Source organism: Ictidomys tridecemlineatus, chromosome 11 (assembly GCF_052094955.1).
Source record: "Ictidomys tridecemlineatus isolate mIctTri1 chromosome 11, mIctTri1.hap1, whole genome shotgun sequence".
NCBI lineage: Eukaryota > Metazoa > Chordata > Mammalia > Rodentia > Sciuridae > Ictidomys > Ictidomys tridecemlineatus.
The window spans coordinates 22,717,450-22,786,011 of record NC_135487.1 but is presented as its reverse complement, the minus strand read 5'-3'; the positions used below and the strand labels follow the sequence as shown (position 1 = coordinate 22,786,011).

General features: G+C 45.1%; 1 protein-coding gene and 1 long non-coding RNA gene across 8 annotated transcripts; one reads left to right on the top strand and one right to left on the bottom strand.

Moving 5' to 3' along the window:
* Positions 1-19,683: 19,683 nt before the first annotated feature.
* On the top strand, positions 19,684-39,320 carry LOC110599484 (uncharacterized). 5 transcript variants are annotated; one of them, XR_013427696.1, is made up of 6 exons: positions 19,684-19,847; positions 19,951-20,139; positions 21,419-21,568; positions 24,662-24,783; positions 34,738-34,883; positions 35,860-39,320. It is a non-coding gene; the product is annotated as an uncharacterized LOC110599484 (long non-coding RNA). The 5 variants fall into 5 exon arrangements; XR_013427698.1 differs by having other exon boundaries at positions 19,685-19,847; positions 36,189-39,320; XR_013427695.1 differs by having other exon boundaries at positions 19,689-19,847; positions 34,738-39,320.
* Azin2 (antizyme inhibitor 2) lies at positions 24,616-56,454 on the bottom strand. 3 transcript variants are annotated; one of them, XM_078024905.1, is made up of 12 exons: positions 56,302-56,454; positions 56,088-56,208; positions 55,234-55,398; positions 53,863-53,892; positions 53,600-53,773; positions 45,348-45,520; positions 44,279-44,413; positions 43,535-43,700; positions 41,888-42,050; positions 40,533-40,645; positions 28,161-28,372; positions 24,616-25,100 (listed from the first exon to the last, which is right to left on the bottom strand). In XM_078024905.1, the coding sequence occupies exons 3-12, from the start codon at positions 55,336-55,338 to the stop codon at positions 24,962-24,964; spliced, it is 1,410 nt and encodes a 469-aa protein (XP_077881031.1). In that variant the 5' UTR covers positions 55,339-55,398; positions 56,088-56,208; positions 56,302-56,454; the 3' UTR covers positions 24,616-24,961.
* Between the last annotated feature and the right edge of the window lie 12,108 nt (positions 56,455-68,562).

The window sequence follows — 68,562 nt, the reverse complement described above, 5'->3', positions numbered from 1 at the left end:
GTAGGCCACACCCAAGGGCACAGTAAGAGAAGGGGACACACACAAGGCACTTCCATGGAAGATTCTATCGTAAACAGGGCAAGGGGTTATATTACAAAGGAACAGGTGAGCATAGCTTCACCCATGGGGCTGTAGCAAGACACACCCATGCACGAGACACCGACTCTCGAACCCAAGAAGGGTGGGGAAAGCTCTGCCACATTTCTGCGACTGAGCACCTCAGCACCCAGACGGGGAGTGTGACTCAGTCACATGCAAGGTTGGTCTCCCACACCCCCCCCAGATCCTGACTATAATTGTAGGGAGGGGGTGCAAATGAGGAGCAACAGCAGGGTAGATGGAGGGCCCCTGATTAGTCCCTGGAGAGCAGCCCAGTTTGCAGCTATATGTGTGTGTGGGGGGTGATTTAAAGACTAGAGTATCCACAAGACACCCCAACCTTTCAAATCCCTGTGGCTCCCCCCCCCAGACCCTTCCATTATGCCCTTGTCTTTTCCCTCCATGGATGTCTGCTCTGTCTTCTCCCTTGGGGCAGGAACATCCCCTCCAGGGCCATTCCTGCACTTCCCCCTCAGCTCAGCACCAGGTCCAAGAAGTGCTGGCCACTCCCAGCCTTCACTGTTTCCAATAGGGTAACTGTAGGGACCTTGTCTGCATGCCCACCTGGGGACTCCAGGCAATTAGGGTGCCACCAAGAGATAGGATTGCACTAGTGTCCAGAGAATTACCGAATGAAAAATGGGAGCTATCAGGCTGATACCAGGAACCTCATCCACGTTGAAGGCAATTAAGAGGATGGCAGAGGCAGCCGAGTCCTGGCTGGAGGAGGATCAGCATGGATCTCATCCAAGGCAGGAAAGGCTTGACTGATTAGCAGCAACCCCCTCTGAGTCCCCTATATGTAGTCAGCAAACAAAGTGCTGGTACATTTTACACTTCAACCATTGAGACAAGCCCATGGGGTTAGTGTCATTATCTGGGGGTTTGAGCAAGGAAGCACTGCTTCTCAGGGGACTGGCAGCTATTACTGAGCAGAGCAGGAAATCAAACCAGGTCCATCCAAAGCTAAAGCCAACTGCTCCCTGGACCTCTCCTGAAATGCTCTTCAGCTTTGAGGACTGCTTCAGCAACAGGCAGCGGCCACCAGATCCGGAATCCCCTAAGCTTCGAAGTGAGCTTAAAACCAGCCCTCATGGGGTTGTGCAATTGAGAGTCAAGTCTCAATGACCAGCAAAGTGTCTCCTTGGTTCAGGGGTGGACTCAGGAAGACCTTGTGTGACTGTAAGCAAGACCCTCTCCTGCTGGGCCTCAGTTTCCCCACGCCTACTAAGGACAGGGTAGGATCTAGTCGTTGATTGCCAGGGTCCTAGCACTGATGGTCCAGAATCCAGTTTCTTAATGTTGGGTCCTCTAACTTGCCCTGCTCAGTGCCTAATAAGGCCATTATCTCTGAGTCCTCCTCTCTGTGGTGCAGCAGAGACAGAAAACAACAGAGATGAGTCTCTTGGTGGCACAAGTTCTCCTCCAGGGTTCTGGAGACAGGCCTTCCCTCCTTCCAGGGAGCCATTCTCTGAGGCTGACTGCTTGGCAGCACCCCTGGCTTCCTCCCCACCTGTCTAGCTCTCGGCTCTATCCATCACCCCACGGCTTGGGCCGCTCCTGGAGCTCACCCCAGGAGACTAGCTGGAAGTGCTGGAAAGTGGGGGGTGAGGAGGGAGTGGGAAGGTGGGAGAGGAGGTGGGTACTGACCAAGGTGCTGAACTGCATCGTCACTGTCCGTCAGGTCGTGGTTATTTCTCCTTACAGAGGGACAGTGATTCTCTCTAGGATCCTGAGCCACATAAATGATAGAAAGCAGAGGAGGAAGAGGGCGGGGCGCTGGGGAGGCACCGTCAGGAGACTCAACTTCCAAAAAATAGCAAGAGAGGGGGAAATTCTTTTTTTTTTAAGTGTGTTCATTTTTGTTTTTCTTTTCTATCTTTATGAAATTGTGTGTTTTTTACACTAAGCACGGAATAGAACAGTCTTCTATCCATTTTCAAAATTTCAGCAGGTCTATTGTATTTTGATTACAAAATGTTCCTCCCTTGCTCTAGGAATTAGATGAAGTGGGGAAAGGCAGGCACTTTGGCTCAGAGGTATAGGGGTTTCCTAGCCTGATATCATGACTAGGGAGGACCTGTCAGGAAGCTGGAGTCAGGCACAGAGCCCCAGTCCTGGTGAACTCCCCCAAACAGTGCACCTGAATATGATCAAGGGTGAATACTGGAGGTGACTGGGTGACCCTCCAGTCCCACTAAAAGTCCAGAGAGGGTTAGTTTCTGGCTCAAGGTACACAGCATGTGGCAGAGTTGACACCAGAACCCAGGTGTCACTGTTCCCAACCAGCATGCCAGGGAGAATGGCCAGCTGAGAGGGCCCCAGCCTGATCAACAAAAAGAGGCAGCAAGGGTGGGCCGGAAGGCATGGGGCAGGGCTGAGGAGGGAGGGGCTCGGAGCAGGGCCTTGATTCTTCAGAGGTGGAGGGGCTTAGGGGTGCTTATCAGAATTGGGGGCTGCAGTGCCTCTGAGATGAGAAGAAGGAGACAAAGGGATGACAGAATTGGGAAGTACTCTAAGGTGGGGACAGCCCAGCTGGGCATGCCAGTCAGCACCACAGGCCCCAGGACAGGTGCGGAGAGCCCAGGGCTCTCAAATGCACTGCTGTACACACAGGAAAACTGAGGCCCAGGTGGGAAGACACCAGCCTGCGAGACAGTCCAGCCAAGCCCCAGGCCTCCACATTCCTAGCCCCAGCTCTGGCCAGGCCATCTCCAGTCTCCCCGTTTGGTGCCCCCTCCTCTCCCCTGGAAACCTGGAGTCCAAGCAGAGGGGAGTAAGCAGGATGCCCACAGCCCAGGCACCAAGAGCTGGGCGTCTTCCTCTGTCCCTCCCCAGGGAGAAGGGAGAGTTGGCCTGGACCCCAACCACCCTCCTCCCGGGCACAGCCGGCTGGTGTCTGCCCTCACCAGGTGCCTCCCCTGTGGCAACAGAGCCCAGAACCAGCACCAGCCACAGCAAGGACAGCTCAGCTTGGGCCGCTCCTGGAGCTGCAAGGAGTCCCAGGGAAGTGAGGGAACCAGGCCACTTGGGTCAGCCCTGGGACCTCAGGCGGCTGGGTGGTTTAGGAGTCTTTTCTCCTCAGAAAATGGGATTTCCTCCCTCAAGCTCTGCAGGCTGAGCCACTAGACCTGTTTTCTCTGCCCACTGCTACTTCAGACCAAGGCACCCCCCTGACCTACCAACCAGGAGCAAGGCCCTGGGGTCCAGTGGCTGTTCTTGTTGTTGGGGTAGGGAGATGAGGATGAAGGTCCTAAGAGTCCCCAGGAAAAGCAGAGACAGGCTGGAGATCTGGGGCTGAGGGTGGAAACCCGGGCAAAGCTTGTGAAATCTGAGGTGGGCCCTGCTTTTGTCCCTGAATCACAAGTGACCGTGGATGGCCCCCTTCATCTCCACCTTAAGAGTCAGCAAGAGGGATGGGTGGCCCTGAGCTTTGGCAGCCTCGGGTTCTAAGGTTCAAGCCTGAATCAACTTTATAGAGTTTGCCTAATAGTTCCCACCCGCGTCCCTTCCCTCTCTGGAGGCCACCCTCTGTCACACTCCTAAAATGCCCCCCACCCCTTTTATTCCTCCACCCTAACTTGCCCTCCTGTGTCCCCAGGGTCACTGCCTTGCTGACCTGTGCACATTTATAATAGGAGCCACTCCCAGAGGCACTGTGACAAGCAGGTGGGGGAAAGATTACCAAGGAGGATGGAGAGGGAGAAGGGGCTTCCTATGATACCATATGGGCAGCACTCCAGCAGCTGCCACTGTGTGGACACAGACTAAGCTAGAAATGACAGGGCTCCTGGTCACCAAGCCGATCAGACCCTACTCTGGGTCTGGCCCCCTGCCCTCACCCTCCCACCAGCACCCAGCACAGCCTAATGGTGACCCCACCACCTTTCTGTTTACAGGCGCTTCCTCGTGGGGAGGGAAAAACTACATATAATGTTAAAAGCAAAGCACCTAGGCGTCTGGCATCCCAAACCGAGAAGAGTCAGCATATTTTTGTCCTTTGCCTATCTGATTTTGCAAGCCTCCTCCTCTGCCTAGAAAGCCCGGCCCTGCTTTGCCTTCCTGTTAAAATCTTACCCTTTAGGACTAGAGTCATAGCTCATAGCTCAGTGACAGAGTGTTTGCCTCGCATGTGTGAGGCCCTGGGTTCAACCCCCAGCATCACACACAAAAACAGTCTTACCCTTCATGTCCCATTGAAGACACTCTGTGTCATAGTCCTGGTCCAGCAGAGTTCATTGCCTGGGGCCCTGAAGCCTTTCAGGTCTCCCCTGCTACTGGACCACGAGCATATTGAGGCAGGAACCATGGTCTGCATTTCTGCCTCTGAGTACAGACAGGGCCTCAAAAAATGTGAGCTGGTTAAAACTGGAATCCCAAGGACCAGAGACAGCCCCTCCCTAGAGATAGACAGATGGAAGCTAACCAGGGGAGCCTCACTGACCACCCCCTACCCCTACTGTCACACTGTGCTCAGGGAGAACCAGGGGAAATGGCAGAGACTCAGAAAGTGGTTTGGGTGTTTTGGACACTTGGCCACTGAGCCACATCCCCAGCCCTATTTTGTATTTTATTTCCAAACAGGGTCTCATGAGTTGCTTAGCACCTTGATTTTTCTGAAGCTGGCTTTGAACTCACGATCCTCCTGTCTCAGCCTCCTGAGTCGCTGGGATTACAGGCATGCACCACTGCACCAGGCGATTTGGCTGCTTTTTAAACAAATTATAAAATAACTTATGTTCATTGTTTTTAAAAAATCAAATAGATGTACGAGTAGAAAGTAGACAGTTCCCTCATCCTACTCCCAGAAGTCAGCAGCTGCTAACAGTTGGTGTGGGTCCTTCCAGGCAAAATGCTTATACATAAACAAAAATGTCAATTTTTTTTTTACAAAAACATGATCATTCTTCACATACTATTCTTCATCTTTCTATGCATTTTGTAGAAAATTCCTTCAAATGGGATTGTGGATCAAAAGGTTTGCTCATTTAAAATGTACTGCTTTTAGGCTGGGAATATAACACAGTGGTAGTGTTTGCTGAGCATGAGCAAGGCCCTGGGTTCAATTCCTAGTACCATAAAAATTAAAACATGTATTGCTTTCCTAAGAAATTTTGTTTCTTAAGACATGCTAGTTGTAGAAAACTTGGAAAATATAGTCAAGACACACAAAGAAAAATCACCCTTCAGCCAATGACCAGAGGAAATCACTGCTAGAATCTGATAAGGCTTAAGGTCTTTTGGCCACAGGATTATATTTTACAAAAAATTGAAACATGTTCTATCTATTGTTCCATAGCCTGGCTTTTTTTCACTTAACAAAAGATCATGCGCATTCGTCCATGCTGTGAAATAGACCTTGACAGCGCCAGTTTAATGAAGTTGGTTTCAGAGCACTCTGGAAGCCGACTTGCTGCCGCCGCAGGCAGGCAGAGCCCTGTCCTCCAGGATGCAACCTCTGCCTCCCACTCACTCCCTTTTAGGAATGAAATGCCCTGGGAGGGCCTAGCACCTGCTGCCTCCGTGCCTCCCCAGTGCCCTGCTGATGGAGATGCCGCCCCCCTGCAACTTCTCTCCTGCATGCCCACCCCTTTCCCCTGCCACTTCCTTGGACCCTGGGCTCTCCCAGTAACACTGTCAATCTAAGACCCAGAGTAGGGAAGAGGTGGGAGCCTGGGTGGTCCTGACTGTGAGGTGAGGAGGGCCCCTAGACTCAAGGAGGGCAATGGCCGGGTAGAGCAAAGGTTGGAGGCAGGAAGACCAGAGAGGAGGCTGCGAGGCTGGTGGGCTGAAGCCTGCATGGGGTGAAAGAGGGAAGAGGTGAGCAGGCTGGGGTTTCTTCTGGGAGGGCTGAGGCTGTTTCAAAGCTGGTTGCTCATCCTTGCCTCCCTGTTTCACAGAGCCCCAGAGAGAACAGAGATGACCTTCCCACCTCCCCACTGGGTAACTTTGAACAAGACATTTCACCTCACCAGCCTCTTTTCCCATTTGAAAAATACAAATAAAAATATCTGTCCTTGCTGGGAGGACCAAATGCACCAACATAATAGTAATAGCTAAAGAGAGTTAGGATTTACTCAGGGACTCCCATGTGCCAGGTGTTATCTTCCTGGGATGGGCCACATGCCTGGCTCAGGGTAAGTGTTTCACAACTTGCTTACAGGGAAACACTTGGATAGCAAGATGCCTGGCAGTGTGTAGAGCTGGGTTCAAATCCTGCCTCTGTCTCTTAACCAACTTTCTTTTAATTTATTTTTTATTTTGATACAGGGTCTCACTAAGTTGCATAGGGCCTTGCTAAGTTGCTGAGGTTGGCCTCAAACTTGTGGTCCTCCTGTCACAGCCTCCTGAGTTGCTGGGTTTTGTTTTGTTTTTGTTTTTGTTTTTGTATTGGGAATTGAACTCAGGGGCGCTCGACCCCTGGGCCACATCCCCAGCCCTATTTTGTATTTCATTTAGAGACAGGGTCTCACTGAGTTGCTTAGCACCTCACTTTTGCTGAGACTGTCTTTGAACCCGCTATCCACATGCCTCAACCTCCTGAGCCACTGGGATTGCACCACTGAGCCTGCTGGCACCAACTTTTTAATCTCAGAGAAGCAGCCTCTGGTAAATGGCAACAGCCCAGATAGCTTGTCAGGTTGGAAGAGGAAAGGCAGGGAAGCCCCTGTGTTAGCAGTACCTCTCTCCTTGTAATCCAAAAACATGGACCAAGCACCTACTGTGTGTCAAATGCTGGGAGAAAGAACTATTGGCCACATGCCCAAAGCCACTCAATCTTGGCCTCCAAGTCTGTTCTTGTCCTGCACCATGCCTCCTCCATCTTGTAGGTCCCCAGTGTGGTCTGGGTCATGACTGCTGAGGGCAGGGGCACAGCCTGCCCTGGGAGTGCTGTCCACCATCCCTGCCCTGATGCCACCACCCCTCTGGCCATATGTAGGTGGTCTGCTCATTCCCTCTTCTGGTTGTCAGCTATATCTTATGGAAGATGTGCCACCAGAGGTCCTGGGTCACCTGTTACAGCCCAGCATCCCCATGAGGGGTCCAGACAAGCATCCCAAGGACCACAGTGTTGGAGAGGATCCATTTCTCTTTGGCTGTTAGCCTCCTTGTGCCAAACGCCCAGAAAAAGCCCTGTCACATCTGCATTGCTCAAACATGGAACATTTAGATGTGTCATAAGGGGAGAAAGTCATCTTACTCTCTTGAGGCAATGAAGTATGACGTGCCCCACTGGATAAAGCCCCACAAAGACCACAACCATGGCACCTGATCTCATTGACTTCCTTGTTCGGTTTCTTCTGGACACAACTCACTGTCCCCTTGGATCAAGGAAGCTCCATGCTGACATGCCTGCAGCTGTGGCCCTGAGTGACTGTGGGCAAGGCTGTCCCTGGCCACACACTGCCTCCTTACTTCCCTGGGACCCCCTGAGCTTGGTGCCTCCACGGGAAACCTTACCAAGGAGCAGGACATCCTCCTACAGGGACTAGATGGAGACATCCCTGGTTTCATCCCAGCTGGGATATGGCTGGTCACACTGCCCAGGGTTTGTGGTCCTTAGAGTTTTCCACTCCTCATATCTTAAAACGGCCACACCACCTATGCTTTTCTGAGGAGATGGAGTCCCAAGAGGTGGCTCTCGCCCGGCTCGTTTTAAAAACCCAGAATTCTCACTACTGCCCAAGATCTCAGCAGGTTGCTCTGGTTGTCTTCTGGCCACAGGGTGGTGGCTTCTTCCAATCATGGGGTCTCATCTCTCATCTAGATTATTCTAGACCTTTCTCCCCAACTCCTCTCAGCTCTTCTCCTGTTCATTCTTTAAGTAGAAGTTGAAATCATTCTCTTAAATGAGATCTTGATCATATTACTTCCTGTCTTGAGTGTCTTCAGGGGATGTCCAATGCTTGGATACCCAAGTGTGTACTGTGTGCCAGGCATGCCAAGTGCTGACCCAGAACCCGGGGTCAGAACAGAACAGTGACAGCAAGGTAAGAAAAGTGCCTGGGTGAGGCCCGGGGCCTGTGGGAGCACAAAGCAGCCAGAAGAGGAGGATTAGGAAAGTATTCCAAGAACTGGAGTCTAAGCGGAGGGTGGGGGCTTGCTGGAAGGAAGAGCAAAAGGGTGATCCAGGCGGAAGGAACAGAAAACATAACGAAGGGCTGGCAAACTGTAGGCCATCTCCTGGTTTTATAAATGAATTTTTCCTGGAACAGCCCCATGTCCAGTCATTTAGGTATTTTCTGGCTGCTTTGCTGTGCACGGCAGAGTGCCATAGTTACAAGAGAAACCCTGGAGTTTACAAAGCACAAAGATATTTACCTCTGGCCCTTGAAAGAAAAGGTGTGCTGACCCCTCAGGTTAGAGAGGTTATTCTGCTCTTAGGGAACAGAGCTGGAGGGCAGGAGCAGGAGCAGGACTTATGTAGCAGGCGACCCCTGAGTCCTTTTCTCACAGCCATAGTGGACTGATCTGGAGTGGATACACCTGATTTAAGTGGAGCTTATCAAATTCTCTCTTCTCAGGAGTTAACAGGGAATGTCAAGCCCAAAAATGGAGCTCAGTCACATTAATTCACATTAATGTCTATGAACCTCCAGTACTGAGGGCCCCTCAGTTGCCTGTTCCTCCCCCAGACTAGTGAACCAACACTTCCATTGATTCAGAAGGCACTTGCAATCAACTCCCCTAAATTTTAATTTTTATCTTCAAAGTAGTTTCTATTACTTTCAATGAAGAAAACTTTTCAGTAGCTAAAATCAAAGAAATAGAACTGAAAATTGGTGGTTCAGTATATATATATATATATATATATATATATATATATATATATATATAGAGAGAGAGAGAGAGAGAGAGAGAGACATATAATTTTAAACTTTCTGATAGTCATATTAAAAGCAAAAGAATGAGTAATAGTAGTTTTAATAATATTTTTTATTTAGCCCAACATGTAAAAATATTATCATTTCAGTTATATAGCCAATATTTAAAACTTATTAATGAGATAGTTTACAATCTTCTTTTGACCTGTCTTTGAAATCTGAGGTGTGTTTTACACTTATTGTACATCCTGATTCAGACTAGCCACATTTCAAATGCTCCACAGGCAAAGGCTGGTCACTAATATAATGAACAATATAGATTTAAGGCCCTCAGAGTCGTGTAGGGCCTGCTACATTTCGAAAGCACTGGGCATCCCCTGAAGACACTCAAGACAGGAAGTAATATGATCAAAATCTCATTAAGAAAATTACTCCGACTTCTATTTAAAGAATGAACAGGAGAGGAGCTGAGAAGAGTTGGGGAGAAAGGTCTGAAATAATCCAGATGAGAGATGAGAAACAATAACCTGACACTGGTAGTGGTGTCAGGGATGTGGAGAAGCAGTTGGATTCCAGAGATGGTTAGGAAGCCACAGTGACAAGCCTCACCGTCCCTGATCCCCTGCCATGCAATCTCCCACCTTCATAACCCTACTCCCCCCTGCCAGATCCCAAATAGCTTCCTTTCTTCTATCTTTGGCAACCAAAAAGGCAAATCCTTCCCAGTCTTTGAAGCAATATTCCTCAATAAAGTGATTCACTATAGGGAGTCGATAAATAAATGTTTTCCTCCTTCATTCAACCCTCTGAATGCTCTCACCTACACTTATGCCCCAATCCTGGAGTATAAAAGGCGAGAACAATACCAGTGATCCCCAGTCGAGCGTTAGACGGGGGTTGGAGGTCTGTCAGCCACTCTGAGAGGAGCTACACTTTGGTTGCCAGGTGTAGGCAGATAGTTTTATGTAACGAAGGGTGTAGTTTTGTTAAGATTGTTCAACAAATGCCAGAGAGGCAGGGGTGTTGAGGGTGAATGCCAGGGAGTTCTACACAGACTGGCCATGGGATTTAAGCTGCCATGAGAGCCTTTTCCAGTTATCCAATGGCACCCTTTCACCCCATTTCTGGACACTGTAGAAAAGCACTTTCCTGTCCACTTGAGGTTAGATAGAACCATGTGCCTCCTTCTGGCCAATTGTATTGTAAGGGCATTTGCATCCAGGACAGCTCCTGACAGATTCCTCTAAAGACCCATAATGTTTAAATAGCATAAACAAGAAATAAACCTTTATTGTATTAAAACTTACAGTGTAAGACACTGAAATTTGGAGGTTTGTTCCTGCAGCCCTGCTTAGCCTATCCTGATTAGCCTTTCCTGATTACATAACTGAAAGAAAGAACATTAACATGGAGAGCCATAATACAAAATTTAGGATTAATAGTTTATAATTCCTGGTGTTGAAGGGTCAATGGGATCAGAAGACAAGAGAAAATAACTGGAAGTAATGAAAGCATTTGCTTAGAGAATTAGATTCGTGGCAAGGTTGAGGGAGCATGAACATTTTGAGGAAGAGCTGAGGTGGATAGAGAATAAGATCTTTGAAAAAGGTCGAAAAAACTAAGAAGACATGGCATCAGATCATCTCTGTGGTGATCAAAATCCTCAAAGATTATGAGAACTGAACAACAGTGTTGGAGAAAGTGACATCCCAAAACTAAAAATCTTGTTTCTCTCCCTGTAACCAATTTATGAATTCTACAAAGCCAGGTTCTTCTTTTTGTGTCCCTAGTGCCTGAAACAGCGTCTGACACAGAGAAGGCACTTAGTAAATATTTGCTGAAATAATTGAATATAGGGGAGAGTGGTACGCCACTGAACCAAGAGAGTACTTCCTTCCTCCCTTCTACTTGACTGCAATATTTCTTCCCCAGGCCACAGTGATTGTTTTCTCTTTGCTCAACCTTGAGTCTGCTGTTTATCTTGTTGCAAGAAATCTCCAGGAGCAACTTTTGGTTATGAGATTCCTGGGAAGTCCTTTCCTCTGTCTAGCTCTCTTCCTCTCTCTCCTTTGTGGTTGCCAGGGGCCTCTCCTCCAGAGCTAGGGAAATGCAGTCCTCTTCAGCAGCCCCCACCATTCTCCCCACTTCTACCCCCAGGGGATCTTTCAGCTCCATCTTCAAAAATCCCAGTAATGCAGTGGAAATTAAAGTTACCTTAACTATTCTAATCTTATAACAATTTTGCTTCAATCAATGCTAAATGTGACCACATGTGCCCAGACCACCCAGTGGCCTGGCTGGTGGTGGGAGGTGAGCTCTTGGGGAGCTGGAAGGCTGAGGACTGCTCAGTCATGGGCTGGCTCTGGAAGGGCTTCCTGGGGGAGAGGTCTGCTGGTCATTGGGTCCCTCCCTCTGCTTTCTCCTGGCCCACCCACACTGAGCGGCCTTCCTCTCTTCCCCTTCTCCAGGCAGGCCCCATAATCTCCCCCAAAGACTGGGGAGTTCCTTGGGGGCAAGGGGCGAAGTTGCATATGTAGGTAGGTGGAGGCCCAGGCAGCCTCCATGGAAGTCACACTGTTATGGGCCAGGCTATAAGGGCAATGACCAAACAGTCTCCATTTTGCCCTGAGATTCCACATCATGTAAGAAATGCTACTCCCAGGGAAAGCCCCACCTCTGTACCCATCAACAGTTGCTTAGTATAGCAAGTTTGGCAACCCAAAATGACAATTCTTATACAATGTAAAAGTGTTCTCTTTTTGGTTCCCATTCTTCTTGGACAATGCACCCTGTCAGAGATTGATTGTCTAGATGTTAGTAACCATTCTTTTACTTGTACTAGGGATATTTTGTCCCACTCCCTTTTCTGCTTATGATTTTAGACCTCATAATGTTGTTTATGTTTTTGAATCATAGCAACAGCCACTTATGCTTTAATATGGTTTAGGAATATAAAAGGTGGACTCAAACCCCAGGAGGGGGTCGAAGGGTGTAGACTTGAAGCCTGCCCCTTGGCCCGCCAGCTGGTGGATCCAGATCACCAAATGGTGAATAAAGTTCCGTCTCCAGCTTTAAGAGTGGTAATTTATTTCCATCTCGCCTTAACAACACAGGGATCACAAGAACTTTCTTCAGTGCTGTGCTGGATTGTCCTGAAATTCATAATATTTTCTGTAGTAGGGGGTCTGCATTTTAGTTTTTGCACTGAGCCCCCTAAATTATGTATCTTGTCCTGATGGAGGGTCCCCCTGCACACACCTCTCTCTCTGTGGGCCCTCCCCAGCCCATACTAACAGTTAACAACCAGTCCATAAATATTTACTGACAAGAAAGAAAGAAAGAAAGAAATCTCCAGGAGATTTTTAAACTCGTCCCCAGTGCCCCGCATGCTGGCCATTCTAGTGAATGCCACCCATCACCACCAACACCACATTACCAAACCCTGCACCATTCCCTTTTCTGCCTTCTCTTTAGTTACCACATTCAAATCCATTGCCAAATGTCTTCCATTCTTTTTAGAAATATATCTCAAATTCATCCCCCCTTCTTCACCCCACTACCATTGCCTAATTCATGTTCCTATCATCTCTCTCCTGGCCTACAAAAACTGACTCTCCTAATCTTTCTGCTTTTTCACTTTGCTTCTAATCCCTCTGTTTTCATTATCATTGTATAACAAATTGCTCTAAAATTATGTAAAACTTAAAACCACAAACATATGTCATCTCACCATTTCTTCAGCTCAAGAATCTAGATGTAGCTTAGCTGGGTGTCTCTGGCTCAGGGCCTCTTACAGGGCTGAAGTCATTCCTAGACTTGCCCTGGGGGGAGATCCGTTACCAAATTATAACTCAGCAGCTCTTATAAGGCTTCAAGGCTGGCCACTGGTCAGAATCATCAATTTCTAGACACCTAAGCCTACCTACAGAACACCTCACAAGATAGTTGATGTCTTTTCTAACAGCAAGAAAGTAAGAGAAGGTGCCTACGACAGAAGTCAGTTTTTTATAATCTAATCTAATCTAAGAAACGACAACTCCTCACTTTTAATGCTGGGGACTGTAATCCCCAACCCCTTTTTATTTTTAGTTTTGAGACAAGATTTTGCTAAAGTGTGGAGACTGACCTCAAACTTGCAACCTTCCCGCCTCAGCCTCCCAAGTAGCTGGGATTATAGGTACTCATCACAGAGCTCCCCTAACTCATCACTTCTAACATATTCTATTCATTAAAATTGGATGAGTAAACCCAGCTGATACTCAGGGATTGAACCAGGGTATAGATACTGGGGTGTGGGATCACCTGGAACATCTTAGAGACTAACTGCCACACCCTTTTATTGCCTCCTAGTGCATCATTTAAAGTGCAAAGCTGGCCTCTTCTCCTCTCACCACTCAAAAAATCTGTTGATTTGCTGATACAGCACATAATCCTTCATAAAATTCCCCCTATCTCCTGTCCATTCTCCTCTTCCATTCTGTACTCCAGTTCCCAGAAAGAACTCTGAAGTATCACACCATTAGTCCTTTTTTAATTCAATTTTTTATTTGTTATTTTAGTTTTACATGACAGTAGAGTATATTTTGGCATATTATGCATACATGGAGTATAACCATTCTTGTGGTTGTACATGATGTGGATATTCAGTGTGATATATTCATATATATATGTAAATAGGAAAGTTATGTCCAATTCATCCTCTTTCCTAATGCCATCCCCCCTCCCTTCCCTTCATTCCCCTTTGTCTTATCCAATGAACTTCTATTCTTCCCTCCCCAGCACCTTATTGTGGGTTAGCATCTGTATAACAGAAAGGACATTCAGCCTTTTGGGGGAGCAGGGATTGGCTTATTTCACTTAGATAGTCTCCAGTTCCATCCATTTACTAGCAAATGCCATATATATATATCCTGGAGGTTAATGCTCTATCAAAGGTGCATTTACTAGCAAATGCCATAATTTTATTCTTCTTTATGCTTGAGTAATATTACATTGTGTGAGGCTGGGGATGTGGTTCAAGCACTAGTGCACTCACCTGACATGTGCAGGGCACTGGGTTCTATCCTCAGCACCACAAAAAAAAAAATTAAAATAAAGATGTTGTGTCCACCGAAAACTAAAAAATAAATATTAAAAAATTCTCTCTCTCTCTCTCTCTCTCTCTCTCTCTCTCTCTCTCTCCCCCCACATTTTCTCATACATTTATCTGTTGAAGGGCACCTAGGTTGGTTACTCAGCTTAGCTATTGTGAATTGAGGGGCTATAAACATTCATGTGGCCACACCACTGATGTATGCTCATTTTAAGTCCCTTGGGTATATATGAAGGAGTGGGATAATTGGGTCAAATGGTGGTTCAATTTCAAGTTTTGTGAGGAATCTCCATACTGCTTTCCAGAGTTTTTGCACCAGTTTTGCAGTCCCACCAGCAATGTATGGGTGAACCTTGTCCCCACAATCTCACCAACATTTATTATTACTTGTATTCTTGATAATTGCCATTCTGACTGGAGTGAGATGAAATCTCAGTGTAGTTTTAATTTGCATTTCTCTAAATGCTAGAGATATTAAACATTTTTCATAGATTTGTTGGCCAATCATATTTCTTCTTCTGTGAAGTGTCTGTTTAGTTCCTTTGCCCATTTATTTATTGGTTATTTGGGGTTTCGGTGTTAAGTTTTTTGAGTTCTTTATATATCCTGGAGGTTAATGATCTATCAAAGGTGCAGGTGGCAAAGATTTTCTCCCATTTTATAGGCTTTCTGTTCATGTTCTTGATTGTTTCCTTTGCTGTGAGCAAGATTTTTAATTTGATATCATCCTATTTATTGATTCTTGATTTTCCTCCTTGCACTTCCAAAGTCTTGTTGAGGAATTCAATTCCTAAGCTGACATGATAGAGATCTGGGCCAACTTTTTCTTCTAGTAGGCATAAGGTCTCTCTTGTCTAATGTGTAGGTCCTTGATCCACTTTGAGTTTTGTGCAGGATAAGCGATAAAGGTTTAATTTCATTTTGCTACATATGGATTTCCAGTTTTCCCAGCACCATTTGTTGAAGAGGATATCTTTTCTCCAATGTATGTTTATGGTGCCTTTGTCTAGTATGAGTTAACAGTATTTATATGGGTTTGTCTCTGTGTTTTCTATTCTATATCATGGTCTACATGTCTGTTTTGGTTCCAACACCATGCCATTTTTGTTACTAACGCTCTGTATTATAACAAGTTCTGGTATTGTGATGTCTCCTGCTTCATTTTTCTTGCTGAGGATTGATTTGGCTCTTTGGGGCCTCATATTTTTCCAAATGAATTCCATGACTGAATTTTCCATTTCTAGGAAGAATGTCATTGGAATTTTTTAAATATTTATTTTTTTGTAGTTGGACACAATATCTTTATTTACTTATTTTTATATGGTGCTGAGGATTGAACCCAGGGCCTCATACATGCTAGGCAAGTGCTCTACTGCTGAGCCACAACCCCAGTCCTCATTGGAATTTTAATAGGAATTACATCAAACCTGTATAGTGCTTTTGGTAGTATGGCCATTTTGCCAATATTTATTCTGCCTATCCAAAAACATGGGAGATCTCCATTTTCTAAGGTACTCTTCAATTTCTTTCTTTGGTGTTTCTTTCTTAGGTCATATTTCTTTAGAAATATTTTTTTGAGGCTATTGTGAATGAGATAGTTTTCCTAATTTCTCTTTCAGTTGATTCAGGAATGATGAATAAAAATGCAATTGATTTATGGGTATTAATTTTATACCCTGCTACTTTTCTGAATTCATTTACGCGTTTTAGAAATTTTCTGGTGGAGTTCTTTGGGTCTTCTAAATGTAGAATAATGTCATCAGCAAATAGGGATAGTTTGAGTTCTAATTACTCTGGCAGGAGTTTCAAGGGTGATTTTGAATAGAAGTGGTGAAAGAGGGCATCCTTGTCTTGTTACAGTTTTTAGAGAAAATGCTTTCAATTTTTTTTCCATTTAGAATAATGTTGGCCTTGGGTTTAACATATATAGTTTTTACAATGTTGAAGTTTGTTCCTACTATCTCTAGTTCTTCTAGTGTTTTGAACATGAGTGGATGCTGTATTTTGACAAATACTTCTTCTGCATCTATTGAGATAATCATGTGATTCTTGTATTTAAGTCTATTTATGTGATGAATTACATTTATTGGTATTGAACAAATCTTGCATTCCTGGGGTGAAACCCATTTGATCATAGCATACTATCTTTTTAATATGTTTTATATGGGACTTGCCAGTATTTTATTGATTTATTTATGTTCATCAGGGATATTGGTCTCAAATTTTCTATCCTTGATGTGTCTTTATCGGTTTTTGGTATCAGGGTGATACTAGCTTCATAGAATGTGTGTTGAAGGCTTCCTTTCTGTTTCATGGAATAATTTGAGGAGGTTTGATGTTAGTATACATAAGGTAGAACTTGAAGGTCTGGTAGAACTTGGTTTAGAATCCTTCTGTTCCTGGGCTTTTCCTTGGTAGGCTTTTGATGGTGTCTTCAATTGCTCTGCTTGAAATTGATCATTTAAATTTTCTTTCTTTCTTTAGTTGTAGGTAAACAGAATGCCTTTGTTTTATTTATTTTTATGTGGTGCTGAGGATCAAACCCAATACCTCATGCGTGCTAGGCAAGCACCCTGCAGCTGAGCTACAGCCCCAGCCCAATCGTTTACATTTTCTATGTTCTCCTGATTCAATTTGGGTAGGTCATATGTCTCTAGAAATTTGTTGATATCTTCAAGATTTTCTATTTTATTAGAGCATAAATTTTCAAAAATAGTTTGATTATGGTCTGTATTTCAGTAGTGTCTGTCATGAAATTTCCTTTTTCATCATGAATTTTAGTGGTTTGAGTTTTCTCTTCATTAGCTTGGCTACGTGTTTATAAATTTTATTTATTTTTTCAAAGAACCAATTTTTTGTTTCATCATTTTCTTTTGTTTCATTTTCATTGATTTCAGCTCTGATTTTAATTATTTCCTGTCTTCTAATGCTTTGGTGTTGCTTTGCTCTTCTTTTACTAGGACTTTGAGATGTCATCTTAGGTTATTTATTTGGTGACTTTCTAACTTTTAATGAATAAGCTTAATGAATTTGCTTCTCAGAACTGACTTCTTAGTGTCCCTTTGATATGTTGTATTACTATTCTCATCTACCTCTAAGTATTTTTTCACTTCATCCCTGAAATTTCTGCTATCCACTGGTCATTCAATGGCATTTTATTTCATCTCCAGGAATTATAGTAGCTTGTATTTTTTATTGTTGATTTCTAATTTCATTCCATTATGATCTGATAGAATGCAAGGCATTTTATCTCTATTTTTTGTATTTGCTAAGAGTTGCTTTGTGGTCTAAGATATGGTCTAATTTAGAGAAGGCTCTGTATGCTGCTGAGAAAAAAGCAAATTCAGTCATTGGTGAGTGAAATATTCTATATGTCTGTTAAATCAAAATAATTATTTGTATTTTTTAGTTCTATAGCTTTTTAATTAGTTTTTATTTGGAGAATCTATCCAGTGGTGGAAGAAGTGTATTCAAGTCTTGCAGTAGTATTGTGTATGGTCTATTTGATTCTTAAAATTGAGACTCAATTGTGATGTATGTAAATGCTTCATTGTTTGGGGCACAAATATTTACAATTGTTACATCTAGTTGATGTATGATTCCCATAAGCAGTATGAAGTGTCCTTCTTTGTCCCTCTGATTAACTTTGGCTTGAAGTCCACTTTATCTGATAGGAGGATAGAAACCCCTGCTTATTTATAGGACCCATGTGAGCGATGTTTTTTCCCATTCTTTTACCGTCAGTCTGAGGGTATCTTTGCCTATGAGGTGAATCTCTAGGAGACAGCATATTGTTGGGTCTTACTTTTTAATTCAGTCTGCCAGTATGTCTGTCTGTCTCTCCCTTTTGTTGGGGGGTGGGGCAGGCAGTGGAGTACCAGGGATTGAACTCAGGGGCATTCAACTACTGAGCCACATACCCAGCCCTATTTTGTATTTTACTTAGAGACATGGTTTCACTGAGTTGCTTAGTGCCTTACTGCTGCTGAGGCTGGCTTTGAACTCATAATCCTCCTATCTCAGCCTCAGGAGCCACTGGGATTACAGGTGAGTGCCATGGCACCTGGCAGTCTGTGTCTCTTGATTGATGAGTTTAGGCCATTTATATTCAATATTATTATTGAGAAATGATTTTTATTTCCTGTCAGTTTGATTTATTTGATTTTTTTTTTAAAGATAGAGTGAGAGAGGAGAGAGAGAGAGAGAGAGAGAGAGAGAGAGAGAGAGAGAGAGAGAGAATTTTTAATATTTATTTTTTAGTTCTCGGCAGACACAACATCTTTGTTGGTATGTGGTGCTGAGGATCGAACCCGGGCCGCACGCATGCCAGGCAAGCGCGCTACCGCTTGAGCCACATCCCCAGCCCTTATTTGATTTTTAATTTGAATTAGTTTCTCTGGGGATGTGGCTCAAGTGGTAGCACGCTCGCCTGGCATGCGTGTAGCCCGGGTTCGATCCTCAGCACCACATACAAACAAAGATGTGTCTGCCGAAAACTAAAAAATAAATATTAAAATTCCAAAAAAAAAAAAAAAAGAATTAGTTTCTCCTTTGATTGGCTATTCTTCTAGTATAGTTCCTCCCTTTGCTTTCTTTTTGTTTTTGCTTCTTCTTCATGAAATATTCACCACTATTCCTTTGTACACACTATTCCCCTGGTCTGAAAGGCTCCTCTCGGTCTCTCAGCTTTTCTATCTGGCCAACTCCTACTCATCCACCAAGACCCACTGTTTCTGCTAAGTCTGCCCTAAACTGAGCTGACAGGCTCCCTGATCAACTCTCATTTGGCACCCTGTGTCTTCCTCTAACATAACACTTATGCTATTATCTCATTTGCACAACCCATAGAGCTCAAATTTAACATGTCCCAAAGTTTATATCTACTGATTTTTCTATGAATGGGCTTTAGCAGGAAATAAACCTTGAAAATCATCCATTCTTCCTCCTGAAATCTGGCCCTTGGTCAGGGGCACATGCTATTGAAACTCACCAACTCCATCCGACTTATTAAAATGCCCAGAGAGCAACCATTTGGTGTTAAAGTGCTATTAAATAAAATGCATATGCTGCTATAAAGGAAACTGTAATCACCACATGCTTCCTCCAAGGACAGGAAGAGGGCTGGACGGGAATAGTGACTGCAAAGTCGCTTCCCAACCTGTTCCACTGGTTACTATCGGCAAATTACTACACATCTAAGCCTCAATTTCCTGACTGGCAATTTAGGTGGTTGCCTACCGATGATCACCATGAGCCAGGTCCTGTTCTTGGTGTTTTCAATGTGTTAATGTATTCGATCTTTACATTGTGGTGTAAGGCTGATACTGTTGTCCATTTTACACTCGGAAACTGTGGCACAGTTAAGAACTGGCAGAACTAGGATTTCGACACCGGCACTTAGAAGTCAAGAGTTCCTGTCATAAAATCCACTCCGCCATCGGCTGGGAAATAATGCGAGTCCAGGGCGAGGACCGGGCATGGCAGAGAGGCATTCTTGATTGTCTTAAAATGCTGAACATCTCAGCCTGAAATCAAGAAATACGACGAAGCCCCGGGTTTTCCGCGTGGACTCAGCAAGCGTCTTCCCTCCAGCACGAAAGGGGAGGAGATGAGGCCACCAGAGCCGAGCCCCCTTCCTCCGCACCGCTTCCGGGTGCCCTTCCTCCAGGAGATCCCTACTCCACGTAGAAGCGGAAATAGCCAGTGGGCCAGAGCCCACTTCCGGAACTATTCCCGGCCTTTCAAACCCGGCAGAGACCGGGACACCCTTTTCCACGCCACCCCAGACCCGGGTTGACCTGTTTCCCGTGGGAGCCCCTCCTTGAGTGAAGGTTCGGTTTTCCTTGGGTGGAGTTTGCGAATCAGAGCTGCGTTTCCTCCATCTTTCAACCAATAGCTTCCGATGTTGTTTTTTTTTTTTTTTTCCCCTTTCAGTATGGTAAAGTCGGTCCCTCCTCCCGACCAATGGAGGGCGCAAGAGTGCGTAGCGCGAAGACTGGGAAAAACTGTTGGGTACGGAAGTGATGTCAGGCACCGGAAGTGCACGAGTTTGACGGACTGGGCTGGTGAGTTCCGGCGTCTAGGAGACTTATAATCACGGTTCCGCTAGGCTGTAGTGAAGAGGTTCGTTTCTTCCCGACAGCCTTAATGTTCAGATGAGAAAGATGAGGGTCCTAGAGGAAGGGGTTTCTCATATTCACTCAGCAAGAAACTCCCGAGACCAGCGCGCTTTCCACACGACTCCTCTGGGCGGAGGACTATCCCTGAGGTGGGCGTGGGTAGCGTTTCCCCTTGAGGAGTTCCGGAGGCTGATCTCGCAGAAGTGTCCCCATTCCACAAATGGGAGAAAGGAAAGCCCGAGAGGGACGTCCGGCATAAGGAACTTCCCAGGGCAAGGTTACCAGATTTAGCAAATAAAATGCAGGACTCCCGGTTAAGGTTGAATTTCAAATAAACGACGAGTAATGCCTTATCATAAGAATACCTCAAGTATCACATGGAACATACACATACTTAAAAACCACCCGTCGTATATCTGAATTCAAATTTAGCTGAGTGTTCAGAATTTTATCGGGTGGTCCTACCCAGGGTCACCTAGGGTAGCCATTGAGGTATCCTGTATGCCTATGTATGTCCCCCGGCTTAGGTCTCACCAAGTGTGGAGCTGGGTTCTTCCCAATAATTACCCTGAGGTTATTTTCAGCTCCCCTCACCCCCCAGCTCCTTCCAATGGTCACTGCACGTTCTAGGGCCACTCAGGAGCTAAGCAGAAGGGGCAAGATGCCCCTCCTTGGAATTCAGGGGTATCCTCCATCCTCTGAGCTAGTTTAAAAGACTAGTCAAAAACACTAAGGAACTGAAATGTGAGAAAGGGGCATGAGTTGAAGTCAGTAATGTAGACAAGGGTCTCCGGCAATTCAGCTTTTATTGGCATCCCTATGGGAATCAGCTGAAAGGTTTTCAGAAGAGGACTACCAAGATTGAATTTATTTTTCACAAAGACCCTTGGACCACCAAGAGGTCAGAACAAATCATCTTATAGGGCTTTAGCTGCTCATCTCATAGATGCCAGAAAGGATTTAAAATGCAGCAAAGGGAGGATAAAACCCCCATGCTATTGCCTCTCCTGTGGTCACTTTACAACTGGAAGGGCTGGCATGGACAGAGTTTCCAGGAAGTAGGGTGGGGAAAATGGCTCCCATGGAGAGATAACCTATTTCTGTGTCCCTCCTGAGCATGGGCATACAGAGATGACAACCTATCTCCCTCTGTCCCCATGGGCTAAGCCTGCCTTTCCCAGGGTCGGGGCAGGGTGCAGGGTTAAGGAGGTATGTGCTAACACCAGTCCATCATTTCTTCTGTCCCTATACCTTTTGATACTCTTTCATTTATCTTCCAAAAGGTCCTATCATGCTTGTGTTTCAGAAGCATACAAGGCTTCCTACTTCAGAATTGGCTTTCTCTTTCAAGGCCCTCAATGAGTCTTCTGCATTCAGCTCCTTGAGGACTGAGGGACTCAACTCTGCATCACAGTATCAACCACAAGGCCCCAGTAAGTACTCAATAAATGCCTAAGAAATTACCTTCCAATGCCATTTATTGTGTACCTAAGGATATGATAGGCCTTAGCATATCCATTTTCTTATTTAATCCTCACAATAACTCTGAGGTCAACATATTCAGCAGTCGTGTTTTACAAATGAGTTAATAGATTCAGACCGGTTAGGACCTGTTGTTGATTTGGCATATATTTCTGAGCATCTGCTCTGTACTGGGTGATAAGGACAAAGCAATGAAAAAATAAATTTGATTCCTGCTGCCAAGGAGCTCACATCCTACAGGGGCTGATGATACCCACACAAACATGCTGTGAAGTATGTCAAGTGGTGATAAATGCTGCAAAGAAAAAGAAAACCAGTTAAGGGGAAAGAAACTGGGAAGTACTGTTTTCTAAAGGGTGATTCTGGAAGGCTTTATATAAAAGGAAACTTTTGAGCAGAACCTGAATGAAGCAAGCAGTTACCACAGGGAGGATCATTGTAGAGAAAGGAGAGCGTAAATGCAGGCCCAGCAGTGGGATGTTTGAGAAATGGAGAGGAGACTGGTGTGATCAGGACCAGTGGGGCAGGGAGGAGTGGGAGTCAGAGGTCGTTGTTGAACTTTAAGTGTTATTGTGGGTGAAATGTAGTAACAGGATTTAGCTGCTGAGTGAGGGTGGCCTGTGCAAGGGAGGAGGGGACTCATCTGAGAGGGAGAGGGTGGGGGTCTATCTGTAGCTGTTGGGTCTGTTGACCTCCCAGAATGAGTGAACACACAGGAGCTTCAGAGGTGTGATGCAGGCAGGTGTAGGCAGTGTTGGGAGGAGGATGTCCCTCTTGAAGTCCCAAGGCAGATGGGTCTCAGGGCCTCTGCCAACAGACTGCTTAGCAGGGAGCTCCAAGGGGATAAATGCCTATGCAGCCAGGGCTCCGGGAGACCTCTGGTGAAATCTTCTGCGTGCACACATGCACACGCATGCACGCGCACACGCGCACACACACACAAGCCTGAAGCCTTTACCATTCTTCACATTTAATACTTTTTTCTTCTTTTTCTTCAGAAAAAGATAGAAATAAGGAAAAAAAATAACTGAAAAGAAATGATGGTTAGCAATTATTCTCAAGTAAATCTCATCAAGGTTGTGTCTGTCTCAGAAAGGTAAATCCCATGTTCTCACAGCAAAGAGAATATGAACTACGAGAAAGGCTCCAGCTGAGATATGTGTTCAGGCTCCATGCCAGCTGCTGTCAATTCAAGCTCCCCAGAGAGCCTGCCCCAGTGGACCTGGCTCTGGTGAGGTAATGCGTAATGCCTGGCCCTCAGCACTGCCAGCCACATCTCCCAGAGCCTCTGCCACCTCTGGCAGCAGATGCCAGTTCCAGAAGAAAAACTTGCATTTGCCATCTGCTACCCCAAAAGAGAAGCATGAGGGGGTCCAGATCTGCCTAGACATCTGAAATAAAAGAAGTCTCAGAAATAGTCTCATAGATGGAGGGTCAGTAGTTCCACAGTATGAATGTCTGTAAATCGTGACTTTGGGTGACCTCCGAAGGGGCAAAGGAGTAACCACTTGAGATTGCCCTCTGAGTCTCTCCATCCAGAGTTCTCAGCCTATTCATTATCAAAGTGCAAAAAGTAGGCCTAGCCTAGAAAAATGAGATACCTGTGCTTCTAGCAAGCACATAGTTCATTCCAAACACGAGGCACATTGCCTCAGTGGATGACCTCACAGCCATGTGAAGGCCCCAAGATTGACTAAGATACTGAGGCAGGATAGCAGCTTACCCCTAAAAGGAGCTCAAGTAAGGATATGAAAACCATCCTAGTGAAACATCTAGAACAGGCAAATCCATAGAGCTGGAAAGTGGATTAGAGTTGCCAAGGGGTAGAGGAAGGGAAGATGGGAGTGACTGCTGATGGGCAGGGGGCTTTTATTGGGGGAGATGAGTATATTCTAGAGTTGATAGTGTGAGCATTGCAGAACTCTGTAAATGTACTGAACACTGTTCAACAGAATTTTAGCCAGGTACAGTGGCACACACCTACAATCCCAGTGACTTGGGAGGCTGAGGTAGGAAAATCCTAAGTTCAAGGCCAGCCTTGGCAACTTAGTGAGGCCCTGCCTCAAAATTTAAAAATAAATAAATAAATAAAAAGGGCTGAGGATGTGACTCAGTGGTAGGGCATCCTTGGATTCAGTTCTCAGTACTATGAAAGAAAAAAGTGAATTTTATGGCATATAAATTATATCTCAATTTTTTTAAGAAGAAAAATCTTTAGGGTTCCCAGTAGCAGCTGGGAGAAATCTAAATTTTGAACTCTTTTGCTAAAGCAGCTCATATACCTCAGGCTCATAGCTTGGGACCCTGGCAGCATGAAGAACATTTGTCCTGGTAAAAAGCTGCCAGTCTGAGGAGCTGTCAGGGATGTTGGCATTGGACACAGCAGGACTCTGTAGCCAACCTTGTCATAATAGTACTGCCTGAATGAGCAAAGCCAACCACACAGCAACCTCACTCTCACACTGGTTGGCGAGGCAGTTAGAGCAACACAAACATGTTGTAGACCTCTTGAGGGGGAAATGCGGGGCCAGGAATGTAGCCTAGTGGCAGAATACTTGTCTAGAAAGTGGGAGACCCTGGGTTCAACCCCTGGAACTTCAAAAGCAATAACCTCCTGGACACTCTTCCCTTTACTCTTTATCTTTCCTATAAGTTTCCAATGCTGTATCAAATACTCAGTTGTCACTTCTCTGGGCCAGGCCTTAGACTAGTTGTCAGGTTCACACAGAGGCCACTGGCCAGTCATGAACTCATGAAGGGAGGCAGTTCTGACCATGCACCTCAAACCTCACAGCACACCCTTCCTTATCGCACCAAGTATGGCAGCCTCAGAGAACACAGATGAGTTAGAGAGTGGATGCCAATGAGTGATGTCCACATTTCAGCGAGAGCTCAAGAGTGTGGTCAGGACTAAAGTGGACATGGGCTCATCAGGGCAGGGAGGTCTCTCCCCAGGCCCAGCCCAGTCTTCTTTCTGAATTGAATTGCTAGACTCCACTGGAGTATTAAAAACCTAAATATTTATTTGCTTCATATTTACAAAGGAGGAAGGATACCGAGGGAGACCCCAAGAACACCCCACGCCTGGCTGACCAGGCCGCTTGCGCTGCAGAGGAGGCGGACACATCTGGAAGGGACAGGATTTATGTTGCATACTTGAACTACAGTGAGTGTAAGACTGGTCCTATTTACAGGGCAGAAACACTACAGGTGGAGTGTGGGGGCAGCAAAGCGAGCACCAGAGTCCTGGCCAGAGGGTGCCCTGCTTGCCGCCTTCCCCACCTCTCCCAGAGACATCTCTGCGGCCCCGCTGGGGTTCTCCGGAGGGGGGGGACAGGGCCTGCTCACATGATGCTCGCTGGGGTGAAGACAGGGCCCACACACAAGGTATCTGTGATCTCCCAGCCACAGGACAGAGGCTTGCACATGCCTTCAGCATCTTCGTCTTGTTCCGCAGGCAGCAGCTGCCTTCGCAGCGCTTCCCTGAGGGTGAGAAAGGGGTGTTGGAGGTAGCTAGCAGGTCCCGAAGCCTAGGGGCTCCTGATGGCCCCTGTATCGGATTCTCTGGCCCTTTAGGCATAAAGCTCTCACCTGAACCCTAAGCCGAGCCAAGGGCAGGGGCAAGGGCAAGGGCTCTTCTCCACTGCCATCCCCACTGCCCAAGAAGAGAAAGGAACCCATAGGATGATCGTTGAGCACTTAACTGTGTGTCAGACATGGCCCAGGCACTTTACTTTCATCCTCTAATTTTATCCTCCTCCAAACACTATGAACAGCCTTTACCACCCTATCTTACTGATGAGGAAACAGACTCTGAGGAGTGGCCTGCCCAAGACCACATCCCTTGTGGGTGGTAGGACTAGGTTGAACCCAGCTCTCTCACTCTAGAGCCCACAGTCTTCATACCGAGACTTGAGTCTTAAAAATAACTCATTCCCTGCTCCCCTCACACAGTACCACAAGCTATTTCTCCTCCTCTGCACCCACGTGACTAAAGTTCCATCACCTGAGCCACTGCTCTGGCTACAGCTGGGAATCTTGTCCCAACACAGTCAGGCTCCACCCAGCCCAGCTCCTGAACCACCCACTGGTCTCCATCCCACTGACATCACCTCTCCTAGGACCACAACAGGACCACACATCTCCCTGACCTGTTCGCCTGCTCTCACCCACTTCAGACAGTTCAGTACTGGCCTAGGCCCATCTTTCTAAAAGTCAAACCCTCCTCTTGAGCCCCCTGTAACTTCCCTTCACTTTCAGGCCCTGGGTCAGCCCTGTCTGCCTCCCTCTCCATGCTTACAGCTCTGCTTTTCCACACCGCCAGAGGCCATCACATTAGCCACTTCTCAGGCTCTCACATGTCCCTTCCCAGGCCTGTGCCCATGCTTATCATCCTGCCTACATCAATTCCTCCTTGGCCTATTTGTCTTGGCTTCGGTGACAGAGCTTCAGAAGAGCAGGACACAGCAGAGTCCTACACTCAGGATCTCTCTCCTTGATATCAATAAAGCTTCAATATCTGTGACCCTGACATTTCTTCATTTACAGCAGGACAAGGAAACATCTGTGTTACTCCCTGCTGGTGCCCCTGAAGCAAGCTAGCAAGTACTCATGGGCAGGAAGGTGTGGAGCTGTCTGGACACTGGGTGGGGAGAGCACTGGGCTCAGTATCCATGGACCTGGAGGGACCATGCCACTTGTCCTTACTTGTTCTGGGTTCTGCTTCTCCACAAGACCTTCCCTCTTCTGTTCTTTCATACTTTTAGCACATTCCAGTCCCTCACCTGCAGGAAGAGCTCCCTCTGTGCTGAGTCATACAAGTCAATAGCAAATCAGGAGTTGGTGTCTCCAAAACCCACTGATGCTGGTCCCTTACTTGAGGAAGGCTATGGGCTACGTACCCTCTGACTGAGCCTCTGTCTCCTTATCTTTAAAAATGGGTTGGTCCAGTTTCTTGAAATCTTTCAATGGCTCCCTACTACCTTTAAGACCAAGTCCAGTCTAGACCTCCAAGGTCCTTTTATTTCTCACTTTTTTTAATTGTTTCAAGGTCCTTTTAGATCCAGTCTTCCCTACATGCCACTCCTTGCATGTGGAGAGCTACTTGCAATTTTGTGACCAAATAAGACCTTTCAGGCCTCTTGGCCATCCCTTTGGCCTGTTTTGGCCTCCTGGACCTGGCTGACACCTCCTAAGAAGCTGTCCTAACCACGCTCCTTCACTATCCCTCCCTCCTCAGTGGCCTTTTCACTCTGTGTCAGCATCTGTGTGTAGATCTGCACCCTGGCTTCTCCAGTGCTCCTGTACTCCCAGGACCTAGCACAGAGCAGGTGGTAAAGCAAAGCATTCTGCTGAGGCCACTCTTCTACAGGGGATTTCTTGGCATGTCCATTCAGTTCGTCAGCATTTTTTGTTCCTAGTAATGAGTTCAGCCAACTCTATGTGACCTCCTCCACCTGCAGCTGCTGATGACAGAGCCATGGAGGGAATACTAAGTCTGTGAGGTGATTGTTCTTGAAGTTTGTCTTTAGACCTTGTCAGAATGCCCCAGGTGGCAAAATCACCACAAAAGCCTATCCTGTGCCCTCACAGCAAAAACAACAAAGGTTTGTAGAATGCATGAATGAAATACGACTCTCCTCATGCCAAATTAGGTCTGGGGTTTGGTGGTTTCCTGGGGGCCTGGGAACATGGGCCACACTCATCTGAAAGCCCAGGGGAAAAAAGCCCCTCCCAACTGCCCTGCCCTCTATAGCCTTTTCCCTCCCATAGCAGGGGCCCTTCCCACTGCCCAGCTGTATGATATCAGGCTGATCCCCAGAGTTGTGAGTAAAAGGAAATAACAGTAGATGTCCAAGGTAAGCTGTGCCCTCAGGGCTCTGCAGGCCTGACTCTCCATGTCACACACCTCTTGCCTCGCTAGACCCCAGCACTACCTGAGGCAGCAGGCAGGGCTGGTGCTATGCCTTTTTTCTAAATAAGACTGAGACTCAGCCCAGGTATGACCGCTGTCATCCAGCTGGTCACTTGTCTGCCTCTGCCTCCTTAAGGTAGTTGGGGGGTCTTTACAAAATGCAAATCAGACTATGTCTACCCCTGCTTCAAACAGGTCCTTGCTTCCTGTTACTCTTAAGTCCTTTGCTCAACCTTCAGTACCTTCCCAGATCTAGCCCTGCCTCTCTCTCCAGTCACAACCAACCTCCATTAGTGCCTTGAGTGGTACCTTGGATGCACCACACTTGTACCATGTTCCCTTCCCAGGAACTCCTGCCCACCTCCTTCTGCCTCTTGCCCACTACCTCCCACCCAGGAGTGCCATCTTGAGGACGTGTCTATGCCCCTGCATCCTCTGGGGCTGTGAGCTCCTTGGGGAGCTCCTCTGTAGCCATAGCCACATGCCCAACACAGGCCTCAGCTGAGTCAGCCACCAGCAGCTACTTGTCAAACTAGGTTACATGGGAGAGGGTCTCAAATCTCAGCTTCCCTTATTTCTTCATCCCAGCTTGCCTCCCACCTCTCCTCTTCATAGCAGGGGCCCCTTACCAGGCTACCCGGGACATGGCGTAGGTGATGCGGCAGGCCTGAGTCCCTCCAAGGAGGGACCCTGTGCCCACTGTGTAGGCTCCCATGTTGTCGAAGACCAGCCAGTCCCCTACATGTAGTTGCGGCAGCCACAGGCCTTCAGCCACACAGTCTCGGACATCAGCTGGGCCCCACAGGCTGCTGCTGTACAAGGGCTGCTCTGTGGATGGTTTCTGCAGAAGAGAGAAAGAGCCCTATCAACTCTTCTGGCCATTCAACACCCTTAACACGTCCTCCCTCAAAAGTCTTACATGGCTCCTGTAGTCAACAGGGTGATGACTGGATAAACTTCCTAGCCTGGCATTTAAGGCTCTAACCACTTCTCTGTATTGGTTGCCTCTTATACTGGAAGCCACAATAGCTGGTCTCAAATCCAGGTTACAGTGCTTGCTAGCTGTGTGACTTTGGGCAAGGTACTTAATCTCTCTGTGCCTCAGTTTCCTTATTTGTAAAATGAGAATAATAAATAGTACCTATTTTATAGGCTACTCAAAGGATAAATTAATTAGCATATGTAAAGCATTTAAAACAGTGGTTTGTGCCTGATATAATGGTACACACCCATAACCCTAGCTACTCAGGAAGCTGAGGCAAGGGGATCACAAGTTCAAGACCAGAATTAGCAATTTAGCAAGACCCTGTCTCAAAATAAAAAATAAAAAGGGCTGGGGATATAGCTTAGTGATAAAGCACCCCTCAGTTCAGTCCTGAATACCAAACAAATAAACCAAAAAAAAAAAAAAAAAAACCCAGCAGCTGGCACATGGCAGAGGCCCAAGAAGTTAGTATTATTATTGCTGCTTTTATAGTCATTGTTGTTATCACATCTGTGCTTCAGTCTTCCCTGGACACTTTCCAGACCTCAGCTATGTCCATGCCACCACAGCCTTCTCCCATCCTCAGTTCCAGCCTATCTGCTGGTCCCACCCCCTGAAACTCCATCTTCTATAAAGGTTTCTTGGATCCCCTCATTTCATTTCAGATCCAGTGACAGGAACCCAAAATACACAGGTGGGTTAGACCATCCTTCCTCAAGTCTGTAAGGAATGCAGGCCTCCCCCAGTCCATCACAGGGTAACCTCACAAAGGACCCCATGGGGCAAACACAATAACTTCCATTTCAGGAAACAGGCTAAGAAGTTAAAGATTTGCTCAAAGGCACAACTTCCAATGTCAATACATTTAAAATTTTTTCTTGAATGACTTCCAAGTCCAGAAAAGGAAATTAACACAGACCATTTGCAGGCAACCAAGATATCAGGGCAGTTTGTCACAGTGTAGGTAGGGCTCCTGCCAGGCAGGTCCTACAGAAAGAGTCACAACCAATGGATGGACATATGCAGATCCTAACTGCCCCGCCCAAGACCCCTTGGCCCTTCTGCTGCTGCACTCCATGTTCTCCAGTTTCTCCTGTTGCTCTGGGCTTCCCTTCCCTTACCCACTGCCTCCAATCATGTTCTTTGAGGTTCCAAATATGCCAAGTCCTGTTTTCCTTTAGATTCTAGAAGAAACAAGACTCCAGAGAAGCCTATCTTGAAATTCCATGCTCCCTAAGTTTTGCCTTCATAATGTTTGCCATGATTTGTAACTAAATATTTGTAAAGTGGCTGCTCAAGACTGGCTTCCTGGACAGGTGATAAATTCCTCAAGCCTGAGATAGTGTCAGATCTGTTCTTCCCCGCCTCTTGTGTACCTTGCAATCTGGCATACAGTAGGTGCTTGTTGCAGTATTATTTTGGAATGAATGGATGGGTAACATACATATGAGTGATGAGAGTGGGAAAGAAAAAAAAGGGACATGAATAGAAACCATCCACAGGTGATAGGAGGAGGTAGTGAGGACCGACAGGTGGAGAAAACAGGAAAGGCATTTTGATGCCTTAGCCAGGGGCAGAAATGAGCAAAATTAAGAAAGAAAAGTCACAGTTTCCACAAGGAGAAATAATGTTTATTTCACAAAAAGTTAATAAGCTGCTAGTCCTGTTTATAAAGAAAATATGTACAAATTATTAGAAGCAAGAATGAGAACTGTCCTATATTCATTAATTCATTCATTCAGCAAACATATTGAACACCTGCTCTATGCCAGGCTCTGATCTAGGAACTGAGGGGCAACACCAAAACAGATACATTCCTCTGTCCGTAAAGCTTATGTTCTAGGAAGAGGAAACAAACAGATCTTCATTTACCTTAAGTTCTTATTTACAAGCTTTTTGTTAATGACTAAAATTAGGTTTCTTGGATCCCCTCATTTTATATCAGATCCAAAACATTATTGTGAATGTTTTCCCTTAGCCCAAATCATTAAAAAACATTTAAAGTTTGGCAGGGGATATGCTGTATGAAAGTATCCACAAAAATCTGAGAAAATAGGTTTTAGATTCTTCCATAATAAAGAGAAAAGGCACTCTTGGGTTGTAAGTTAGCGTTCTTTCACTTCTTATTAGTGAAGCCAAATAAAAAATAGATGGAAAGGGCTGGAGTTGTAGCTCAGTGGTAAAGCACTTGCCTAGCACGTGTGAAGCACTGGGTTCAGTCCTCAGCACCACATATAAATAAATAAAGTTACTGTGTCCATTTATAAATAAAAATATTTTTTTAAAAAACAGAGATGGAAACAATATTTTAAGGCTTTACAGGAAATAATGCAAATCTCCTGTTTAACTATTTAAATCCATTTTTTAAAAAAGGAACCTGCAAAATAAATAATCCAAAAGAATGTAGCAACAAGACTGTAAATCTCAGCCCTGTGTACAAGTCTGATAACTTGAGCAGAAAAAGACAAGCCGCTGTAAAAATCTAAGATGCCAAATCTACTGGCCACTGGGCCCCTCTAAGAAAAGACAGGAAGTTCACTGTTTACAAAGCACGACAATCACAACTTTAAATCTCATCTGGAAGGCAGGTGGCACCATTGTGAAGCCCGGCTAATAGAAAACTCTGAGGGAAGTGACCTGTCCCAGGTTCTGGAGGGAGTTAATTAGCAGAACTCTGAGCCATCTCAGATCCAGCTGCCTTCCCCAGAGACCCACTATGGGAACAGTTCCATAGAAGAAACAAGGTCAAACACCACGGAAGGTATATGCCCTGGATGAAGCATGTACTTATAAAAAAAAAATTTAAATCAATAACTCCTGTATTATATAAAGTGTACAGAAATATTTTAAAAGAAAAAAATGAGATGAACAAAGGCAACACACAAGTGCCAGAACAAAACATGTATTTAAAATCTCCTTCACGAGCTTATAGGCAAAAATCTGATATGAAACCTTAACTAACCAAATCCAGGCTTATATACAAAGAATCATCTTCAGAAATCAGATGCTTTGCTCTCTGTGGAAGGTGAAGACAACATGGGCAAAGTCAACCACTGTCTTCATCATAATACAAAAAGTACAGATCTATAATGTAAAGATAATTTTTCCAAAACACGTCAAGATGGTATCCAATAGCCTATTGCAGCTTCTCTAAAACTACAACCAAAATCCCACAATGAAGAGAAACTATTGTACATAGGGAGCCAACTCCAACTCCATGGAAATACTCTAAAATGGCCTCATTTCAAAACCAAAAGCAACCTTACTAAGCAAAGTTCAGTGCCCTCATTTTCCAACTAAAAAAGCAAGGCTCAGATTCAGTAACTGGCCTGAGGTTACTCATCTATGATATGGCAGAGCAGGTCTCAATCTCATGTCTTCTGACTCATAATCTGAAGCCTTTTATCATCATTCTTATTTTATACATCTTGAGAAACTCTGGAAATCACTATTAGGCCGGGGAAAGGTATGTAGAAAATGAAGAAATAAAATATTACATTGCAAATAATATGTTCACTTGAGAAATCAAAGGGAATGGTAGTTCCTAGAGGCTATCAATGAGTCTTAACAAGTAAGCCAGTGTCTCGGCACAAAAACCACAGGGGAAGTTTGCACTCAATTTAAATTCTTGGATGTACCTGGGCCAAGAAAATAATAAGACCTCAATGGGGAAAAAAAAAAAATACTTGAGCTCTACCTTTTCCTAGCTGGAAAAAAAAAAATTAGTATAGCAAAAAAGAGAAATCTTGTCAGGTCTAGTGGCACACATCCATAATCCCAGCTACTCAGGATACAAAGGAGGAGGATCCCAAATTCAAGGTCAACCTGAGCCACTCAATGACACCCTGTCTCAAAATAAAAAAAGGAATGGGGATATAGATCAGTGGTATAATGCCACTGGGTTCAGTTCCCAGTACTGAAAGGAAAAAATGAAAGAAATCTAATAAATAGGTTAAATAAACTACTACTAATTGAAATCCCCAAGATATTTTCTTTACCTTAGAAACCATGTGATAAAAGAATAACTGAGACTATCAGAATACTAATAAAGCAATAACTGACTTAGTTTTTGTTAGTTAATTCATAAAAAAATAATGTATCATGTGTAAAAAATAACTGAAAAATGAATACCTATATACTTCCCACCTAGCTAAAAGAAATACAAAATTTCCAGTATCTTTGAAACCCCCTTTGTGGCCCTCCCTAATGATATCCCTTTCTCTAATCTCTCTAGAGACAACCATTATCCTCAATTTTATGTTAATCATTTTCACATGTTTCTTGATTTCTCAAGACTCTGTACCTAGCCCTAAACAATAGATTTAGTTGTGCATACTTTTGAAATTTATATAATTTAAATTATAGTTTGAAATCCCTGCAACTTGCTTTTTTCTTGTTGGAACTTACATTACCACAATTCATCCAATTGATACATACAGCTGTAGTTCACAATACATTGCAAGAATTCACTGTATGGAATGCACTGTAATTTATTTATCCGTTACCCTGCCAACAAACTTGCTTCCACTGTTGTATAAAGATTGCTCTTGGGGCTGAGAGTGTGGCTTAGTTGTAGATTGCTGGCTGACCATGCACAAGGCCTTGGTTTTTGATTCTCAGCGATATAAAAAAAAAATGGGATTGCTTCTGTGAATACTTTGATATATGTCCTCAAACATGTATGCCAAGAGTTTCTTTACAAGATTCACCTGGGAACTTAAGGTATATGTTTGTTAGCTTTATCTGATGACAATTTATTTCACAAAACAGTATACCAACTCCCACCTAGCAGTGTCTAAGAGATCCAGCTATGTCATACCCTCACCAATGCTTTTACATTGCCATTCTCTTATTTCCTAATCAAGTTGGTATAAAATGGAATCTCATTTAAATTGTAATTTTCCTGTCCTAGAGTACAAGTGAGCACCTTTCATTTTCTATTTGGTTTCCTCTTCTGTGAACTGTCTGGTAAAGTCTTTTGTCCATATTTCTTTTGCACTGCAACTTAGCAAAACCTTGTCTCAAAGTAAAAATAAAATGGACTGAGGAGAGGCTAGGGTTGTGGCTCAATGGCAGAGCACTTGCCTAACATGTATGAGGCACTAGGTTTGATCCTCAGCACCACATAAAAATAAATAAATAAAACAAGGGTACTGTGTTCATCTATAACTAAAAAAATTCAGTAATTTATAAAAAAATAAAGATCCATCTACAACTAAAAAGATTTTTATAAAAGGGGGGGCTGAGGATTAGGCTTAGTGGTAGAGTACCACTGGGTTCAGTCCCCATTGCCACCAAAAAAAAAAAAAAAAAACATGAAAATAAAACAAATACTGAGATATGCCATTTCAGATAAATTAGACAACAAGAAAAGGTCATATGCAATGCCCGTGGGCTTATTGTGAAATGGGTACAATTAGTAACAGTAGATATTAGTCCAAAATGCTGAAAAAATAATGTGGCAATATGTATCAGAGGCCGGAACAATGCTCTCCTATTTTTACCTGGTAATCTTATTTCAGACATTCTTCAAAAGAAAAGAGTTTATATCCTGCTATGTGCACATGTAACAACAAGTTCTACTACTACGAATGATTATAATGCACCAAAAAAAAGAAATTTTCTTAATTTTTAAAGAAAATCATTTTCAAATATGAATACACTTGAAGCACATAAAATGAGCCAGTCATGCAGAGATTACCAAAGAGCAAAATTCATAGAAGCATGAATAACAAAAAATTAGCAATGCTTAAATGCCCAGTGATACAGCAATTTTATAGGGAGACAGTAATTTTATAGAAGAGTAGTTAAGAGCTTTTCTTTGGCACCAGACAGATAATCAGAGATGAGTCAGACATAAGCCCTATCCCCCAGAGTCTTGCAGTCTACAGTTAATAAGCATTACCGCTTATGAAGTATGTGACTTTAAACAAGATACTTCTCCTCTCTAAGCCTCAATTTTCTCATTGTAAAGTGGATTGATAATTCCTACTTTAAAGGATTATTGCAAAAATTAAAAGAGAAATGCTTAGTGCAGCTCTGCTGCCATAAGTGCATAGTGACTAGCCACACCAACATATACGTGAACTATGCAACCGTGCAGCAGCACACATGGGGCAATGTACAATGAACAGAGTTCCATTAGAGGGATGCAGAGAGTTGATTAAGCCACTTTAAATTTTAAGTTGCTTATATAATTTTTAAAAAATATTTAATTCTAGAAGTGGTGTTACGAGCCTGTTGTCCCAGTTATGGAAGCTGAGGTAGGAGGATGACTTGAGAACAAGAGTTTGAGGCCAACCTGGACAACACAGTGATACCTCATCTCAAAGAAGGAAGAAAGAAAGAATGGAAAGGAAGAAGGAAGGTAAGTTGATGTAGCCAGGTGCAGCTGTACACATTTCTAGTCTCAGCTACTCAGGAGATTGGAGGCAGGAGGACTGCTTGAGCCCATGAGTTCAAAACTTGCCTGGGCAATATGGAGAAAACCCATCTCAAAAAATAAGATGAATTCAATTCTAACATATACTAAGTGCTTACTGTTTGCCAGGTTCTATACTGGGAAAACAAGTATGAATAATTTCTGCCTTCAGGAGTCTCACAGTATAATGGATGATTCATTCAGTCATAATTCATTCAATAAAAGTTATGCACCTACTGTGTGCCAGGTGCTGAAAATTCAGAGGAAACAATTGAACAAGCTAACTATCTTCATAAAGCCTACCTGCTAGTGTAGAAAACAGACCAATGGTAAGTAAACAAAAACAAGATAATTAGAGACATTATACAGAAAATAAACAGGGTGACCAAATTATCTGATGGTTGGAGGCCTGCTTTAGAAAGGGTAATGAGGAAAAGACCTCCTGAAGAGGTGACATCTGAGATGAGACATAAAGGGAGAAAGTAAGACAGTCATCTCAGGAATAAGTAAATATCATTCTAAGCAGAACAAGTGTAAAAGCCCTGAGGTCAGAAAGAGCTCAGATGTTCCAGGTACAGAAAAGTGGTCAATGGGGTGTATCAGGTGAGCGAGAGGGAAGAGTGGGGAGAGTCATCTAGAAGGATGGGCAGGAGCCTCACTAACTAGGGTGAACAGTCAGAATTTTATTTGCAGAGTAATGGGAAGCCATGGAAGGCTTTAAGCCAAGAAGGAATATGATCTTTGGATGTTTAAAAGATCATTTTGTCTGCATTGTGGAGAATGGTTTGTAAGATGGCAGGAAGAAGGGCCAGAAGAGCAATTAGTGGTTATCTGATGGTCCAGGCAGGTGGAGTTAGTGATTTGCATTTAGGATGGTGTCAGAGAAAGAATGAAATGAACTCAAAATGTATTTTGAAACTAGACTGAAGAACTACAGGTGGATTCCCTGTGGGAAGAGGAAAATCAAGAAAAATGCCAACTTTTTAAATTTAAACAATTAGCTAGTGGAAGTGCTATTTACTCAGAGGAGTTTTGGTTTGGAAATCAAGAATTCAGTTCTGATCAGATTAGATCCGAGATGTGGGATATCAGGAGAAACGTCTTGTGGGTAGCTAGATGCCGCAGTCTGGCTGGGCACAAATAACTGTGCTGCCCTGAAGTACTTGTAGGTTCAAAACAGCAACTCTTTATGGCCAAACTCCACCAGCACACTCCACACATACTCCCTGGGAACTCTCCCTCTTCTCCCAGGCTCTGCATACAAGCGCACTCCCTCGGAACCCCAGGAACTCCCAAGTATCGCCCCGAGCTGCCAGTAAAGGTCTAATATACAATTGAATATGCAGCTTAACATAACTGACATCATCTCAATGGCTCCCTGGCATCACCTCTCAACCACTCCCTTCTGGCAAAATGCCATGCATCATCCGGACTCAGCCTTGGCCCTCAAAGCTAGATAGTCAGGTCTGGAGCCCGGGTGTGTGATCCAGATTAGAGATATAAATTTTGGAGTGACAAGAGAAGGAATTATATTGAAAGCCTCCATCTGGACATGTTTGCCTAAGAAGTGCATGTAGACAAGGAAGAGGACCCAAGACTGAGGCCTGAGAGAGAATTGAGAGAGTAGGCTGTGGAAGAAGTAAGTACCAGAGAGACAAGGACAGGGCAGAGCCCAGGACTTTGCCACAGAAGCCCAGAGAGAGTCAGGTGTGAAACCAGAGGAGGATGGTCTGCTGAGGACAGAAGGGCCACATGGAAGACCTAGCAATGCGGATGTGACTCTCAAAAGCATCCTGTGTAGAGTGCTGAACAGACACTAGATGGAAGAAGTTTGGAGGGTGAGTGGGAGCTGAGTGGAGAGACAGCGAATGCAGGCCATGTGGTAGAGAAGGTCGGACATGAAGGGCAGCAGCCACCTTACAAAGTCCCTGGAAGAAGGGAAATGTATGGCCAATAAATATACAAAGAGATGTCCGGCTTCCTTAGTGATGGGGGGGGATGCAAATTAAGACCAATGTGATACTATTTTATAGAGTTCCATTGGGCAAACATTTGAAATCTGATGATAACAAGATACCAAGTGTTGGGGGAATGTGGATCCACCAGTCTCTCTTACACAGATGATGGGATTGTCCATTAATACAACCACTTTGGAAAACAGTTCCACACTGTCTCATGAAATTAGCATTCACATACCTTATCCCCTGCCTTTTCACTCCTTGATAATGTGACACAGCTATGTGCAAGAATTCATAGCATTCACAGAGGCAAAAACCTAGGAAAAGTTCAAATGCCTCAAGAGAACAGATGAATAATCTGTGGCATTTCCACCATCAGTGAATGCTGTGTAGCAGAGAAATGGATGGACTCCAGATCTGTGCTCAGTGTTGATGACTCCTGAACTGTGATATGAAGGGAGAAAAGGCCCAGGAAGGTTGCATACATCATAATGCCATTTTTATAAAGTAAAAAACAAGTGTAATAAATTTTAAATACTTTTCAGGAATAGATTTGTATGTAATGAAACTATACTTAAGAAAGCAGGAGACTGGTAATGCATGAGTCAGATAGTGTTACTTTGCATAGGAGGTGACAAAGGGATAAGGCTGTAAAATGATAAGGATGCTTATTACACTCAAGGAAACAAAGACAAGGCCTCCTATGAAGTATTTTTATTCAAAAAACTTGGAATCTATCTAACTATGAAATGTAAATAGTTACATTTAAATTTAAAAAAAAAAAAAAAAAACCATGTTCAGCAGCACCAAAGGGAAATCCAGAAATCCACCAATCAGGAAAATCCAGAATGCAGGATGCAGAACACTATAGGGCAAACAGCTCCGTTTCATCAACAAGTAAATTATGAAAAACATTTGAAATGTTAAAAGAGAGTGGGGAAACCAATAGGTTAAAAGAGATGTGGTGGGGCTGGGGGTGTAGCTCAGTGGTAGAGTGCTTGCCTAGCATGTATGAGGCCTTAGGCTCAATCTCCAGCACCAAAGAGAGAGAGAAACCAAATGTATTATGTGGAGTTTCTTTGGCTCCTGATTCCAGCAAGTCAACTATTTAAAAAAAAACACTTATAAGACATTTTGAAAACTAATGAAGGACACTATTAAATTGTTGATTTTTTAATTTGATGACGGAACTGTAATTTTTCTCAAAGTCTAACTCTTAGAGATGTAACTAAATTTTTTTTTAAATCTAGTAATATTTGTCCTATACTTTCCTCATGACATTCTAATTTGTGTGCTAATCTCGCTTTCTCTCTCTCTCTCTCTCTCACACACACACACACACACACACACACACACACACAATCCAACAGGACTGTATTTCCAAGACACAAAAGATTCTTACCTACTATCATCTGCCAACCTCAGCATAATACTTTGTTGAATTAAAAAAAAGAGGAAACGTAAACATCAGAGGGCTAAACAGAAGTAAATCCTTATTCCCTACAACTTTTTATACCGAAAGTCTAAAACCAAAGTCCCTGGAAAAGAAGAGTAGGGACACAAAGCTATCTTAACAACTCATGAGGAGTGCATTTCTTGGAGAACAAGGTGGAGACAACCCTGGCTGGGCTAAGTCCCCCTGATACCCTCCCCACATGGCTGGATCTAAATTACATATAGCAAGGTCTCCAGCACCAAACTGGGCCATGCTCTGGCTCTCTTCCCACAGGGCCACCCTGGGTAAATGGTTGAAGGAGGAAACCGAGGCATCCTCCAGAGAGGGAAGAGCACAGACCACAAAGAGTAGGTCACATCCTGGTGGCCAAGTCAGAAATGCCAATTAAGGATCTGTCAAAGCAGAGACCCTGGCACATCTACAAGTCAGTGGGCAGGGACCACAGTCCTGTTATTCTGAGGAGCCAATGAAGGGACTGGAGAGTGGGTCATCGATGAAATGCAACAGGAAAAGGGGGACTGGAAGAAGAGGGCCCTGCCTGACTGCCATTTGGGCTTGGCTGGCCAAGGTTCAGCCTGGTCCCTTCTCCATGCAGAAGGATGTGGGCTACCACAGAAATGCAGGCAATGCTAATGTGAGTAGAAAATTGAATTCCTCGGCACAGTAGGGGGGCTGACTCAGCTAAGCAGACATAGCGATATATAACTACAAAATGAGAACACCCTAAGCCCCACACAGTGCAGAGGCCCCTGGGAGATGGTGGGGGTTCCCTCTGCCTGCAGTGGCATAAGGGTAGGAAGAGCTCCCAATAGGATCTTTCAAGACTGATCTGAACAGAAGAGGAACCACATGCACAAAGTCCCAGAGACACGAAAATACAATGATGTGTCTGATACCCAGTAAAGCTGCTGGAGCCTGAAGTGTTTTCTATTCTTGTTCTCCTGTTGATATAAAAAAACTCATTACAGATGTACTGTTTCTTTTTACTTCTAGGAGTCTACCCCAGAGCAATAAACAGGGGTGTGTGCCAAGATACATTCACAATGCTTGAAACAAAAAGCCATTTAACCCCCAGTACAAGAAAAAAAAAATACAGGAAACTACATGGCCACCCATTGGAGTTAGATGTGTTGAAATACTATGTAGTCATCAAAAAACATGTTATCAAAAATTAATTAATGGGGGGGCTAGGGTTGTAGCTCAGTAGTAGAGTGCTAGCCTAGCTAGTGTGAGGCCCTGGGTTCAATCCTCAGCACCATATAAAGATAAATAAAATATGAGGCTGGGGTTGTAGCTCAGTGGCAGAGTACTTGGCCTTGCACATGTGAGGCACTTGGTTTGATCCTCAGCACCACATAAAAATAAAGAAAGAAAGAAAAGATATTGTGTCCATATTTTTTAAAAAAGATAAATAAAATAAAGGTATTGTATCCATCTATAACTACAATAAAAATTAATTAATGGCATGGAAATAGCTATGCCCCATGATAATATGATTTTAACTCAATGAAAACAAAGTACATTACTTTTGTTTTTGTTTTTTTGGTACTAGAGATTTAATCCAGGGATGCTTAACCACTGGGATATATCCCCAGCCCTTTTTATTTTGAGACAGGGTCTCACTGTGTTGCTTAGATGCTCACTAAATTGCTGAGGCTGGCCTTAAACTTGCAAACTTCCTGCCTCAGCCTCCCTAGTTGCTGGGATTACAGATGTGTGCCATTGCTCCAGGCTACAATGCATTTCTTTTAAAATATCTTTTTTAGTTGTAGATAAACACAATACTTTTATTTTGTTTTTATTTTTAAGTGGTGCTAGGGATCGAACCCAGTGCCCCACACATGCTAGGCAAGGGCTCCAGCACTGAGCCACAACTCCCAGCCCCTACAATGCATTTTTTAAAAGAACAGAAATAAATATAATGCACAAGAAGTCTATTTTGGTATAGTGAGGTTATGGACAATAATTTTGTCCTTGTTTATTTTCTACAATGAATGTGTTTTTCTTTTTAAAAATTAGATAAAGGACTGGGGATATAGCTCAGTGATAGAGCAACTGCCTAGAATGCTCAAGGGTCCTGGGTTCAATCCCCAGCACCACAGAAAAGAAAAATTAGGTAAAAACACAACAGGTTACTGAAACACACACAGGTGAAAACAGGCCCACAAGGGGTAGGCTCACCTTCTGCAGGATGGGGGTGGGGCAGATGTTGTCAAACAGGACTGAGTTGAAGATCCCATACACACCGTCATCAAGATGGTACACGATGGTCTTGGGGGCGGAACCATTTTCCTCTGCAGGGAGGGGAAGGGTCAGGGGCAACACAAGCAGAATGTGAGGGGCCTGAGAGTGGGGAGTTGGTACCATGGTGGGCCCAGCAAGCATGACAGGTCTGTGAAGCCAGAGGTCTGCCTCTTCCTCAACTATGGGGTGGGTCCTGCAATTGGAGCCACCAACAGCCATCCTTCTGATGACATGGGTTCACGGTTGTGTTGGGAACACCCACCCTTGCAGCGTTCCTGCCTGGGACACATTACCAGCCTGCAGCTGAGCCCCTAGGTGTCCTAGCAAAGGCAGAAGAGTAGCCCACCCGAATTCAAGGTCCCAAGAAGTTAAGCCTCTTGCTCAGAGGCACATAACAGGGTGGTGGATGAGCTGGAATGAGAAGCCAGGTCTTCTGACTGGACTAGGTAGGCTAATCCCCCAGATCTGTGACAGAGGCCAGAATGTCATTCCTGCACACGTGCGCGTGCGTACACGCATACACACACACACACACACACACACACATACATATGCAACATTTCTACCTGGAACCCACCACCCTGCCATGTGAATCATCCCTGAAGCTCTCCCTAGAGTCCTGGAAGGACAAAGAAACAGGGCAAAGCCCAAGATCAGAGTCTCTGACACCTCTCCCTCAAAGAGCAAAGAGAGGTGCCGAGGAGGCCTGATTTGTCGATCTGGGAGGGCAGAGAAGAATGTTTACACTGGTGGTATGGGCACACAAGCTGAATCAGCCCAGCTTGAACTTGAATTCCAGCACTGCCTCTTGTCAGTTGTGTGACCTTAGGCTGCTAACCCAACCTCTCCTTGCCTTCATTCTTTCATCTGTAAAGGGGACTTTAACAAATATAAGTTGTTGTTAATTATTTTATTAAATTATGAGGATGGATGAACAAGAGAGGAGACAGACATGGGTCAAACACAGGCTTTACCTCTTTACAAGCTATTAAGAAATTCACTTGTGTTCCCTTTAACTCTGTTTCCTCATCAAACAAAAATGGAGTCAGTAAAGAATCTATTCTAAGACAATCTTGATTTCAAGCCGCACAAAATATGAACATGCCTTGGGAAAAGGATGCTAAATAAGTGTCTTGGGGTGAGTGGACCCGATTGTAATTTTCCCTACAGCAAGCACCCATTCTCCAGACTCCCCCACCCCCACCTCTAGGCCTAAATCTAGACGCTGCTCAGCCAGCCACTGTCCCCAGCTTTAGGGAAGAATGGGTCTCTGCTATCCATCTGGCACCTACCCTCCCTGCCAGGCTGGTCCAGAAGAACCTCCTTCTTGGCAATGATGCTGACTGCCACGGTGAAGGCGGAGGTCACATAGTAGCGCCCCAGCTCAGCAAGGATGTCCACACCACAGCCCTCTGGGAAGTACAGGTCCAAGGCTGAGTTGATCACAGAAGCAATCTGGTGAGAGGGGATGAGGGGACAATTGTGTGTTCAAAATAGACTGGAAGCCTATTCTGGTTTGCAAGGTGAGGTTTATGCTAAAGATCTGCTACAGCTCCAAGTCTGTTTCTTGAAAGCTGCTTTGATTTCAGGAAGAAGGATTTGGCAGCTACTAAGGCCCCAGCTAGTAATTTGGGGCAGCTAGACAGGTGGGAGGGGGACAGGGCTGAATCACGACCCTCGTGCTTATATAAATCACCCAGTTCAGTGCCCTCATAAAGGGGAGGGGCATCCTTTTGTAATGCTAGGTGCTCAAATCCAGAAGCCCTGATGTGGATGGATCTTTCTTTCATAAATAACCAGTTCATTAAGTAATACATTAAATTAGAGAAAAAAAATTTAAAACAACCAAGGAGGAAAAAGAAGATAAAAGACATCCTAATTTTATCATGTTAAGGAACCTAATCATTGTGAGCTTTCTGGAGAAACTCCTTTAATTCTTTTTATGCAAACATTTTTTATTATAAACAAGATGGGTCTGTGTATATGTTCTGATTGCCTGTTTTACTCAGTAGATTGAGAATATGTTCATGTGAGTGAATATTTTCATTGTAAGAATGTTCTATGCCAAGGCGTGGTGGTGTATGCCTGTAATCCCAGCAACTCCAGAGGCTGAGGTAAGAGGATCTTACATTTAAGGCCAGCCTCAGCACCTTAGTGAGGCAGGCCCTAAGCAACTTAGCGAATCCTTGTCTGAAAATAAATGGCTATGGTTGTCACTCAGTGGTAAAGTGCCCCTGGGTTCAAATCCCAGTGCAAAAAAAAAAAAAAAGATCTATAATCTAACCAATCCCGAGTATTAGATGGTCTAGGTAAATGCACTCAATTTTGATTATATGCAAAGCTGCAACTCTGGTCTATGAGGCTAATTCTTTGGGTCCAGTTGGTATTAGCTCCTCTGGGTCAATTCCTAGCTGTGGAGATTCCGGAAAAGGCCTCTTTCTAAGAAAAAGTGACTCCTAGTGGTAAGATTAAGGATTGCAATGACATTTTCCTGCCTTCATCTCACAGGTGGGAAGGAGACACAGACTGGGAGTGGATCCAAGGTTGGTTTTCCTTCCCCTGCCTTCCCACCTTATTTTTTGTCAGCTCACCTGAGGGTGGACAGGGCATACTCAGACCCTCAAAGAGTCTTATGACATGCAAATAGGTTTTGGCTAAGCCTCACACAGGTTTGGTAAGCGGGTTCTGGTACCAGGCTGAGCCTGGTATGCAGCCAGCTCTGCTGTGGACTCAGGAAATGTCAAAACCTCTGAGTCTTGGTTTGCTCAGCCTTAGCATGAGGTTAACAGTAGTGAGATGATCCAGGAAAAGCAACGAGGACACAGCATGTGGCACACAGGACCCACTCACTGTATCCTTGTGATCATTGTATCCCTCCACCGTGTCCCCCTGCTCCCTACCCAGAGGGCCCAGTAAGACACTACTAGCGCCAGGGTTACCTCTTCAAATCTCACTTTGGCTCCCTCTATGCCAGGGAAGCCTCCACCAAGGTCCAGAATGTGCATTGTGTGGCCCAACTCGGCACCCATTTCAAACACAAGGCGGGCATCTGCGATGGACTGAGCATAGGCCTGAGGGTCAGGACAGCCACTGCCAACATGAAAACTGGGAAAGGAAGGAAGAGATTCAGCTTACATGAAGAGCCCCCCCACCCCGCCCCAGTCCCAGTCAGGAACAGCCTTGGGCAGACACGTGGGACAGTGTACCCATGTTAAAGGTACAATGACTGAAGGCCTGAACCGTTAAATGGGTTGCAAGGGCCATGTGGCAAGTGAAGACTAGACAGGAGGCACTTGGTGCTCCTCCCATCCCCCCATGCTGCCCCTGGAGAGGAACATTAAGGGATAAGAACTAGGGCCCCAAGAAACCCAGATCCAGACATGCCTGCCCCTCAGCTATGTGGCCTGGACAAGTTATTCAGCCTGCCTTACTTTAATTTCCCCAAGGCCAGGTCCCTGAAAAGAACCTTCTGGAATAAGACCTTCTGGAGATTGTGGAGTTAGGGAAGGGGACATTCCAAACCTTCTTTTCAGAGAGAGGAAATTCTCAACTGGCAAAATTCCAGGCCCAGGGGTAGGCCATGCTTGGAAGCTCTGGGCAAAGTCCCATACAGGATGATTAATTCCTGGGAAACAGGCAGAGGGCTGAGCATGGGTGGGGGTGGTGGGGATCCTGGTGCACACCTCACACCCACCACCTCCATGTGGCTCTTCTTGGCATTTTCAAGCAGATGTCTGCAGGATTTCAGCGACGCTCCAAACTTCAGGCTTAGGCGGCTCAGGGAGTGGGAGTCGTCTGTGGCAATGCACAGCACCATCCTAAGGAAACAAGCAGTGCACCCTGCTGGGTGAATCCTGCCTGCGCCTCCCCAACCAGGTCTCCTCTGAACCCAGAGCTGGGGACTCATGTGGCTCAGAGCCAGCTGAGTCCACAGCCTCCCATACCCCTCCTCTCCTGCTCAGCCATCAACCCACTCTGTAAGTGTCCTAGGACCCATTCTTACATTCCTGGTCTACCTCGTCAGATCTCCCCTGGGCAGCTCCCATCCTTCCAAATCAGCCTCTACACCTGGCAGAGTTTTCAGACATTTCAAGCATGAGGGGAAACATTTTGCTGAAAAAGCCTTATGAAGAACCCTAGTAACACGATGGAAGCCACTTTGGGTAAACCAGAGTGGCCTGCCACTCAACCTGCTCTTCACCCAGGGCTCCTTCCTGGATCCCCAGGTACCTAGTAACCTGTAAAAGCCACAGTCAGAGCAAAATGTCCAGCCCTGACCCCTTCCAGAATCCACGTCTGCATGTCATTCACTGTGTGCTCTGCCCATCATGGCGTATTCCAGCTGCATCACATTGCTGCAGATTCCTTGGATAACCCATACTGTTTCCAATACCAGTCTGTTTGCTCATGTAGTTCACTATGTGCCCTTCCCAAATTTTATTCATTCCTCAGGGCCCAATTCATGTGCCATCTCCTCTTGAAGCTTTCTTGACCACCCCCACCCCTGCCCAGGTTCTCTCAAGCCTGAGACTTGACCTCCAATACCGTGGGTCTTCTCTGCCTGGCTTGTAACCAGTGCCTTTGATCTAGTCAGACCCTGGCATCCTGGGCCCAGTCAGAGAGCAGCCACCCCAACCTCCTGTAAGTGTGGCCAGGTCCAGGACGGGGTCTTCTCCCAGCTCCCCACACCTCCCACCCTTCCTGCCCACACCCAGCAGCCCAGCCTCCCTGCATGAGTGACTCTTAGCTTACTTGGCACTGGGGTGGCTCTTGACCACCTTTGCCAGCTCCATCTCATTGTCGAAGCTCAGTAGCCGCACCCCATGCTTAGCAGCATACTTGATCTGTGCGATTTGCTTACAGGGGTTGGCATAGATGATCTTACTGGCAGGGACACCAATGCGCTGGACCAACTCCATCTCTGCCTGTGGGGTCCCAAAGGTGGTGGTGAGGAGGCACCAGGGCCTGCTGGCCCATGGGAGCCAAGGAAGCACAGGTGAGGGGCAAAGTCTTAGCTACACATGGGGAGGTCCATAACAAGTGGGCCATCCCTTTAAGACAACAGATAAACAAAAATCAGGACTTCATGCTGATTCACTCACTCTGCGCTGCTGCATACAGCCATCCCGTGGTGCGCTGCACAATCCTGAGGAGTCCCATTCACAGCAATTAGAGGGGTTGTTCATACATTTATTATAACTCACTGGTAGTAAATCATCTAATTCTTATAAAATCAGCATATTTATTATAACAATTAAGTCTCTTAAGGGGTACATTTTCTAATTCATATGAAGGCCCTATAGGGACTCATGATGGTCCTGATGACAGGCTTCTGATACATTTTTCTGGCAAATTTAAATGTTAAATGAATATTACTTGGAAAACAGTATGGAAGTTCCTCAAAAAATTAAAAGTAGAGCTATTAGGATCCAGAAATCCCATACTGGGTATATATCCAAAGAAACTGAAATCAGAGCCAGGCACAGTGGCACAAACCTGTAATCCCAGTGACCTGAGAAGCTGAGGCAAGAGGATCGCAAGTTTGAGGCCAGCCTCAGAAACTTAGAGAGGACCTAAGCAACTTAGCAAGACCTGGTCTCTAAATAAAAATAAAAAGGTGCATGCCTATAATCCCAGCAGCTCAGGAGGCTGAGGCAGGAGGACCATGAGTTCAAAGCCAGCCTCAGCAAAAGGGAGTAAAATCTAATCTGTCTCTAAATAAAATACAAAACAGGGCTGGGGATGTGGCTCAGTGATAAAGCACCCCTGAGTTCGATCCCTAGTACCAAAAAAAAAAAAAAAAAAAAAAAAGGAGGAGAACGAAACTGAAATCAGTATGTCAAAGACATGTCTTCTACACTTTCATGTTCATGCCAGCATCATTCATAATTAGCCAAGTTATAGAATCAACCTAAACATTCATTGATGGATGAGCAGATAAAGAAAATGTTATACACACACACACACACACACACACACACACAATGGAATACTCTTCAGCCTTAAAAAAGGAAAGATGTCTTGTCATTTATAATTTTTTTCTCTTGTGATGCTGGTAATTGATCCCAGGGGCTGCATACATACTAGGCAAGCATAGTACCACAGAGCCACATCCCCAGTGCCTGGAAATTAGTCATTTTTGATGACATGAATGAACCTGGAGGACATTATGTTAATTGAAATAAACCAGAGACAGAAGGACAAATACCATGTGATCACACTTGTATGTAGAGTCTAAAAAACTCAAATTTAAAAGAAGCAGAGAATAGAATGGTGTTGGCCAGCAAGATAGAGGAGCTGTGGGGAGAAGTTGTCAAAGGATACAGTGTCAAAGATAAGTCCAAGAGATCTCTTGTATGTCTTGGTGACTGTAACTAAGAACAGTGTACTGTATGCCTGGAAATTGCTAAGAGTAGATTAAGTGTTCTCATCACAAAAAAATGAATATGTGCATCAATGTGTTATGTAAGTTTGATTTAGCCATCCCACAATGTAAATATATATCAAAATATTATGTAGCAGCCAGGTGTGGTGGCACATGCCTATAATCCTAGCAGTTTGGGAGGCTGAGGCAAGAGAATTGCAAGTTTGAAGACAGCTTTGGCAACTGAGTGAGAACCTGTCTCCAAAAAAGAAAAAGAAAAGGGCTGAGATGCAACTCAGCAGTAGAGCACCCCTGGGCTCAATCCCCAGTACCACTCCCAAAAAAAATTATGTTGTATCTTATAAATATATATAACTTTGTCCACTTGATAAATAAGACCATTACTTTGTGTATTAAAAAGTCTATAAGACTGAGCACCTAGCTGGACACAGTGGTGCAAGCCTGTAATCCTAGCAACTCAGAAGGCTGAGGCAGGAGGATCATGAGTTCAAAGCCAGCCTCAGCCAAAGTAAGGTTGAGGCCAGCCTCAGAAACTTAGAGAGGACTTAAGACCTTGTCTCTAAATAAAGTACAAAAAAAATAGGACTGAGGATATGGCTCAGTGGTCGAGTGACCCTGAGTTCAATCCCTGGTACCTCCCAAAAAAAGACTGAGTAGATTTCTGGGAGATCACCCAGCCCCAAAGGTCTATGCTATGCAGGGTACCATGCTGGGTGACTCCAACTCAGCCCCTCTCCCCTAAGTCCTCCTCTTCCTCACCTTTTGTTTATTTGTTTGGTTTTTCTGGGTTTTTTTTTTTTTTTTGCAAGGCTGAGGAGGGAACCGGAGAGCTTTGAGCATGCTAGGCAAATGATCTGCCCTGAGCTACACCCCCAGCTCTTCCTCACCTTTATAGAATACAGCACTACTTGATTGCTGCATTAATGGTACAGACAATGATGACTGGCGGTGGCAGCTATGAGAGTAGCCATGTTCATTGAGCACCTGCCACAAGCTGCCCTGACAGAGGTGCTTGATATGAAGTGTTGGTAGACCTTTTTTTGTAGAAGGTCTGAATCATATTTCAAGCTCTGCACATCATGTGATCTCTGTCACACTATTCAGTTGCCATTGTGGCACCAAAGCAGCCGGAGACAATGCATAAATGAAAGAGTATGGCTGTGATCCAATAAAACTTGATGCAGTCAGGTAGTAAGCTGGCTTTGGACCACTGTCCATAGTTTGCTGACCCCTGCTTTAAATGCATCAGTTTATTCAGTCCTTACAATAACCCATTCAGGCGGGTATTAGCTCCATTCTACACAGAAGGAAACTGGTGCTCAGAGAGGCTATGGAACCCACAGATGGCAAAACCAACTTTCAAATTCAAGTCTGACTCTTCATGAATAAGTGAAAGAAGTCAAGAGCGAGCCAGTTTTGAAACATGGCAGGAGACATAAGAGCCATTTGTAACCATCTGAGTTTGTAATTAAACTCTAATTTTTTATTTAGCAAGTTTTTAGCACTAGGTATTTATATGCATTATTTCATATAGTGCCTATACCTATCCTATGAAATATTTACTGGCCACATTTCACAGAGTACAAAATTGAGATCAGAGAGGTGCACCTGCCTATGAAGATACTGTCAGTAAGTAGCAGAGTAGGACACAAAGGTCCAGCTCCAGAGCCAGACTCAGTCCCCCCACAGCTTGCTTCCCAGAGGTGGATGTGGCCTCCACCATGAGGTCAAGTGCATGTGAAAGTGTGTTTTTGCTCCCTGCCTTGCCACATGAGGTGAGGGGAAGAAACAATGATAACACCTGTGGTTTAGCTTTGATTATAAATACTTAAATATTATCATTTATAAAGGCTCGCTATATGCCAGCCATTGCATTTAGTTTGAATTTTAAATGCATTCTCAATTAACCTTCATAATACTCTTATAAGTAAGAGACTCAAAAGAGGTTAGGTGACTTGTCCAAAGTCACATAGTTTATAATGAATGACACAGCTGGGACTGCAACTGCCATACCTCAACCTGCACTGACAGGAGTCTCTTGTGCATTTATTGAGTTCTAAGGCTCTCTGATGGGTGCTAATGAAAACAAGTCAGGCAGCACGTCTGACCCCATGGAGCTTTCAAACTGCTGGGAAAGACAGGCAGTCACAAATGAATACTGAATAATGGTGGAATTATAAATTATTAAAAGGTTGAAGAAAAAGTACAGTATGCTAGAGAATGCTGGACCAAGAGACCTGGATGTGAGGGATAAAGGACAGCCTTTCTGGGGATCAGGAATTGAAGCAAAGCCTGCAGGGGGCCTCTGCCAGACCAAGAAGGAAGAAAAGAAGGTTTCCAGGAGACAAAGCAACCTGGACAGAGATTCTGGGGCAAGAAGGTGCTCAGGCAAACCAAAGAACAGCACTAGGTATTTATATGCATTATTTCATATAGTACCTATACCTATCCTATGAAGTATTTACTGGCCACATTTCACAGAGTACAAAATTGAGTTCAGAGAGGTGCACCTGCCTATGAAGATACTGTCAGTAAGTAGCAGAGTAGGACACAAAGGTCCAGCTCCAGAGCCAGACTCAGTCCCCCCACAGTATGTTGGCTTGGCTTGGGCAGGGTACATGTAGTGAGGAAGATGAGGTCAGAAGGTGGACAGAGCTCCCGAGAAAAACCAAGAAACTGCTGGTAGGTTTATAGTTTACCCTGAAGATGATGGAAAGAATTTTAAGAGTTTCAAGAAGGGAAATGACACAGTCAGAACTATATTTTAAACACAAGGTCTAAGTGTTTATTATTCTGTCACCTGAGGAGGGACCTGAGGGGATTCTGGGGAGAGTGGTCACTGGCTGTCATATTGCCCTGGGAGAGATGACATAACCAGCTCTGGAAAGACTGGGAGATGTGTTCCAGAGGCTGGCTACTAAGCTGATGATGGACGGCATGTAGGGATGAGGGGTGAGGATATGTGAGAGGCACATACACTCCCAGCAGACCTAGGCGTCCTCATGAGAAGAAGAGGGGGAGATCAGGGGTGTGTGTGAGCAACCTGGTCCAGGCCTCTGCTGGCCAGTCAGCTAGACAGACAGGTAGGAGCTGGAGGTTAATATGTGAGAGGCTCTGGCATACTGATGGTATTTAAGCATTGAGATGAGATGAAATTCTCTAAGAGGAGGAAGACTTTACAAGAGAGGGGGTCTAAGACAGAACAAGGAGGAATGCTACCATTTAGAAAGCAGTAGGTGATGGGAGAAGCCTGGCCCAAGGACTCAGGAGAAGAGAAGAGGGAGACAAATCCACAGATGATAATGCCATTCTCAATGAGCAGCAGCGCCTAGTGAAGGTGGGGCGGCCCTTCAGCACACTCTGTCCTCTTACGTATCTCTGAACTCTCTAGGGCACACGTGAATGTTATTTTTAAGAATATGTTGCTGAGTAGAATGCAGTTAAGAGGTCAGATAGTGCCTGGCGGGGTGGCACACATTCGTAATCTCAGCAACTCGGGAGGCTGAGGCAGAAGGATCACAAGTTCAAAGCCACCCTCAGCAACTTATCGAGGCCCTAAGCAACTTGGAAAAAAACTGTCTCTAATAAACAATAAAAAGGGCTGGAGATGTGGCTCAGTAATTAAGTCCCCATCCCCCAAAGTTCAATCCCTGATACCAAATAAATAAATAGTAAAAGATGTCAGATAAAAAGAGGAGCAAGGAATATATTCAGACCAGGTCCAGATGTGTCAACATGGACATATCTCCAATACCTACTGAGTTTAAAGTTGTGTGGAACAGTATGTACCACGAGTGCTTTTTATATACTGTTAGAAAATTGCAACATATTTTATATACTCTCTGTGACTCGCTGATGTGTTTTGTAGATGCTATGTATCCACCAAACCCATAATGGTCATTATCTATGGAGACATAAAACTGATGCCCTACTTTATCTTTGGGTGAAGGAATCAATGTATTATCTGAATAACTCACAAATTACTGCTTCAAATAAAGTGCTCATTGGATCTTGAAGGTCCTTGGGGTATCTTGATAACAGGAAATTCTTTCCAGCAGTGAGAGTGAAGGCTGGGCAGCAGTGGCCTGAGGAGCGGTATTGGGGGACGAGGCATTGAGTGGGGACAGGCAAGCATGCAGACAACCCGGCTGATATGACCATCGTGGGGGAGCAAGGCACTGGGCTGGAGGAGGATGTAGTGTCCGAGGAAGGCTTCTAAGGATACAAGGAAGCTGAGGGAGTCAGCTAAGGACAAGGGATGGGTTTGGAATAATGACATAAGGTCCATGGGAAGAAGACCAGATGGACCTGAGCCCTGTGCTAGCCTGGCTCTGGAACATGTCGAATGGGTGTCTGTCTATACATCCAGCCCTAGCTTATGCCAGGCCCTTCCCTTGGTCAATGTCCACTACGGCATGGTGCCATTAATCATGTCCACCCACTAATATCAACCAGAAGAGGGCAGCCTCTCCCCTTTAAGAAAAATTCTAAGTCAGACTGAGAATGGAGCTTAAGAGAAAGTGCTTGTCTAACAAATAGGAGGCCATCTCCAGTGCTGCAAAGAAAAAAAAAAACAAAACTTTTAATTCCCAGGAGCCACCTCTCTGTAAATGATGCCCCAAAGGGTCTGAATGATCCGAACCACAGGAGGGAGCTCAGACCTGTACTTGCCCTTATAGGGAAATGAGGGCAGACGACACTAGCCAAGTACCAGCTCAGCCACCTCCTTTTCCAAGGACCTTGGAAAAGACAACAGCAATGGAGTTGGAGATCACATTGCTAGACTCAAGCTGTCACCTCACAATGCATGACCCTGAGCAAATCTCTCAACCTCTGTGCTTCATTTCCTTATATGTGTAATGTGTCTCCACAAGACTGTTGTCAGAATCCTGATAAAATAATGACCTCAGAGAGCTGTTGCGAGAAAAAAATGAGATCATGTACAGAAACTTCTTGGCAAAGTGCCTGGCACAGCAGATGCCCTCAGCAAACAGTAGAAGTTTCTGCCATCTTCAAGGTCTCCTATGCCCTAGCACCTAGCATTTCTGCCCTTTGGAGGCCAGCCCCAGAGACTAAAAAGCCAGGCACCTCCTCCCTGGGTTTCCAGAAGCACAGCACTTCAGTCAGTGAGGTTTTGTCCTATCCTTCACCTCTAGACTAGGGGAACCAAAGGATCCTGTTCCTTCTCGCCCCAAGTGGAGGCCCAGTGTGCTGCAGGAGGTGGCTTGGAGGACAAAAGTCTTGGCTCTGGATTTCTTCCCACGAGCTTCACAGGGCTTTATGTAAGACACACATAATATGAGATGTGCAAAGCAAGAGCAAGAGACTCACCACCAAGAAGAGCAGGAGTATTAACATTCACTCCCCAGCAAAGGACCTTGTTCTGATCACTCCACCCCCATGCACACCTCTCCCCACCATCCTGTCCAGGCTGGATCTCTTCCTGTCTATTCCAGCAGTCCTTTCTAGAACTCTCACAAAATCCAGCTACCTTGCCCATCAGGGTTTAAAAGGAAGTTCCCTCAAAACAACCATTATTAACCATCTAGAAACTGAGAACAGCAACAATATCCCAAAACAATGCTCAGCAGGCCTGTTCCTATCTCAGAGCTTTGCACCTGCTGTTCCCTCTGTCTGGAATGTTCTTCCCCTAGCTATCCACCTGGCTTGATCCCCTGCCTCCTTCAGATCTGCATTCAAATTTCAGCACAGCCTTCCCTGGCCAAAACAATGCAATGCTATCACCCAACATTCCCTACTTCTCTTTCCTGCTTCTTCACCCCAGCGTTTTTTACAACCTAAAACACTGTTTTCACAGTTTCCTTTGTTTATTTTTTTTAAAAAGCAAGCTCCATGAAGGAAGGGCTTTTTTGTTTTGTTTGATTCATGGCTAAATACCCACCTAGAATAATATGTGGCCCCACTCTAGCTGCTCAATAAATATTTGCTAAATAAATGAGATATGTTCAAAACCATACCCTGAGGAAACTTTATAGCTTAAAGGCTTTTTAATCTAGTCAGAACAGAATGAAAAAAGATGAAGTAGGCATTCTACTCAAGGACAACAGAGTTTGTCTTGTGCAATGCTATACCTCTAGCTCTACCAAGCAGTCACAATTGTGGTTCAATGACTATTGAGTGACAGTACATAAGCAAAGTTGATCAAAAGCCAGTAGGAGGAATTAAGATAACAGCAGAAATCAAATTAGAAAGCCAGTAAAATTGGCAGCAACAACAAAATTGTAAAAGGATTAAAGAAAAGCACATTCACACATTAATATTATAAAAGAAAAAATAAAACCAACAATGTAGATGTGTTTTGTTTTGTTTTAATTGGAAGAATACCACATATAGCTCTATGCCAAGACATTTAAAAACCTCCTTTAAAAAAGAGACCCATCTACCCAGGGACACACAATGTTCCAATTTGGAACTTCAAGTCTAATAAAGTTCATGCTCATTTCTTCCTCCCTCATCCCTGGAGCCTCCTCCTGAGTGGATGGCTTTCCCAGAAGGTAGGGACCAACTGCAGGTCACTCTTTCCCAGGGCCCAACCACCCATCAGGGCCACAATCAGTAGGCATCAAAGATCAGTGCCCAGGTGAGGGCAGGAGCTCACCTTGTTAGCACAGCTGAAGCCCAGCCCCAGCTCAGCCAGGACCTTCAGCACACCCAGGCTGCTGTTGCACTTGACAGCATAAAAAGGCCGGACTCGAGGCAGGCACTTCAGAAAGCAAAAGTGCTTTCTCACCACGGCACCCAGGTCTGCCACAAAGAAGGCAGCAACCTCGCCCTGCACAACAAGAGGTGGATAGATGTGAGACACTACAATACCCAGCTCCCTCCCGGTGCAAGCCATCCATAATCATTCCAAATACCTACCTCCAGTTCAGTTCTGGCCACAAAGTTACCCTGTTGTGTAGGATGGAAGGCAAACTCCTTAGCCTGGCATTCAAGGCCCTGTGATCCAGCTCTCACCCCTCCCCTCAACATAGCTAAAATGCCAACTATAGGCTGGATCATTTTTCTACCTCCAAGCCTTTGTTCCCACCGACTCCTCCACTGGATTTAGCAAAATCCCAATCTACCTTCAGGTCTCCTTCCAAATGCCACCTACCCCAAACCTGTGAAGCAACTTAAAGCCTTGAATGCTGCTGTTGCATTTTGCATGTGCTTCCAAAGTAACAGGACTGCATATGCATCAGTCTGCACCAGGAAAGGCAGATGCTGTGGCCTACAGCCCACCACCTTCCACACACAGTTGCTCATGAAGCCTTGAGGTTGTCCCACCGCCACCACAAGCAACACCTATTGGCAACTGGTTATCACAAACTGGCTTGAAGGCTGAACATGTATGAGCCTGGGTAAGATACATTATTTAGACCTTCCTTGAGACTCATTTTCCTTTTCCTGCAACACTTTTTTCCTCATGCCCATCTTTCGTATTAGATAGGCTGCTAAGGGACAGAGATGATCAGACAGGTTTCTAGCCCTAAAGGGGCTTCAGTCAGAAGAGACACCTTCAGTGAGTGCTAGCAGGATGTTTCCACAAAATGTATTGGGGGCCACAGAGAAGGAAATAAAATCTGTGCTTGGGGCAATCAGGAAAAAGCAACACAGATGAAAAGAAAGGAATACTAGAAATGGGTAAAGGGGAGAGGCTTTCTGGATGTTCTCTGTCTGGATGTTCCAGACAGAGAGGACAGCCTGGGTAAAGTCAGGGCAATAGAACATAAGGCATCACTGGGAAATATGAATAGAGTAGTTCAGCTCTGATGGAGCATAATACATACTGTGGGATTATAAAGGCAGAAATGGGGCAACAGAATTCTGATTTTGAGCAGGGCTATGATATAGTTAGAAAGGTGGGATGAAACAGGGGGTTGTTGCTCAGGAGGCCTTTAGAGAGATGAGGACTGAACTACATGATGATGAGGACTGAACCCCTGGAGGGTTATTTCAGGAGGCAGACCCCACAGAGATGGGTGATGTTTACATGTGGGAGGTAAAGGAGGAAAAGTAGAGAACTCCCAGTCGGCTGTACTGAAAGGCTGGGTACAAGGCATTGATACTGTTTGTTCATCAAGGCAGGGAACACAGGAGGGGCAGATTTGGAAACTGGAGATAAAATGAGCCAGTCTCTGGCAAATATTTAGGACTGAATACCAAATAAGTGGAAGAATAATATGAGGGCCCTAGGAGCCCCTCCAGAGGAGAGGACAGGGGACCCATCCCCCACTCCCAGCCTCTCACCGTGGTGGCCTGTGAGGCCCCCAAAGTGAGTTCCTCCAGCAGGTCTTTGGTACTGAAGCCCTCCTCCACCATCACAAAGTCCGATTCACTCAGGTAGCCAGCCATGCTGAGCAGGAACAGCCGCTGCTGCCGCCGCCGCCTCCGCCTTAGAAAGTATGCAACACACTGGGGGGGGGGGGGGGGCGGAGACGAAGAGGAGGAGGAGGAGGAGGAGGAGAAGGAGGAGAGAGATGGAGGGCACAGCTAAGAGGCAGGATCCGCTGCGCCCCTCGCCTTCCAAATTTCGTCACGCCCCGCCCCCAGGACAAGCTTGGGAGTTTGGGTTCACTGGGAACGTTGGGGACGATCAGGAATTCTGGATGGGACAAAACATTGTATGCCTAAATGTCATGTCTGTCAGCCTCAGTTGCCCCACTTGTAAAATGGATGGATTGTTTTGGAGACCATTTCCAGTTCCGAAATTGTGGGTTTGGAAAGAGGTAAATAACAAGAGGGCAGGAAATCTAAGACATCTGGGTGGGGAAGTTTCCAAGGCGCCCCCAATCCTGACCACGCCCACCTAGAGAGGATGCCTTCGGTCAAGCCAAAGATTCTCAGCCTGAAAACAGCAGCTTAGATTCGAGTCCGCTCTCTGCTATGTGACCTTGGGTACTTTCCGACCCCTCTCAGAGCTCGGTTTCCCCGTTTGTAAATGGTTGGTCCTGTCATGCTAGAATTCTAAGCAAGCATGAAGGTGCCACATGGTGGGCGGGGTCTGCGGGCTCTGGGGCACGAATCTAAAGCAGGGATTCTGCCGGACTGACCCCTCTCGAGCGCAGGGCTGAGGTTCCGTCCCAACCCCCATACCCCCTTACCAAGCCCCGTCCTCCTTCGCGGGGGCCAGAGCCAGGCGCGCTGCTAGGGGGGGTCGCCGGTGACCTCGAAACTTGTGCAACACCCCGAGAAGGAGTGGCAGTTGCGGAGCCGAGGCCCCTGCTGAGAGGAGGCAAGAGGGGCCAGGAGGCAGGTCAGCACCGAAGCCGAGGGCGCCCGCTCCCCGAGGCTCCCCAAGCCACTCCCTGCACTCGCCTTAAAACGCATTTACACGGCTTCGGCCCATAGGTCTCCCTAGCGAGTGAATCGGATCCTCGGCGCCTCCGCTCGCTCGCTCCCCCCGGCTCCGGCCCCGCGGCCTGCGCCCCGCGCGCCCAGCAGCCACCGACCCCACGCCCCGCCTTCCGCCTGCTGTCCTCTTATATAAGCCCCGCCCAGGCCCCGCCCCTAGGGTCCTAACTCCGCCTCTGCTAGCTCCGTCGCCCTGGCAACCGGGTGCCGCTAGCCCATTGGTCGATTCGGACATAAAGCATTCAGCTCTGCTTGTGGGCTCCGCAAACCTGCGCCGCAGTCCCTCGCGGATCCTTCTCCGAGGTTACCCAAGCTGGGAAGTGGGAACGGCAGAGCCACCACAATTCACAGCGTCTACACAGGTAGCACCTTTAGATCCTACATCTTGGGTCTTGGAGGGTGGGCAGAAAGCCCACCCTTGAAGTGGCTCCAAGAAGCCTTTTCTGAGTCTGGTCGAACTCCATGGTGCCTTTCTCTTCTTTTCTCCCCCTTGTGAAGTGTTCGCTCACCCACTAAAGCCCAGGATAAATGTCATCTCCTTATATTACTTTCAAATAAAATCTTTTTTATTAAATTGCCTCTTCCTGACTCCACCAAATTTTTTTTCTGACTCCACCAAATCGAAACCCAAGTCAAATGTGTTCAGAAAGCCTTTTTTGTGACATTCCAGGCTCAAGTGGTCCCTCCCTCCTTCACCCTCCGAATCTAGCAAACTCGTGGTCCTCAAGTGAAATGTGTCTCCTCCAAGAAGCTTTCTCTGACTTTCTCAAAACAAAGCATTTCTTAACTTCTGTATCAACAAACTCCTGCTTATTCATCAGAGTCCAGTCCAACGTCACCTCCTCTGTTGAGCCTTCCATGACTTACCTAAGGGACAATGGAACTCCCACTACTTCTGTCTACCCCGACTTCCCACTCATTTGACTCTTGTTATCTGTAACTGAAATTCCTGTTGTTACTTTCCATTTGTCTGGCAACATTTCTCAGTTACTTTTTGATCCCCAAGGACAGGGATCCAGAGCTTGGCTTTGCAGAGTGCTCAGCACCTGGTATATGCAGGAGTTCAACAAGATGCTCTGATAGCTCGAAGGCTAATTTCAAAAGTTCATCTGGAACAGTCATTGAAGAATAGTCAACACATTCTTGTAAAAGAAGAGAGAGAATTTTCTCTACTAGATATCAAAAAATATTTTTATTAGGTGACAGTCTTTAAAACAGCCTGATGCTAGAGCAGGAAGAGACAACAATAGGATAGAACAGAGTCTAGAACAGTTCTGTATACATTGGAGAACTTGATACACAATGAATGCAGCATTTACAATCAGTAGGGAAAAGATCTGGTAGTCTACCATGTGTGATCATGTCCCCATTCAGGCTATAATTTTGTCCTGCCTCAGTATCTCCCTAGGACATTCTGTGAAACCTAATCAGAACATGCTTGGTACACAGATGAGGCAGGGTAGTGACGATGGAGACAGGGAGGGCCATTTTCTGCTCCCTACTCAACCAAGCCACACAGGACAACTGAGTATCCTTGGTGAGTCACTGCCTGGACCTAGGTCACTTCTGCATGGCTAGATTCCCCGCTGTGGATTCAGAGTTCAGACTGATTTCTCTGGGACTTCCTGCCTGGAAACTTGATGCTTTCCAAGAACCTTCCTGGAAGCAAGCAGCTTTACAGCTTTACAACTCAGTTGCAGGTTCCTCCTTCAAGAGATTAGTAGTTATTTACTCTATACTATGAGAACAAGCATCTTTTTTAAAATATATATATATATTTTTAGTTGTAGTTAAACACAAGACCTTTATTTTATTTATTTTTATGTGGTACAGAGGATCAAACCCAGGGTCTCGCACGTGCTGGGCAAGCGTTCTACCGCTGAGCCACAATCCCAGCCCCAAGAACATTCAGCATCTTTATCCTCTCTCAATAAGAGCAAGTTCTCATGCGCACCCACAAAAATGGTATCCTAATTTATATTCCATATATGTGTGTTAAAATACACTCTACTATCATGTATATGTACACACAAAAATTTCTAAAACGAAGAGCAAAGTCCTCCTGAGAAGACGCATCTACTGAGACTGAGTAGAACAGGACAGCCATAGCAGAAATCTCAAAATATGATGTTGAGAGGAGGGGAAGGGCACCCAAACAACTTTGCCTCTACTTTTTAATCATCCTTTGAGTTGTCTGTGTTTGGATGCTATTGTCTGGCTCACCACATTTTCTCATCACCTGTTATGTAGTAGACACATAGTAGGTACATTTAGCATGTTTACTGAATGAGTCCACATAGGTAAGAAGGAACAAACAAACTGGACAGAATCCAGTCTGTCCACTTGTAATCTGTAAGAGTAGGTAATCAGAGCAGAAAAATCTACATCCTGGATTGGGTAAAGATAGGATGTGTCTTTATCTTTTTTTTTCTACTGGACATGTTATGTCATTAAATCGCCATGAGAACCCTATGTCATAGGAGCTATAATTGTTCCATTTTATAAATAAGGAATCCGAAACTCAGAGTAATTCAGTAGCTTGCCCAGGATCACACAGCAAGTAAGGGTGAAGCCCAGATTTAAATGCAAGTCTGGTCTGAGGGGTATGTGGCCCAATGGTAAAGTGCTTGCCTAGTGCTATCGTTCAGATCTAGAATGCCCCCCCCCCAAGGGCTCGTGTGTTGAAGGCTTGGTCTCCAATGCAGCAAAGTTCAAAGGAAAGTGATTGGATCATGAAGGCTCTGACCTCATTACGGATTAATCCATTGATGGATTCATAATTTGATGACACTATTAGGAAATAGTGAAAACTTTTAGAAGGTGGGGCTAGTAAATCTTATCCCTAGCCCTTCCTCTCCCCCCACCTTCTGTACTAGGGATTAAACCCAGAAGGCCTTTACCACCCAGTCAGCCCATTCAATTAAAAAAATTGTAGTTATACATGGACAGATTGCCTTTATTTTATTTGTTTATTTTCATGTGGTCCTAAGGATCAAACCCAGTGCCTCATACATGCTAGGCAAGTACTCTGTCACTGAGCTACAGCCCCAGCCCTCAATTGAGACAGGGTCTGGCAAGGTTGCTTAGAGCTTCACTAAATTTGAGGCCGGCCTTAAATTTGCAATCTTCCTACCTCAGCCTCCAGAGTCAATGAGATTACAGGTGTGTGCCACCTCTCTCTCCTTCTATCCCCACCACTCTTTCCCTCCCTCCCTTCCTCTCTCCTTGTAGGCCACAAAGTGAGCTGCTTCTTTGTTTTCCTCAGGTATATTGTCACAAAAAGCAAGTTCTCATGTGGACAAAAAGCTGACTGAGAGATTTAGCATGTGTAAGACCCTGGGTTCAATCCTCAACACAGAAAAAGAAAAAAGAAAAAAAGAAAATTCAAATCTGTCCTGACCCTTAACCTTTATACCTGTGACTACCAACCAGCAGCTGAGAATTCTGGCCCCAGCTCAATAAAAGCTACCCAGTCACCCTGATAGCATTCGTCTCAAAGGTTCCTCTCCTGAAGTCTCTCATATCACTAAAATCTGACCCTCCCTGGTTGCTCTGCAGGGCCCTCAAGAACACAGAGCTAAAGCAGAACAAAGAGCCTTTGATCGTCTCATCCAATTTCAACCCATTCCTCTTAAATCAGTCATATATGAACACTGAAATAATCAAAATGCCTAAAGATGCATTGAATTGCAAAATACTTTTCTGTTCAGGGTTTATTCAGGCTTCCTAAAATTCTACCTGTATTAATGTCCTAAGGCTCCCAGAAAGAAAGTACCAACCACGGGTGGTGTAAACCACAGAAATGTATTGTGGAGCAGTTCTGGAGGCCAGAAGTCTGCAGTCAAAGTGTTGGCAGGCTGGCTGGCTCTAGGGAGAATCCTTCCTTGCTTCTTCCATCCTCTGGTGTTTGCCAGCGATCTTGCGGGTCATGGTGTGTGGGTACATCACTCCAGTCACATGGCTGTCTTTTCCGCATCTGTATTCATGTCATCCTCACTGCACATGTCTGTCTCTGAATCCAAATGTCCCCTTTAAAGAAGGGTACTAGTTGTATCCTAACCCACCCTAATGATCTTATTTTAATTTGCTTACCTCTGGAGAGGGGGAAACCTCATTTCTAAATAAGATTGTATCCTATGGTATCGGGAGCCGTCCATGGGTTGCATGTGGGTCACTGTGCATAGAAGCCTCATGGATAGAGACATCTGGTGACTGGGAATGAGCAGTGGACATTTCCTCTGGTCAATTACCCAGGGACAATGTGAATCTCTATCCCCGCTCTGCCAATGGCCCACACAGCACCTGAGTGACCTGCCAAGATGTCAATCAACCTGAGGACTGCAAGACATCCGGAAGTAAGACTCCATCCTTGAAACCTTATCCCTGCCTTTGATGCACCCCCTTAAATAAACCATCAGAGCCATGTTGTCTTTTGTCTACTTCTAGAACCCATGTGGACTAGATCTAGCATGGGCTTCACTTTCTGTAAATATATTTCTGAATATTTGTGCCTTGTTATTTACTAATTATTTGAGATCCTAAGTTTTAGGGTGGCTTGGATTATCCTAGGCAGAAAGAAAGACCCTTTAATGAGACCCCCTGGACGTTGTTCCACCTCCCATATTGTAGTACTGGGGTCAGGACTTTTAACACATCTTTTTGGGGGAGGCACAATTTAGCCCATACCACAGCTGAACACTTCTTATCGAGTCATTGCCATGAAATAGATTCATGATAACATCTGGCTTCAAGGGAAGGGAGGTGGCAAGACCTAGTCTTTAGTTGGGTATATTCCTGTGCCTCCCACATTGCAATAAGGTCAAAATACTAAGGAAGTATTCTTGGGTATTGTGTGGTGACTGGTAGTCTCAGCCACAGGTAGGGAAGATTACATTCCCTTTTAAATATCAATATACCAGCCAGGCACCATGATGCATGCCTGCGATGCCAATGGCTTGGGAAACTGAGGCAGGAGGATCACAAGTCCAAAGCCAATCTCAGCAATTTGGTGAGGCCCTAAGCCACTTAATGAGACCTTGGCTCAAAACAATTTTTTTTAAAAAGGTCTGGAATGTGCCTCAGGGCTGAAGCACATTTGTCAAAAATAACAAGTAAATATCAATATACTAACTTCAGATGATTATGGAAGAAGTAGATACAAGAAAATAAGCACTTATTGAGCACCATTTATTGGGCTGAATGTTTACAAACAAATGACTGCATATAATCTTTAAGCAACCCTGCAAGATAAGCATTTTACTAGTCTCATTTTACAGATGAGAAAAATCTATTAAATCCTTTGTTAAGATTACATGGCTACTGAGTAATAGAGCAGGCACTTGACTCTGGTCTGTGTGACTTAATGCCAGTGAGGTCTGCCCTGGGAATAAGGCATGAAGCCAGAACCAAAATGCTGAGAACATGGGCTGGGGTTATGGCTCAGCGGTAGAGCGCTCGCCTAGCATGTGCGAGGCCCTGGATCCGATCCTCAACACCACATAAAAACAAATAAAATGAAGGTATTGTGTCCAACTACATCTAAGACATAAATTTTTTTAAAAAATTCTGAGAACAGATCAAAAGCAAAGAGCAGAAGACCTGAGCAGTGGTTGAAACTCAAAGTCAGACACAAAATGAACTGGCAGAAAGAGCTCAAACCCAAAGCCAGGACTGCAAACTCCTTGAAGGCATCAGTGAGGTGGATTTTCTGAAGCATCTAGAAACCGGGAACAACAGCCTCATTACTTTCTGAGGTTGGGGCTTCTTGCAAGGTTAAGGATGGAAACCCATATGAGAAGCCACACTTTTTGAGCTTTGGCTGTATCCCAGGCACCATGCTATGTGCATAATAATAGTAGCTAACATGCGTAGAGTGATTTTTATTGTGCAGAGTCATTTTAAGATTGATGTATATTACAATTTGGACATGAGGGGTCCAAAAACTCCTGTTAATGCAAGAATGAAATGATTAGGTGATGAGAATTGTAACCTACCAGCCCATCCTAGTTTAAATGGACTATGGGTAGGATGTGGCCATAGGAGGTGGGTCACTGCGCTCTGCCTTGGAAGGGTGCATCTTTCCTGCGGCCCCACCCCACTCCCCTGTCTCTCTGCTCTCTGACCCTGCCATGAGCTCAGCAGCTTTCCTTCTCTGGGCTTTTCCCCCATGACAGGCTGCCTCACTTGGGGCAGCTACAGGAGAGAATTTGGAACAATAGAGGCAACTGTCTGTGGATGGGGATCTCTGAAACCAACCGAGAGCCCCAATAAATTCTCCCTCCTCTAAGTGATTTTCGTTAGATATTTTCATCATGTGATGCAAAAACTGATTAAAGCAATATGTGATGCTGGGTGCAGTGGTGCACATCTGTGATTCCAGCAACTCAGGAGGTTGAAGAAGGAGGATGGCAAGTTCAAGGCCAGCCTTAGCAACTTAGCAAGACTCTACCCCAAAATAAAAAATAAAAAGGACTAGATAGGGGGTCAGTGGTAAAATACCCCTGGGTTCAACCCCAAGTACCAAAAATAATAATAATAATAATAAAATAATACACACCCTTTAACCCCACGACAATCCCATGAGGTAGGTACAGCTGGTTTCAAGAGAGGAAACAAGCCTACAGAGGCCAAGTAACTTGTTCAAATCACACTGCCAACAAGTGACAACTCTACATTGAGAACAGGAGTTAGAAAGGTGTTAGGCACACAGGGTTAAGATCCCCCTCACCTGCCCTCTGCAGGAGTTTACAAACGGAGTGACCAGTGACTCCACTGCAGCCTAAAGGTCTGCGTCAGAGCCCTGAGCCACTCCCTGAGGAGAAGCAGCACATGATCAACATCCTCATTGGACCGGGGCCCATGAACACCAGTGTTCCAATAAGACTGGGCTCAAAGACCCACTTCTTTTTTTGGGTTGGAGGTGGTACCAGGGATTGAACTCAGGGGCACTTGGCCACTGAGCCACATCCCCAGTTCTATTTTGTATTTTATTTAAAAAGAGGGTCTCGCTGAGTTGCTTAGCACCTCACTTTTGCTGAAGCTGGCTTTGAACTCTCCATCCTCCTGCCTCAGCCTCCCGAGCCCCTGGGACTACAGATGTGCGCCACTGTGCTCAGCAAAGACCCACTTCTTTAAAATCTCTAGCCTGTGGTCTTTGAGGCCACCTAACTCCCCTCTAACATTATCATCTGAACCCCTAGACAACAGCCACCCAGTGGCAACTCTCCCTAAGACCCCTCCCCCTGCAGGAGCTCTGCTTTCTTTCTATTACTTTAATAAATCCTATTACTTTGCTCTCACCCTGTCCATGGATCTCATTCTTCAAATTTGCAAGACAAAGAAACAACACATATCCTTGTGTCTCAATACTACATACATTTTCCCCATCATCACAACAAGCCTGTAAGACAGGAAGTGCTATTCTTATTCCACCGTGGAGGAACCAGACTCAGAGAGGCTGAGTAATTTTCCCAAGATCACACAGCAGGTAAGTGGCAGAGGTTATACACTGGCGAGAAATTTGAAATGGTGCAGCCTAGGGTTATAGTGTAGAAAAGCTAAGGCCCCAATATTGAAACCCCATATTCTAGTTATTAGTGAGGTGTCAGTGTTCCCTGACACAGGATCAGGCAGACAGCGATTCTGCGCCTCAGGACCTAGCCCGGTACTTGATACTGAGAAGGCAAAGTTCAAGTTCATTGACTAAACAAGGGATTGTATTCACAACCTTCCCCTACACAGACACCCACAGTTCGGGTTTCTTTGTGTTTATTTTCACTCTCTTTTAGGATACACACAAATGTGAAAAAATAATAAGGGTGTGTGACAATTAAAGAATTCACACACTTTCCTTCAAGCCAGACCTGAGTCATTTCTAACAAATGTGATGAGAAAACAACAACAATCACACACCCAAAGCCACTCAGCGGAAAATTCTCACTTTCCACAGCTGCTGTCTCCAGAGCCACCTGGGCGTGCGATGGGAAAGGCTGTGAGCGCACTCTCTCCCACACTCCCTGGTACTTCTCAGACTTGGGCAGGCATCGCGACCACCTGGAGGATTTGCTAAGGCTCAGAGCGCTGGGCCCCCACCCAGGTTTCTGATTCAGTAGGGCTGCCTGAGAATGTGCATTTTGGACAAATTCCCAGGTTTTGCTGATGCTGCTGGTGTGAGAATCAAACTTTGAGATCGCCCCTCGCCAAGGGAACTTGAAGCACAGCAAGCAGAGGCCAGTGACAGGCCCCTTTGAAAGAAGGCATCAGGCTCTTTCCCCAAGAAGGGAGATAGGATGGGACAAAACAACCTGAGCTGGAGGGATACCCTGTCTGGAGGAACATGAATCTCAGGGAAACACAAATCCATTTAAGGGCAATCCTCACTGACTGTGTGAACTTGGCAAAGTTACATATCTCCTGAGACCCTCACTTTATTAATCTGTGAAATGAACATAAGAGCACCTACTTCTTAGGGTTGTTTTAAGGGGGACTCTGAGCACGTTGAACCTCTGCGTAGGCAGGCACAGTGGAGCACTCCTGTAATACCAGCGACTCAGGAGACTGAGGCAGAAGGATCCTAGGTTCAAGACCCTCCAACACAATTTAGTGAGACCCTGTCTCAAAATTTAAAAAATGCTGGGGATGTGGCTCACTGATAGAGCACCCCAGTTCAATCCCTAGTACTTAAAAAAAAAATTTTAAAACTCCTGCTTAGTTCCTGGCAGCGCATTAGCACATGCATTCCAAGTTGCTGTTAGTTTTATTCCCTGTGTGAGAGAATGCAGGGAACCAGAGGAGAGAATCCAGAACCATATGAGCTGGGGCAGGACGGGAGAAGCAGCCCCATAGAGAGGCTTTGGGACCTGGGCTAAGGAACATCCAGTGGGGCTCAGAGGCTTAGGAAGTGGGTCAGCACAGTGCGAGGGGTGGGTGGCCACATTCTTTCCCATTCCCCGTGGGATTTGACAGGGCAGAGGTTGAGGTGCTGAGCCCTGAGTCATGGGGTTCTGACCCAAGCAGGACCTCTTTCTAGTAGACATGTTCCTTCAAAAACCTGTTCACTCTCCTCAGGGAAAAGTGGGTTCAGCCAGCCATGTCCGCCACTCAAGATGCTCTGCTCCCCTCCCCCACTGATAATCTGCCCACTCTTGGTCCTCATCCCTGTGCCTGCAGGAAACCGATCTGACACAGACACTATGGTCAGGTGCGTTGATCAGGGCTGGAGTGACTGGAATTCACTCCAGCAGGAGCCCGAGTGTTTGCTTGCCTCTGAGGCTTCCAGCCACGCTGGTGGCCCTGAGAGAACCCGGGTCCTTTCCATAAGCCCCCTTCACAGAGGCAGCATCGCAGAGTCCTCAGTCACATGGACGCAAGGAGTCAGAGTGCCCTGCCTGTGAATCCCGGCCCCCTGTAACAGGGGTCCACTTCATGCTTTAAATATTAACGTTGCTGCCTGACCACCGGTGGCTTATTTATTTATTTATTTATCTATACCAGGGACTGAACTCGGGGGCACTTTACCACTGAGCCACATCCCAGCCCTTTTTATTTTTTTATTTCAAGATAGAGTCTCACTAAGTTGCTTAGGTTTCTTGCTAAATTGCTGAGGCTGGCTTTGAACTTGTGATCCTCCTGCCTCAGCCTCCTGAGTCACTGGAATTACAGGCATGGGCCACCACACCCTGCTGGTAGCTTATTGTAAAACTGAGATTTCCCCTGCCCCCACCTTTTTCTTCCTCTTCTCCCTCTCTCCATCCCTAACTGCAGGGAAAGCAAGATTAATATTCTTCCTGCCCTAGGCTGAGTTATCAGTCCTTCTGCTCACTGACCCCAGGAATGAAGAAATCCAGACTTGGGAGCTGGTACCAACAGATCTAAGAATGGCTATCCCTCAGGGCAGCTCTCTGGATATGAATTATGACTCCTGATGGGCATACCTGGAGCATAGCCTTTGTGTTCCCCTTTTTAAAAGTCCTCTGTTCAACCTGGCGATTAGAATCACAGCCTCTGACACTGACTCTGTATTCTCATTTACTGGCAGATCAGTAAAACTCCGGACAAAGACTGAGTTTTGTATCACCACCATTCACCTGTACCTCATTGTCCTCATCTGAAGAATGAGAATAGTAAGACTACACATGTCATGGGGTTGATGTGGGTGAGATACATAAGGGACCAGGTGCTATGGACTTAATGTCAATGTTCCCCAAAATGCCTGTTAGAACCTAATCCCTGCTTTAATAGAATTAAGAAGTGAGGCCTTAGGAAATGGTCCCACATGAATGGGATGAATACCTGTATAAAAGGGACACCAGAGACTGCTTTTACACCTTCTTATCATTTGACACAGCAAGAAAATACCATCTGCAGCCTGGCACGGTGGTGCACACATGCAATCCCAGTGGCTCGGGAGGCTGAGGCAGAGGATCAAGAGTTCAAAGCCAGCCTCAGCCAAAGCCAGGCACTAAGCAACTCAGTGAGAACCTGCCTCTAAATAAAATGCAAAATAGGGCTGGGGATGTGGCTCAGTGGTCAAGTGCCCCTGAGTTTAATTCCCAGTACACACTCTCCCCCCCCCCAAAAAAAAGAAGATGACATATGCTGGGTACAGTAATGGACACTAATACTCCTAGCCACTTGGGAGGCAGAGGCAGAATAATCATAAGTTCAAGGCCGGCCTCAGCAACTTAGTGAGACCCTGTCTCAAACTGGAAAAAAAAAAAAAAAGGCCTGGGAATGCAGCTCTGTGGTAGGGCCCCACTGGGTTCAGTCCTCAATATCATAAAAATAAAAAATAATTTTTAAAAAGCAGATGCCATCTTGTTTCCCTTTTTAACAACATAATGAGATTATATTCAATATAATACTTGGCACCATGGGATGATGTTACTTAGGTAATTAATGCAAAAGTTTTTATGTAAATCTCCATTTCAAAAACAAGGGTTTTGTTTTGGATTTTTTTTTTCTTTTACATTACATCCTTTCTTCATTTCAATATCAGATACGTTCATTCATTTTTTCTGAACATTTTTCCCCCAGAGATAAAAGTTTCAATTTTTAGATGTTTGATCTCTAAGTACAATAGTTTTGCTTAAACTTCAGAGATTAAGCAAAAATCTCATAAAAAAAAAAAAACGAAGAAAAGTTTCAGTAGTGATTCAGGAAGCAGTGACTATAACAGAACAGTGGCAATTTCCTGGGATTCAGGGCAGGAGCTTCCTTCTTGCTATTTCATGTGCTTTGAGAATTCTGAAGATGTGAGTTATTACTTGCACAAATTTCATCCATTTTACCTCTTTGGCTCCCTTTCTAACTAGCAAGTACAAATTATAGGCTACATTTTTTTTCATTGCATTATTTGTTTCAAATAAAACATTTTTAACCACTTAACAGATATCAATTTGTTTCCATCTAATAGGAAACAATTTAGATGGTGAAACCACCTATTTATTGTTTCTTGGAACTTTCAGAGTTTTCAAAGCTCAGTTTTAGCCTTAATAAATAGCACAAAGGTTTTCAGGACAAGATTTGATTCAGGAGGCCCTTCAAAATTACATTTGTCCATTTCTCTTTGGTGCACATGTCCCCAAGTAAGAACAAATGCTTTCAATGCTGAGCACCAGATATAATGAGAGAGCAACCATATCTCCAGTTTCTCCTATTCCAACAACAGAGAGCAAAAAAATCAATGGATGAAGATGAAGGGCAATTTGTCTTGGAATGGAAGTCATGCTGTTGAGATCTTGAGAGCTAAAGTTTCCAAACAAAGGGCATAAATATAATTCTATGGGACTTCCTGGACTCTGCATCCTGAGACTATGGTTCAAGGTGACACTGTCTTCCAGGAAGTAGCCATTACTGGAATGGCCAGAAGGTGCCATCTTTGAAGCAGAAAGCAGCCCTCACTAAACAGTGGATTTGCATTGACCTTGGTTTCCCCAGCAATAAATTTCTGTTGTTTACAAATTATCTACTCCAAGAAATTTATTACAGCAGTTCAAATGGCCTGACACTCATCTAAATGGATCAAAACAGGGATGCACATGCTTAGCACCCAGTATTACCATTGTCAATATCATTCATTTATATTGGCTTGGGTGGGCTTTTGCTCCTCATGACCTGTCTTTATTTGAGATTAGCTCAGGATATAGCCTGTGAAAGTTGCTTCACAAAATTATTGCTATTATATGGATGATCCCAGGCACCTTGAATTCAACATGTCCAAAATCT

Excerpts from the sequence above, each read along its gene's own strand:
- Azin2 (XM_078024905.1), bottom strand. The coding sequence starts at position 55,338 with ATGGCTGGCTACCTGAGTGAATCGGACTTTGTGATGGTGGAGGAGGGC. Across the intron at positions 45,521-53,599 it reads GCTTCAGCTGTGCTAACAAG|GCAGAGATGGAGTTGGTCCA; the intron begins GTGAGCTCCTGC and ends GGGACCCCACAG. Across the intron at positions 44,414-45,347 it reads AAGAGCCACCCCAGTGCCAA|GATGGTGCTGTGCATTGCCA; the intron begins GTAAGCTAAGAG and ends TTGTTTCCTTAG.